Below are 70,353 nucleotides of genomic sequence, written 5' to 3'. Positions count from 1 at the left end.
GACTGGGGGTCGGGGGGGGCCGCAACGTCACGTGCGACAACTTCTTCACCTCGTACGAGCTCGCCCGAAGGCTATTCTTCGAGAGGGACGGCCTCACCCTGCTGGGGACGCTGCGCGCCAACAGGAGCGAGATCCCGCGGGAACTGGTCGACACGAAGCGCAGAGCGGTCGCGTCCTCCGTCTTCGCGTTCACGTTGGGCGAGACCGCGCCGGGGACCTCTTCCACGGCTACGGCGACAAACGGAGTCCCCTCGGTCCTACCTGGCGAAGAAGAGCAAGAACGTGCTGATCCTCACCACGGTGCCGCGCCAACTACGGAGACGGCGATCCTCCGAGCAAACCGGCGGCCGTGTTGCATTACAATCGCACCAAGGGAGGCGTGGACAACCTGGACAAGGTGACGGGTACCTACAGCTGCAGGAGGAAAACCTGCCGCTGGCCCCTCGTCCTGTTCCACAACATGATCGACGTGTCCGCGTACAACGCTTTCGTCCTGTGGCGGGAGCTGAACCCGACGTGGATGGTCGGCAAACGCCACAGACGCAGGCTGTTCATGGAGCAGCTGGGGAGCGCGCTCGTCGCGGGAGGGGGGAGGAGGACCCGCGCCCCGGCGTCATCGGGGACATCTCGGAAGAGGGAAGAAGAGAGGGGAGAGGAGAGGGGAGAGAGGGGGGGGAGAGGAAGAAGAGAACCCGCGTGCGGCTGTACCCGCGAAGAAGAAGAGGTGCCGAATATGCCCCAGGAGCAAGGACACTAAAACGACGAACGTGTGCCGAGGGTGCCTCGTACACGTGTGTGGCAAGTGCGCCCTCAGCTACTGCCCGCGCTGCGCTCGGACCTAAGTATCTGTCGACCTTACGATCGCTGCCGTTGCCGCCCTTGCCTTGCTATGGTGTCAATTTTTATTTTATTTTAAATAATCATGAAAAAAAAATAATAATAAATATAACAATTGTGTCCTTATGATGAAGAAGTAGAGAGAAAAAGAGAGAGAGAGAGTAAAGCGAGACCCCTCCTCCGTCCACGGGGGGGTCAGCGATACAAAGCCTCCATCTACGGGGGGTCCCTCGTCGATGGGGGGTCTGTGATACACCCCCACCCACCCTTGTCCATGGGCCGTGGGGGGGTCTCTGATTCTGTGACTCTGGTGGGTCTCGAACTCACAGCCTTTGAATGCCTTTGCAACTTTTGCCTGATTCCCCTTTTTCACAAAAGCAAAACAGTCATCCGAAAACGGTCTACATCAATCATTCCTTACCAAAAAACTGAGAAACAAGGAGTGAAAAGAGTGCATTTACTCTTCAGGGTACTTATTCAGGGATACTTTTCAATCTCTAATTGCAAATTGTAAAAGAGCTCTTTCGGGTGATAAGTTTTTCTGTACATGTAAACAACTGATTTGCTTGAAAGGCTATTATGAAAGCACTGCTGGGATTTAAACCCAGGATTTCCTGTTTACTAGACAGGCACTTTGACCATCTAAGCCACAGCGCCTCTTAAATGCTACTTTAACCTGTTTCAGCTAGATATTCAGTGACCAATGTTACTTCATAGATTTTGCGCGTGCAATAGCTCTTCCAATCGTCCCTGGGTGGGCTCGAACCACCAACCTCCCGGTTAAGAGCCGAGCGCACTGGCCAATTGCGCCACAGAGACAAACAGCCCGCTCAATAAAATATTTGCACCTTGACAAGCCGCAATATGTTTTTTTTAAAGCGAGCCAGCAACATTCGAAAGTTCAGCCCCTGTCCAATCAACTGCGTTTAATGGAGAGCGAGGCCATCAATCTTTCTACCTCTGAAATAAATCCCCTGTACCAATGTAGCTATAAAAAAACTGGAAGTCTTTCAATCAATCGACTCTCGCCAATTTATTGCGCACTCAATATACTGCAGTTAATCTGGATATTGAGGAAAAATGGCAAAATAATGTTATTTGACATAATGCCGATGTATTTGCTTACTTTTTCAAGCACACTTGGCAATTGAACCTCGTTCAGCAGTGCCTTTCATCAGATAGTAAAGCGAGCAGATTTTCCATTGTAAAAAAAAAATGTGTTCTCTCACCATTAGCGACTCTGGTGGGACGCGAACACACAACCTTTAATGCCCTTGCAAATTACACCTAGAAGTCCAATGCGCTATCCATTGCGCCACAGCGCCCATACATCCTTCCATGATGCTCATTTCCACAAACGCAAAACACGGTTTTCATCCAAAATGGGTCCACATCAGTCATTCCTTGCCAACAAACTGAGAATCAAAAAGTGAAAAGAGTGCAGTTAATCTGTGTGTGCAGGGATACTTTTCCATCTTATTCCAATTTGTAACAGCAGCGCATTTTCTGTCGTTGTAAATAATTTGCATGCTTGAATGGACAACTGAGTAGTAGTAGGTTTGAGATGGGCCGGTAATTATTTAGCACTGTGGCATCAAGACTGCTCTTCTTTAAGAGAGGCTTAATGACTGCAGTTTTAAGGCTCTTGGGAAAATTCCAGATCCAAGCAACATGTTGACTTTTTGATTGATTGGAGCCAACAGACTACTCATGACCTCCACTGAGCACCCCCTTGAACCCCTGGAGCCCCCGGAGCACCTCCAGAGCCACCCCCCCACTCCTCCAGACTCACCCCGGGGAAGGGCCACTCTGGCTGGGCATGGCCTCCACTGAGCACCCCCTGGAACCCCTGGAGCCCCCGGAGCACCTCCAGAGCCACCCCCCACTCCTCCAGACTCACCCCGGGGAAGGGCCACTCTGGCTGGGCATGGCCTCCACTGAGCACCCCTTGGAGCCCCTGGAGCACCTCCAGAGCCACCCCCCACTCCTCCAGACTCACCCCGGGGAAGGGCCACTCTGGCTGGGCATGGCCTCCACTGAGCACCCCCTGGAACCCCTGGAGCCCCCGGAGCACCTCCAGAGCCACCCCCCACTCCTCCAGACTCACCCCGGGGAAGGGCCACTCTGGCTGGGTATGGCCTCCACTGAGCACCCCCTGGAACCCCTGGAGCCCCCGGAGCACCTCCAGAGCCACCCCCCACTCCTCCAGACTCACCCCGGGGAAGGGCAACTCTGGCTGGGCGTGGCCTCCGCAGCACCCCCTGGAACCCCTGGAGCCCCCGGAGCACCTCCAGAGCCACCCCCCACTCCTCCAGACTCACCCCGGGGAAGGGCCACTCCGGCCGGGCATGGCCTCCGCTGAATACCCCCTGGAACCCAAGGAGCACCTCCAGAGCACCCCGCATTCCCCCAAACTCAGTCTGGGGACGGGCCACTCTTCCCCGGGTCGCGGGCTCTGGGACTCCGGGGATGACCACCGGGGACCAGGCTCTCCCTTCGAACCCGGGGACCCACACTTAAGCACCCCCACACGGGCTACACACCCTTGGTTCAGCCCCCTGGAGGTCCGTGCCCTTGGTACTATACCATGGAAGTCCGTGCCCTTGGTACTCTGACTGGAGTACCAAGGGAACGGCCCAGCACTCACCACAGGGGTTCGCGCCGGCTGACAAACTCAGAGACGAGGAAGGGACCGGAGTCCGACCAAATATATCATCTGGCGCTGTGTCCAGCGTGAGGGTGAGCCTTGCAAATTATGCCTAGAAGTCCAATGCGCTATCCATTGCTCCACAGAGCCCATACATCCTTCCATGATGCTCATTTCCACAAACACAAAACACGGTTTTCATCCAAAATGGGTCCACATCAGTCATTCCTTGCCAACAAACTGAGAATCAAAAAGTGAAAAGAGTGCAGTTAATCTGTGTGTGCAGGGATACTTTTCCATCTTATTCCAATTTGTAACAGCAGCGCATTTTCTGTCGTTGTAAATGATTTGCATGCTTGAATGGACAACTGAGTAGTAGTAGGTTTGAGATGGGCCGGTAATTATTTAGCACTGTGGCATCAAGACTGCTCTTCTTTAAGACAGGCTTAATGACTGCAGTTTTAAGGATCTTGGGAAAATTCCAGATCCAAGCAACATGTTGACTTTTTGATTGATTGGAGCCAACAGACTGCTCACCATAGACTTTAAAAATCTAGTAGGCAATGCATAAAGGCAGCATGTAGTGGAACTCAGACTTGTGGTGATCTCTTGGAAAGTTTTGTCAGCCACAAATGCAAAATGGGTTAACTCCAGTTGTCTAGCTGGCTGCGTGCTTGTTATCTGCAAATAATGGTATTTTTAATGTTCTGAACTGAGTCTTGCAAAGAAGACTGCAAACTCATTGCACCTGGAGAAATACAGAAACCATCAAAGTAACATTTACCACACTGTAATTTGAAATATTAACCCGCTTTGTCATTAGCAGGTCCAGAGTGTGCCCTTTGCCCTTGGTGGGGCCACTCAGGTGCTGAGTAAGACCAAAGCTTCTGAGGACAGCGCCAAACTCTTTAGAAGAAGACGAGGTTGAGCGGGACGTGAAGGAAGGAAGGAACAGTCACTCACGTACGGGAAACTCCTACCAAGCAGTGGCCAGCCTATAGCACACTGGGATTCTGTGGTAATTGAACCAAATTTAGCAGTTCCTTACATCAGTTAATAACACAAGCAGGCTTTCCTATTTACCAATGTAGATAACAGGGGTTACAACAGTGACTCTGGTGGGTCTCGAACTCACAGCCTTTGAATGCCTTTGCAACTTTTGTCTGATTCCCCTTTTTCACAAAAGCAAAACAGTCATCCAAAAACGGTCTACATCAATCAATCAATCCTTACCATCAAACTGAGAAACAAGGAGTGAAAAGAGTGCATTTACTCTGTTTATTCAGGGATACTTTTCAATCTCTAATTAAAAAATGTAAAAGAGCTCTTTCGGGTGATAAGTTTTTCTGTACATGTAAACAACTGATTTGCTTGAAAGGCTATCATGAAGGCACTGCTGGGATTTGAACCCAGGATCTCCTGTTTACTAGACAGGCACTTTGACCATCTAAGCCACAGCGCCTCTTAAATGCTACTCTAACCTGTTTCAGCTAGATATTCAGTGACCAATATTACCTCATAGCTTTTGCCTGCCATACGTCTTCCAATCGTCCCTGGGTGGGCTCGAACCACCAACCTCCCGGTTAAGAGCCGAGCGCACTGGCCAATTGCGCCACAGAGACAAACAGCCCGCTCAATAAAATATTTGCACCTTGACAAGCCGCAATATGTTTTTTTTAAAGCGAGCCAGCAACATTCGAAAGTTCAGCCCCTGTCCAATCAACTGCGTTTAATGGAGAGCGAGGCCATCAATCTTTCTACCTCTGAAATAAATCCCCTGTACCAATGTAGCTATAAAAAAACTGGAAGTCTTTCAATCAATCGACTCTCGCCAATTTATTGCGCACTCAATATACTGCAGTTAATCTGGATATTGAGGAAAAATGGCAAAATAATGTTATTTGACATAATGCCGATGTATTTGCTTACTTTTTCAAGCACACTTGGCAATTGAACTTCGTTCAGCAGTGCCTTTCATCAGATAGTAAAGCGAGCAGATTTTCCATTGTAAAAAAAAAAAGTGTTCTCTCACCATTAGCGACTCTGGTGGGACGCGAACACACAACCTTTAATGCCCTTGCAAATTACACCTAGAAGTCCAATGCGCTATCCATTGCGCCACAGCGCCCATACATCCTTCCATGATGCTCATTTCCACAAACGCAAAACACGGTTTTCATCCAAAATGGGTCCACATCAGTCATTCCTTGCCAACAAACTGAGAATCAAAAAGTGAAAAGAGTGCAGTTAATCTGTGTGTGCAGGGATACTTTTCCATCTTATTCCAATTTGTAACAGCAGCGCATTTTCTGTCGTTGTAAATAATTTGCATGCTTGAATGGACAACTGAGTAGTAGTAGGTTTGAGATGGGCCGGTAATTATTTAGCACTGTGGCATCAAGACTGCTCTTCTTTAAGAGAGGCTTAATGACTGCAGTTTTAAGGCTCTTGGGAAAATTCCAGATCCAAGCAACATGTTGACTTTTTGATTGATTGGAGCCAACAGACTACTCATGACCTCCACTGAGCACCCCCTTGAACCCCTGGAGCCCCCGGAGCACCTCCAGAGCCACCCCCCCACTCCTCCAGACTCACCCCGGGGAAGGGCCACTCTGGCTGGGCATGGCCTCCACTGAGCACCCCCTGGAACCCCTGGAGCCCCCGGAGCACCTCCAGAGCCACCCCCCACTCCTCCAGACTCACCCCGGGGAAGGGCCACTCTGGCTGGGCATGGCCTCCACTGAGCACCCCTTGGAGCCCCTGGAGCACCTCCAGAGCCACCCCCCACTCCTCCAGACTCACCCCGGGGAAGGGCCACTCTGGCTGGGCATGGCCTCCACTGAGCACCCCCTGGAACCCCTGGAGCCCCCGGAGCACCTCCAGAGCCACCCCCCACTCCTCCAGACTCACCCCGGGGAAGGGCCACTCTGGCTGGGTATGGCCTCCACTGAGCACCCCCTGGAACCCCTGGAGCCCCCGGAGCACCTCCAGAGCCACCCCCCACTCCTCCAGACTCACCCCGGGGAAGGGCAACTCTGGCTGGGCGTGGCCTCCGCAGCACCCCCTGGAACCCCTGGAGCCCCCGGAGCACCTCCAGAGCCACCCCCCACTCCTCCAGACTCACCCCGGGGAAGGGCCACTCCGGCCGGGCATGGCCTCCGCTGAATACCCCCTGGAACCCATGGAGCACCTCCAGAGCACCCCGCATTCCCCCAAACTCAGTCTGGGGACGGGCCACTCTTCCCCGGGTCGCGGGCTCTGGGACTCCGGGGATGACCACCGGGGACCAGGCTCTCCCTTCGAACCCGGGGACCCACACTTAAGCACCCCCACACGGGCTACACACCCTTGGTTCAGCCCCCTGGAGGTCCGTGCCCTTGGTACTATACCATGGAAGTCCGTGCCCTTGGTACTCTGACTGGAGTACCAAGGGAACGGCCCAGCACTCACCACAGGGGTTCGCGCCGGCTGACAAACTCAGAGACGAGGAAGGGACCGGAGTCCGACCAAATATATCATCTGGCGCTGTGTCCAGCGTGAGGGTGAGCCTTGCAAATTATGCCTAGAAGTCCAATGCGCTATCCATTGCTCCACAGAGCCCATACATCCTTCCATGATGCTCATTTCCACAAACACAAAACACGGTTTTCATCCAAAATGGGTCCACATCAGTCATTCCTTGCCAACAAACTGAGAATCAAAAAGTGAAAAGAGTGCAGTTAATCTGTGTGTGCAGGGATACTTTTCCATCTTATTCCAATTTGTAACAGCAGCGCATTTTCTGTCGTTGTAAATGATTTGCATGCTTGAATGGACAACTGAGTAGTAGTAGGTTTGAGATGGGCCGGTAATTATTTAGCACTGTGGCATCAAGACTGCTCTTCTTTAAGACAGGCTTAATGACTGCAGTTTTAAGGATCTTGGGAAAATTCCATATCCAAGCAACATGTTGACTTTTTGATTGATTGGAGCCAACAGACTGCTCACCATAGACTTTAAAAATCTAGTAGGCAATGCATAAAGGCAGCATGTAGTGGAACTCAGACTTGTGGTGATCTCTTGGAAAGTTTTGTCAGCCACAAATGCAAAATGGGTTAACTCCAGTTGTCTAGCTGGCTGCGTGCTTGTTATCTGCAAATAATGGTATTTTTAATGTTCTGAACTGAGTCTTGCAAAGAAGACTGCAAACTCATTGCACCTGGAGAAATACAGAAACCATCAAAGTAACATTTACCACACTGTAATTTGAAATATTAACCCGCTTTGTCATTAGCAGGTCCAGAGTGTGCCCTTTGCCCTTGGTGGGGCCACTCAGGTGCTGAGTAAGACCAAAGCTTCTGAGGACAGCGCCAAACTCTTTAGAAGAAGACGAGGTTGAGCGGGACGTGAAGGAAGGAAGGAACAGTCACTCACGTACGGGAAACTCCTACCAAGCAGTGGCCAGCCTATAGCACACTGGGATTCTGTGGTAATTGAACCAAATTTAGCAGTTCCTTTCATCAGTTAATAACACAAGCAGGCTTTCCTATTTACCAATGTAGATAACAGGGGTTACAACAGTGACTCTGGTGGGTCTCGAACTCACAGCCTTTGAATGCCTTTGCAACTTTTGTCTGATTCCCCTTTTTCACAAAAGCAAAACAGTCATCCAAAAACGGTCTACATCAATCAATCAATCCTTACCATCAAACTGAGAAACAAGGAGTGAAAAGAGTGCATTTACTCTGTTTATTCAGGGATACTTTTCAATCTCTAATTAAAAAATGTAAAAGAGCTCTTTCGGGTGATAAGTTTTTCTGTACATGTAAACAACTGATTTGCTTGAAAGGCTATCATGAAGGCACTGCTGGGATTTGAACCCAGGATCTCCTGTTTACTAGACAGGCACTTTGACCATCTAAGCCACAGCGCCTCTTAAAAGCTGCTCCAACCTGTTTCAGCTACATATTCAGTGACCAATATTACCTCATAGATTTTGCCTGCTATACCTCTTCCAATTGTCCCTGGGTGGGCTCGAACCACCAACCTCCCGGTTAACAACCGAGCGCGCTGGCCAATTGCGCCACAGAGACAAACAGCCTGCTCAATAAAATATTTGCGAGTCGACAAGCCGCAATATCTTTTTTTTTAAAGAGAGCCAGCAACATTCGAAAGTTCAGCCCCTGTCCAATCAACTGTGTTTAATGGAGAGCGAGGGCATCAATCTTTCTACCTTTGAGCTAAATCCCCTGTACCAATGTAGCTATAAAAAACTGGAAGTCTTTCAATCAATCGACTCTCGCCAATTTATTGCGCACTCAATATCCTGCAGTTAATCTGGATATTGAGGAAAAATTGCAAGATAATGTTATTTGACATAATGCCGATGTATTTGCTTACTTTTTCAAGCACACTTGGCAATTGAACCTCGTTCAGCAGTGCCTTTCATCAGATAGTAAAGCGAGCAGATTTTCCATTGTAAAAAAACTAGTATGTTCTCTCACCATTAGCGACTCTGGTGGGACTCGAACCCACAACCTTTGAATGCCCTTACAAATTATGCCTAGAAGTACAATGCGCTATCCATTGCTCCACAGAGCCCATACATCCTTCCATGATGCTCATTTCCACAAACGCAAAACACGGTTTTCATCCAAAATGGGTCCACATCAGTCATTCCTTGCCAACAAACTGAGAATCAAAAAGTGAAAAGAGTGCAGTTAATCTGTGTGTGCAGGGATACTTTTCCATCTTATTCCAATTTGTAACAGCAGCGCATTTTCTGTCGTTGTAAATGATTTGCATGCTTGAATGGACAACTGAGTAGTAGTAGGTTTGAGATGGGCCGGTAATTATTTAGCACTGTGACATCAAGACTGCTCTTCTTTAAGACAGGCTTAATGACTGCAGTTTTAAGGATCTTGGGAAAATTCCAGATCCAAGCAACATGTTGACTTTTTGATTGATTGGAGCCAACAGACTGCTCACCATAGACTTTAAAAATCTAGTAGGCAATGCATAAAGGCAGCATGTAGTGGAACTCAGACTTGTGGTGATCTCTTGGAAAGTTTTGTCAGCCACAAATGCAAAATGGGTTAACTCCAGTTGTCTAGCTGGCTGCGTGCTTGTTATCTGCAAATAATGGTATTTTTAATGTTCTGAACTGAGTCTTGCAAAGAAGACTGCAAACTCATTGCACCTGGAGAAATACAGAAACCATCAGACAAAGTAACATTTACCACACTGTAATTTGAAATATTAACCCGCTTTGTCATTAGCAGGTCCAGAGTGTGCCCTTTGCCCTTGGTGGGGCCACTCAGGTGCTGAGTAAGACCAAAGCTTCTGAGGACAGCGCCAAACTCTTTAGAAGAAGACGAGGTTGAGCGGGACGTGAAGGAAGGAAGGAACAGTCACTCACGTACGGGAAACTCCTACCAAGCAGTGGCCAGCCTATAGCACACTGGGATTCTGTGGTAATTGAACCAAATTTAGCAGTTCCTTTCATCAGTTAATAACACAAGCAGGCTTTCCTATTTACCAATGTAGATAACAGGGGTTACAACAGTGACTCTGGTGGGTCTCGAACTCACAGCCTTTGAATGCCTTTGCAACTTTTGTCTGATTCCCCTTTTTCACAAAAGCAAAACAGTCATCCAAAAACGGTCTACATCAATCAATCAATCAATCCTTACCATCAAACTGAGAAACAAGGAGTGAAAAGAGTGCATTTACTCTGTTTATTCAGGGATACTTTTCAATCTCTAATTAAAAAATGTAAAAGAGGTCTTTCGGGTGATAAGTTTTTCTGTACATGTAAACAACTGATTTGCTTGAAAGGCTATCATGAAGGCACTGCTGGGATTTGAACCCAGGGTCTCCTGTTTACTAGACAGGCACTTTGACCATCTAAGCCACAGCACCTCTTAACAGCTGCTCCAACCTGTTTCAGCTAGATATTCAGTGACCAATATTACCTCATAGATATTGCCTGCTATACCTCTTCCAATCGTCCCTGGGTGGGCTCGAACCACCAACCTCCCGGTTAACCCTTTAAGCGCCAAAGTCGCAGAAATGCGACTTTACCGTACAAGGAAATTTATGAAATAATAGTAGAAAATGAATCACTTCAGTCATTGGTCGGTTCGGTGCAACTTCCTCTTATTAGCCAGGTATGATCTAGGGCAGATCCGGTAAGGAAAAAAATGGCCGGAGGAAGTACACGTGGCATGCAATTTACAGCAGATTCTGACTCTGAAGGAAATTATCTCCCCGAGAGTGACGATGGATTTCCAAGTGGAGATGAAGGGACTTCGAAACAACGGACAGGTGCAAAGGACAGACGGAGGCGAGGAACCAGTGGAACCAGTGGCTGCAGTAAAACTTGCCCGGTGGATGAGAGCTGGGACATGCTGAGAGAGGTCGAGGTATTTGAGGCATGGATCAAATCTTTTGAAGACCCAGTTGGCTACACAGGAGAGATGGATCTGACGGATGCTAATCCATTTGATATTCTGTCACTCTTTCTGACCGATCAGTTTTGGACTTTCATTACTGATGAGACAAATAGATATGCACATCAGTGTATGGCACCTATGATTCTGAAGCCACATTCAAGATTTCTTGAGTGGTATGATGTATCAGTCACCGAAATGAAAGCTTTCTTCGCTTTGCATCTCTCCATGGGCCTTGTTAAGAAACCTGAAATCGAGGATTACTGGAGAACATTTTGGCTTACACAAACGCCTGGATTTGGAAATGTAATGTCAAGAAACAGATTTGAAATCATTCTTTCGTTCTTTCATTTTGTCAACAATAATGATTATGTGAGAACAGGCGAGCCCGGGCACGATAAACTGTTCAAAGTCCGCCCAATAATAGATTTGATTATTCCCAAATTTGCAGCAGTTTACAGTCCAATCAAGGAGCTTTCTTTAGATGAAATGACAATAGCTTTCAAGGGGAGATCTTCACTAAAATGTTACTCTCCGAATAAACCTGACAAATATGGCTATAGAGTGTATGCCCTGAGTGAAAGCTGTTCAGGGTATGTTTTGCGCTGGTCAATGCACACTGGACAGTACAAAAATAATGCAAATATACCTCGCCTGTTATTGCAAATGAATTAGCAGATTTGGAAACTGGACTGTGTGGGACGGTAAGGATTACCAGGTTGGGGATGCCAAAATGCCTTGGTAAAAGTGGCTGAAAAAAGGAGATGACCCAGTTTTTTGCAGAAAGGGAAAACTCCTGGCTTGTGCTTGGCACGATACGTCTCACCATGTTGTCCACAGTCCATGGAAATGATTGTGTTCAGAGGAGGATCCGATCCAAGACAGATGACACTGGCTTCCGTGACATCAAAAGACCTGTATGTGTCGACCAGTACAACGCCTACATGGGTGGAGTGGACACTGCTGACCAGAGGATGAAGACATACCTCTTTCCACACAGGTCCCGGAAATGGTATCATCGCATATTCAATGCCATTATAAGCATAAGTATTGTCAACTCACACATCATATACACCAAATCCACTCCAGGCCCACACAAACCTTTAAAGGTTTACATTCAGAACATTATTGATGCATTACTGGCTGATCACTCCAAAAAACAAGAAAGGCGCTCAAGACCGGAGGGTGAAATGCCACAGAGACTCACAGAGCGTCATTGGCTTTGTCAAGCAGAGGGACGTCCAGACTGCGCCGTGTGCTCTGACCGCTCTCGTACCAAAGGCAGGCGGCAAACAAAGTACAGGTGCCGTCAGTGTGGCGTTGGCCTCTGTGCGGTTCCATGCAACGAGAGATACCATACGCTAAAAAACTTTAAATGCTGTCATTTGGATATGTAAAAGTGCAGGGTACCTTGACCCTGGATGGACATCTTTTCTGTGATGGCTCTCTCCTTTCTTCACTGCTTTCTCCACAACCTGCCTGGCACCAATGATGGATGTATAAGTTGGAAAAATAAAAAAAATGAAAAAAATACATAATAAATACCGTGTTTGTCATCATTTGGTCAGAACTTGTAATCAGGGCCCGAGTTTGAAGATGTGAGCAAAAGGGGTGAAAATGGGTTAAAATGTGAAAAAACACCAAAATGAGCAAAATGAAATAATCCCCCATCATCAGTGCACTGTTTGCCCCCAGAAAAGCACTCCCCTGGGGCCTGGAGGTGATCTGACCATCATAGTATAGCACCATATGCCCCTGAGGGACTTAGAGTAAAAACCGAAATAGTACACTATACCTGAAAAGACTCTGTCATTTTTCGGCAATAGTACACTATACCCGAGCGACTCTGCCGTTTTTCCGGGCCGTAGTATGAAGTTGTGAGCAAAAGGGGTGAAAATGGGTTAAAATGTGAAAAAACACCAAAATGAGCAAAATGAAATAATCCCCCATCATCAGTGCACTGTTTGCCCCCAGAAAAGCACTCCCCTGGGGCCTGGAGGTGATCTGACCATCATAGTATAGCACCATATGCCCCTGAGGGACTTAGAGTAAAAACCGAAATAGTACACTATACCTGAAAAGACTCTGTCATTTTTCGGCAATAGTACACTATACCCGAGCGACTCTGTCGTTTTTCCGGGCCGTAGTATGAAGTTGTGAGCAAAAGGGGTGAAAATGGGTTAAAATGTGAAAAAACACCAAAATGAGCAAAATGAAATAATCCCCCATCATCAGTGCACTGTTTGCCCCCAGAAAAGCACTCCCCTGGGGCCTGGAGGTGATCTGACCATCATAGTATAGCACCATATGCCCCTGAGGGACTTAGAGTAAAAACCGAAATAGTACACTATACCTAAAGACTCTGTCGTTTTTCGGCAATAGTACACTATATAGCGTTGGACGTAGTCGTTTTTTGGGCTCGTGGAAATAAGCGTTCAGCTCAAGAGTCCCGGGCTAAATAACGCTGCTCCCGAGAAATTCCTACGCTGCTCTCACGCGGGATGTGCAAAATGGTAATGCTGGGAGGGACGGGCGGGCGGTTTTTGAGAATGACGTTTTTCGCAATCGAAACAGGTACATTTCCTGGTTGTGCGGCTACCGGGGGAGGAGCTCGTTTGACGGACACACGAGAACCGCGATCGATGGGCCCCGTTCTGGTTTTATCCAGCTTCCAAGGCTCCTTCACAGCCGTAATCTCAAGTCATGGTTCGGAGGTGCGGAGGTGAGCGTCGGATCACGGAGCCTCTGAATGGAGCCCTGCGCTCCGCGCTCCTCCGCGCTCTAAGCGCCGCTCAGACCCGGCATGAGAGGGTATATTTTCGGCTTGATTTTACCAGACTCCCGGGCACTTCCAGAAGCTTGCTGTTTGCTCTGATTGCTCGGGGCAGAGCACAGTGTCACGCTGACCACGGGCTGTACGTGGAGGTGAGAGCTGGTTGTAAGGCGGATCACGGAGCCTCTGAATGGAGCCCCACGCTCCGCGCTCCTCCGCGCTCTAAGCGCCGCTCAGACCCGGCATGAGAGGGTCTATTTTCGGCTTGATTTTACCAGACTCGCGGGCACTTCCAGAAGCTTGCTGTTTGCTCTGATTGCTCGGGGCAGAGCACAGTGTCACGCTGACAACGGGCTGTACGTGGAGGTGAGAGCTGGTTGTAAGGCGGATCACGGAGCCTCTGAATGGAGCCCCGCCCTCCGCGCTCCTCCGCGCTCTAAGCGCCGCTCAGACCGGGCATGAGAGGGTCTATTTTCGGCTTGATTTTACCAGACTCCTGGGCACTTCCAGAAGCTTGCTGTTTGCTCTGATTGCTCGGGGCAGAGCACAGTGTCACGCTGACCACGGGCTGTACGTGGAGGTGAGAGCTGGTTGTAAGGCGGATCACGGAGCCTCTGAATGGAGCCCCACGCTCCGCGCTCCTCCGCGCTCTAAGCGCCGCTCAGACCCGGCATGAGAGGGTCTATTTTCGGCTTGATTTTACCAGACTCCCGGGCACTTCCAGAAGCTTGCTGTTTGCTCTGATTGCTCGGGGCAGAGCACAGTGTCACGCTGACCACGGGCTGTACGTGGAGGTGAGAGCTGGTTGTAAGGCGGATCACGGAGCCTCTGAATGGAGCCCCACGCTCCGCGCTCCTCCGCGCTCTAAGCGCCGCTCAGACCCGGCATGAGAGGGTCTATTTTCGGCTTGATTTTACCAGACTCGCGGGCACTTCCAGAAGCTTGCTGTTTGCTCTGATTGCTCGGGGCAGAGCACAGTGTCACGCTGACCACGGGCTGTACGCGGAGGTGACCCGCTCCGTGATCTTAGCTTCGCCCAGACCCAGGGCCATCCACCCCGCACACGCCAGACTTTGCCCGGCCAGGGAGCACCTTCTGCGGGTCGGAGGCTCCGGGTCGGAGCCCCTGGAGCCTGGAGCCCTCACCGGGCCCCGAACTCGGCTGCCGGAGGCAGTGCAGTGCCTCATGGATAAAAGTGCACCCAGCCGGTCTCGAACTCGCGTGAGCATGAATCAACAATGAAAATGGTACAAATCATGGTTCTATGTATACCAGACAAGGAGCTTGGTCGACGGGCACACATGACCCGCCATAGTAGGGCCCCGTTCTGGTTTTATCCAGCTTCGAAGGCTCCTGCGCACTGCGGGTTTGTTTACATTTTGCGGCTGTGGTTTGCTCCGGCTAACCTCACGCCGGACACGTTGGAAGCGAGGCCGAGACAGAGGTCCCACCAGGCGCGGGGCGTCAGTCTGACTGGCTTCCCCCGCGCCTGGCCCCTTGTCTCCGGAGATGGGACCGTCACTCACGCCCGCACTGAAGGACGCGCGGCTTGAAGGATGATGGCTGTGCTTAGTCCCTGTGCCAGGGGCTCTGAGCCAGTCCCCTTCAGCCTCAACGCGTCCGGTGGGAACACAGTCCGGGTCCACTGTCACTCACCCCTGCGCAGAAGGACGCGCGGCTTGGAGGATGATGGCTGCGCTTAGCCCCTGGCACAGGGGCTCTGCACCAGTCCCCTTCAGCCTCAACGCGTCCGGTGGAACAACAGTCCAGGCCCACTGTCACTCACCCCCGCACTGAAGGACGCGCGGCTTGGAGGATGATGGCTGCGCTTAGCCCCTGTTACAGGGGCTCTGCGCCAGTCTCCTTCAGCCTCAACGCGTCCGACGGAACCACAATCCGGGCCCATTGTCACTCACCCCCGCGCAGCAGGAGGCGCGGCTTGAAGGATGATGGCTGCGCTTTGCCCCTGGGCCCAAGGGCTCTGCGCCAGTCCCCTTCAGCCTCAACGTGTCCGATGGCTCTGCGCGGGGCGGGGGGCAGGGCCGGCGCATACTTTTGGTCCGACTCCGGTCCCTTCCTCGTCTCTGAGTTTGTCAAATGCAGCGCCTGTCCAGGGCTCACTTTGCTATCAACTGTGGCTGGTCACCGCCATCGTAGGGCCCCGTTCTGGTTTCATCCAGCTTCGAAGGCTCCTGCGCACTGCGGGGTTGTAGGCATTTGTGGTCCTGATTTGCGCTGGCTCACCCTCACGCTGGACACAGCGCCAGATGATATATTTGGTCCGACTCCGGTCCCTTCCTCGTCTCTGAGTTTGTCAAATGCAGCGCCTGTCCAGGGCTCACTTTGCTATCAACTGTGGCTGGTCACCGCCATCGTAGGGCCCCGTTCTGGTTTCATCCAGCTTCGAAGGCTCCTGCGCACTGCGGGGTTGTAGGCATTTGTGGTCCTGATTTGCGCTGGCTCACCCTCACGCTGGACACAGCGCCAGATGATATATTTGGTCCGACTCCGGTCCCTTCCTCGTCTCTGAGTTTGTCAAATGCAGCGCCTGTCCAGGGCTCACTTTGCTATCAACTGTGGCTGGTCACCGCCATCGTAGGGCCCCGTTCTGGTTTCATCCAGCTTCGAAGGCTCCTGCGCACTGCGGGGTTGTAGGCATTTGTGGTCCAGAGCCCCGGCTCTAAATTAAACCTGTTACCCTAGTAGGCCGGCCTCCGGGTCCCCCCTCTCTTCTTCGGTTATGGAGTACATTGGGCGCGGGGGCAGCCAGTGGAGGGCAAGGGCCCTGCCTCCAAGTGTGGTGTAGGGGACAGGGGAGCCAGGGCCTTGGGGTCCTGGTGCTTTTTATCTTTTAAAGTGGCTCAGAGTACCAAGGGCACGGACTTCCAGGGGGCTGCACCAAGGGTGTGTAGCTCGTGTGGGGGTGCTTAAGTGTGGGTACCCGGGGACGAAAGGTGGGCCGGGGCCGGCGCGAGCCTCTGTGGTGAGTGCTGGGCCGTTCCCTTGGTACTCCAGTCAGAGTACCAAGGGCACGGACTTCCATGGTATAGTACCAAGGGCACGGACCTCCAGGGGGCTGAACCAAGGGTGTGTAGCCCGTGTGGGGGTGCTTAAGTGTGGGTCCCCGGGTTCGAAGGGAGGGCCTGGTCCCCGGTGGTCATCCCCGGAGTCCCAGAGCCTGCAACCCGGGGAAGAGTGGCCCGTCCCCAGACTGAGTTTGGGGGAATGCGGGGTGGCTCTGGAGGGGCTCCAGGGGTTCCAGGGGGTGCTCGGCGGAGGCCATGCCCAGCCCGAGTGGCCCGTCCCCAGACTGAGTTTGGGGGAATGCGGGGTGGCTCTGGAGGGGCTCCAGGGGTTCCAGGGGGTGCTCGGCGGAGGCCATGCCCAGCCAGAGTGGCCCTTCCCCGGGCAGAATCTGGGGAGAGTGGGGGGTGGCTCTGGAGGTGCTCCGGGGGCTCCATTGGTTCCAGGGGGTGCTCAGTGGAGGCCATGCCCAGCCAGAGTGGCCCGTCCCCAGACTGAGTTTGGGGGAATGCGGGGTGGCTCTGGAGGGGCTCCAGGGGTTCCAGGGGGTGCTCGGCGGAGGCCATGCCCAGCCAGAGTGGCCCTTCCCCGGGCAGAATCTGGGGAGAGTGGGGGGTGGCTCTGGAGGTGCTCCGGGGGCTCCAGGGGTTCCAGGGGGTGCTCAGTGGGGGCCATGCCCAGCCAGAGTGGCCCGTCCCCAGACTGAGTTTGGGGGAATGCGGGGTGGCTCTGGAGGGGCTCCAGGGGTTCCAGGGGGTGCTCGGCGGAGGCCATGCCCAGCCAGAGTGGCCCTTCCCCGGGCAGAATCTGGGGAGAGTGGGGGGTGGCTCTGGTGCTCGGCGGAGGCCATGCCCAGCCAGAGTGGCCCTTCCCCGGGCAGAATCTGGGGAGAGTGGGGGGTGGCTCTGGAGGTGCTCCGTGGGCTCCAGGGGTTCCAGGGGGTGCTCAGTGGGGACCATGCCCAGCCAGAGTGGCCCTTCCCCGGGGTGAGTCTGGAGGAGTGGGGGGTGGCTCTGGAGGGGCTCCAGGGGTTCCAGGGGGTGCTCGGCGGAGGCCATGCCCGGCCAGAGTGGCCCTTCCCCGGGCAGAATCTGGGGAGAGTGGGGGGTGGCTCTGGAGGTGCTCCGGGGGCTCCAGGGGTTCCAGGGGGTGCTCAGTGGGGGCCATGCCCAGCCAGAGTGGCCCTTCCCCGGGGTGAGTCTGGAGGAGTGGGGGGTGGCTCTGGAGGGGCTCAAGGGGTTCCAGGGGGTGCTCGGCGGAGGCCATGCCCAGCCAGAGTGGCCCTTCCCCGGGCAGAGTCTGGGGAGAGTGGGGGGTGGCTCTGGAGGTGCTCCGGGGGCTCCAGGGGGTGCTCAGTGGAGGCCATGCCCAGCCAGAGTGGCCCTTCCCCGGGCAGAATTTGGGGAGAGTGGGGGGTGGCTCTGGAGGTGCTCCGGGGGCTCCAGGGGGTGCTCAGTGGAGGCCATGCCCAGCCAGAGTGGCCCTTCCCCGGGCAGAATCTGGGGAGAGTGGGGGGTGGCTCTGGAGGTGCTCCGGGGGCTCCAGGGGGTGCTCAGTGGAGGCCATGCCCAGCCAGAGTGGCCCTTCCCCGGGCAAAGTCTGGCCGTGTGCGGGGTGGGTGAACCCTGCTCCGCCTCACGCGAGTTCGAGACCGGCTGGGTGCACCTTTATCCATGAGGCACTGCACTGCCTCCGGCAGCCGAGTTCGGGGCCCAGTGAGGGCTCCAGGCTCCAGGGGCTCCGACCCGGAGCCTCCGACCCGCAGAAGGTGCTCCCTGGCCGGGCAAAGTCTGGCCGTGTGCGGGGTGGGTGAACCCTGCTCCGCCTCACGCGAGTTCGAGACCGGCTGGGTGCACCTTTATCCATGAGGCACTGCACTGCCTCCGGCAGCCGAGTTCGGGGCCCAGTGAGGGCTCCAGGCTCCAGGGGCTCCGACCCGGAGCCTCCGACCCGCAGAAGGTGCTCCCTGGCCGGGCAAAGTCTGGCCGTGTGCGGGGTGGGTGAACCCTGCTCCGCCTCACGCGAGTTCGAGACCGGCTGGGTGCACCTTTATCCATGAGGCACTGCACTGCCTCCGGCAGCCGAGTTCGGGGCCCAGTGAGGGCTCCAGGCTCCAGGGGCTCCGACCCGGAGACTCCGACCCGCAGAAGGTGCTCCCTGGCCGGGCAAAGTCTGGCCGTGTGCGGGGTGGGTGAACCCTGCTCCGCCTCACGCGAGTTCGAGACCGGCTGGGTGCACTTTTATCCAAGAATCAACTGGAGTGTGGAGCTTCTACGGGCCTCCAGGGGCACTGCCGACCCAGAGCTGTGCCCCGGCTTCAGTTCTCTGTATCTCAGGAAGTTTTTTATTTATACATTTATTTCATCCATAATCTCTGGCGCCTAAAGGGTTATCAGTCCTTGGGGCTTGGGGCTAGGCTTGGCGTTTGTCAAATATTTATTTATTTTTGTCCACCTTTATTTACAAAAAATACAGAAGATGGCAGCAGATGATAAGGTATTGAAACCAAAAACTCTGTATTCTAACCCTTTAAGCGCCAAAGTCGCAGAAATGCGACTTTACCGTACAAGGAAATTTATGAAATAATAGTAGAAAATGAATCACTTCAGTCATTGGTCGGTTCGGTGCAACTTCCTCTTATTAGCCAGGTATGATCTAGGGCAGATCCGGTAAGGAAAAAAATGGCCGGAGGAAGTACACGTGGCATGCAATTTACAGCAGATTCTGACTCTGAAGGAAATTATCTCCCCGAGAGTGACGATGGATTTCCAAGTGGAGATGAAGGGACTTCGAAACAACGGACAGGTGCAAAGGACAGACGGAGGCGAGGAACCAGTGGAACCAGTGGCTGCAGTAAAACTTGCCCGGTGGATGAGAGCTGGGACATGCTGAGAGAGGTCGAGGTATTTGAGGCATGGATCAAACCTTTTGAAGACCCAGTTGGCTACACAGGAGAGATGGATCTGACGGATGCTAATCCATTTGATATTCTGTCACTCTTTCTGACCGATCAGTTTTGGACTTTCATTACTGATGAGACAAATAGATATGCACATCAGTGTATGGCACCTATGATTCTGAAGCCACATTCAAGATTTCTTGAGTGGTATGATGTATCAGTCACCGAAATGAAAGCTTTCTTCGCTTTGCATCTCTCCATGGGCCTTGTTGAGAAACCTGAAATCGAGGATTACTGGGGAACATTTTGGCTTACACAAACGCCTGGATTTGGAAATGTAATGTCAAGAAACAGATTTGAAATCATTCTTTCGTTCTTTCATTTTGTCAACAATAATGATTATGTGAGAACAGGCGAGCCCGGGCACGATAAACTGTTCAAAGTCCGCCCAATAATAGATTTGATTATTCCCAAATTTGCAGCAGTTTACAGTCCAATCAAGGAGCTTTCTTTAGATGAAATGACAATAGCTTTCAAGGGGAGATCTTCACTAAAATGTTACTCTCCGAATAAACCTGACAAATATGGCTATAGAGTGTATGCCCTGAGTGAAAGCTGTTCAGGGTATGTTTTGCGCTGGTCAATGCACACTGGACAGTACAAAAATAATGCAAGCAACATCAGTGCAACACACGCAGTTGTCCGTGAGTTGGTTTCTCCCTTTACGGGCAAAGGACACGAGATTTACATGGACAGTTACTATACCTCGCCTGTAATTGCAAATGAATTAGCAGATTTGGAAACTGGACTGTGTGGGACGGTAAGGATTACCAGGTTGGGGATGCCAAAATGCCTTGGTAAAAGTGGCTGAAAAAAGGAGATGACCCAGTTTTTTGCAGAAAGGGAAAACTCCTGGCTTGTGCTTGGCACGATACTAAACGTCTCACCATGTTGTCCACAGTCCATGGAAATGATTGTGTTCAGAGGAGGATCCGATCCAAGACAGATGACACTGGCTTCCGTGACATCAAAAGACCTGTATGTGTCGACCAGTACAACGCCTACATGGGTGGAGTGGACACTGCTGACCAGAGGATGAAGACATACCTCTTTCCACACAGGTCCCGGAAATGGTATCATCGCATATTCAATGCCATTATAAGCATAAGTATTGTCAACTCACACATCATATACACCAAATCCACTCCAGGCCCACACAAACCTTTAAAGGTTTACATTCAGAACATTATTGATGCATTACTGGCTGATCACTCCAAAAAACAAGAGAGGCGCTCAAGACCGGAGGGTGAAATGCCACAGAGACTCACAGAGCGTCATTGGCTTTGTCAAGCAGAGGGACGTCCAGACTGCGCCGTGTGCTCTGACCGCTCTCGTACCAAAGGCAGGCGGCAATCAAAGTACAGGTGCCGTCAGTGTGGCGTTGGCCTCTGTGCGGTTCCATGCAACGAGAGATACCATACGCTAAAAAACTTTAAATGCTGTCATTTGGATATGTAAAAGTGCAGGGTACCTTGACCCTGGATGGACATCTTTTCTGTGATGGCTCTCTCCTTTCTTCACTGCTTTCTCCACAACCTGCCTGGCACCAATGATGGATGTATAAGTTGGAAAAATAAAAAAAATGAAAAAAATACATAATAAATACCGTGTTTGTCATCATTTGGTCAGAACTTGTAATCAGGGCCCGAGTTTGAAGATGTGAGCAAAAGGGGTGAAAATGGGTTAAAATGTGAAAAAACACCAAAATGAGCAAAATGAAATAATCCCCCATCATCAGTGCACTGTTTGCCCCCAGAAAAGCACTCCCCTGGGGCCTGGAGGTGATCTGACCATCATAGTATAGCACCATATGCCCCTGAGGGACTTAGAGTAAAAACCGAAATAGTACACTATACCTGAAAAGACTCTGTCGTTTTTCGGCAATAGTACACTATATAGCGTTGGACTTAGTCGTTTTTTGGGCTCGTGGAAATAAGCGTTCAGCTCAAGAGTCCCGGGCTAAATCACGCTGCTCCCGAGAAATTCCTACGCTGCTCTCACGCGGGATGTGCAAAATGGTAATGCTGGGAGGGACGGGCGGGCGGTTTTTGAGAATGACGTTTTTCGCAATCGAAACAGGTACATTTCCTGGTTGTGCGGCTACCGGGGGAGGAGCTCGTTTGACGGACACACGAGAACCGCGATCGATGGGCCCCGTTCTGGTTTTATCCAGCTTCCAAGGCTCCTTCACAGCCGTAATCTCAAGTCATGGTTCGGAGGTGCGGAGGTGAGCGTCGGATCACGGAGCCTCTGAATGGAGCCCTGCGCTCCGCGCTCCTCCGCGCTCTAAGCGCCGCTCAGACCCGGCATGAGAGGGTCTATTTTCGGCTTGATTTTACCAGACTCCCGGGCACTTCCAGAAGCTTGCTGTTTGCTCTGATTGCTCGGGGCAGAGCACAGTGTCACGCTGACCACGGGCTGTACGTGGAGGTGAGAGCTGGTTGTAAGGCGGATCACGGAGCCTCTGAATGGAGCCCCACGCTCCGCGCTCCTCCGCGCTCTAAGCGCCGCTCAGACCCGGCATGAGAGGGTCTATTTTCGGCTTGATTTTACCAGACTCGCGGGCACTTCCAGAAGCTTGCTGTTTGCTCTGATTGCTCGGGGCAGAGCACAGTGTCACGCTGACCACGGGCTGTACGTGGAGGTGAGAGCTGGTTGTAAGGCGGATCACGGAGCCTCTGAATGGAGCCCCACGCTCCGCGCTCCTCCGCGCTCTAAGCGCCGCTCAGACCCGGCATGAGAGGGTCTATTTTCGGCTTGATTTTACCAGACTCGCGGGCACTTCCAGAAGCTTGCTGTTTGCTCTGATTGCTCGGGGCAGAGCACAGTGTCACGCTGACCACGGGCTGTACGCGGAGGTGACCCGCTCCGTGATCTTAGCTTCGCCCAGACCCAGGGCCATCCACCCCGCACACGGCCAGACTTTGCCCGGCCAGGGAGCACCTTCTGCGGGTCGGAGGCTCCGGGTCGGAGCCCCTGGAGCCTGGAGCCCTCACCGGGCCCCGAACTCGGCTGCCGGAGGCAGTGCAGTGCCTCATGGATAAAAGTGCACCCAGCCGGTCTCGAACTCGCGTGAGCATGAATCAACCATGAAAATGGTACAAATCATGGTTCTATGTATACCAGACAAGGAGCTTGGTCGATGGGCACACATGACCCGCCATAGTTGGGCCCCGTTCTGGTTTTATCCAGCTTCGAAGGCTCCTGCGCACTGCGGGTTTGTTTACATTTTGCGGCTGTGGTTTGCTCCGGCTAACCTCACGCCGGACACGTTGGAAGCGAGGCCGAGACAGAGGTCCCACCAGGCGCGGGGCGTCAGTCTGACTGGCTTCCCCCGCGCCTGGCCCCTTGTCTCCGGAGATGGGACCGTCACTCACCCCCGCACTGAAGAACGCGCGGCTTGAAGGATGATGGCTGTGCTTAGCCCCTGTGCCAGGGGCTCTGAGCCAGTCCCCTTCAGCCTCAACGCGTCCGGTGGGAACACAGTCCGGGTCCACTGTCACTCACCCCTGCGCAGAAGGACGCGCGGCTTGGAGGATGATGGCTGCGCTTAGCCCCTGGCACAGGGGCTCTGCACCAGTCCCCTTCAGCCTCAACGCGTCCGGTGGAACAACAGTCCAAGCCCACTGTCACTCACCCCCGCACTGAAGGACGCGCGGCTTGGAGGATGATGGCTGCGCTTAGCCCCTGTTACAGGGGCTCTGCGCCAGTCTCCTTCAGCCTCAACGCGTCCGACGGAACCACAATCCGGGCCCATTGTCACTCACCCCCGCGCAGCAGGAGGCGCGGCTTGAAGGATGATGGCTGCGCTTTGCCCCTGGGCCCAAGGGCTCTGCGCCAGTCCCCTTCAGCCTCAACGTGTCCGATGGCTCTGCGCGGGGCGGGGGGCAGGGCCGGCGCATACTTTTGCTCCGGGGGCTCCAGGGGTTCCAGGGGGTGTTCAGTGGAGGCCATGCCCAGCCAGAGTGGCCCGTCCCCAGACTGAGTTTGGGGGAATGCGGGGTGGCTCTGGAGGGGCTCCAGGGGTTCCAGGGGGTGCTCGGCAGAGGCCATGCCCAGCCCGAGTGGCCCGTCCCCAGACTGAGTTTGGGGGAATGCGGGGTGGCTCTGGAGGGGCTCCAGGGGTTCCAGGGGGTGCTCGGCGGAGGCCATGCCCAGCCAGAGTGGCCCTTCCCCGGGCAGAATCTGGGGAGAGTGGGGGGTGGCTCTGGAGGTGCTCCGGGGGCTCCAGGGGTTCCAGGGGGTGCTCAGTGGGGGCCATGCCCAGCCAGAGTGGCCCTTCCCCGGGCAGAATCTGGGGAGAGTGGGGGGTGGCTCTGGAGGTGCTCCGGGGGCTCCAGGGGTTCCAGGGGGTGCTCAGTGGGGGCCATGCCCAGCCAGAGTGGCCCTTCCCCGGGGTGAGTCTGGAGGAGTGGGGGGTGGCTCTGGAGGGGCTCCAGGGGTTCCAGGGGGTGCTCGGCGGAGGCCATGCCCAGCCAGAGTGGCCCTTCCCCGGGCAGAGTCTGGGGAGAGTGGGGGGTGGCTCTGGAGGTGCTCCGGGGGCTCCAGGGGGTGCTCAGTGGAGGCCATGCCCAGCCAGAGTGGCCCTTCCCCGGGCAGAATTTGGGGAGAGTGGGGGGTGGCTCTGGAGGTGCTCCGGGGGCTCCAGGGGGTGCTCAGTGGAGGCCATGCCCAGCCAGAGTGGCCCTTCCCCGGGCAGAATCTGGGGAGAGTGGGGGGTGGCTCTGGAGGTGCTCCGGGGGCTCCAGGGGGTGCTCAGTGGAGGCCATGCCCAGCCAGAGTGGCCCTTCCCCGGGCAAAGTCTGGCCGTGTGCGGGGTGGGTGAACCCTGCTCCGCCTCACGCGAGTTCGAGACCGGCTGGGTGCACTTTTATCCAAGAATCAACTGGAGTGTGGAGCTTCTACGGGCCTCCAGGGGCACTGCCGACCCAGAGCTGTGCCCCGGCTTCAGTTCTCTGTATCTCAGGAAGTTTTTTATTTATACATTTATTTCATCCATAATCTCTGGCGCCTAAAGGGTTATCAGTCCTTGGGGCTTGGGGCTAGGCTTGGCGTTTGTCAAATATTTATTTATTTTTGTCCACCTTTATTTACAAAAAATACAGAAGATGGCAGCAGATGATAAGGTATTGAAACCAAAAACTCTGTATTCTAACCCTTTAAGCGCCAAAGTCGCAGAAATGCGACTTTACCGTACAAGGAAATTTATGAAATAATAGTAGAAAATGAATCACTTCAGTCATTGGTCGGTTCGGTGCAACTTCCTCTTATTAGCCAGGTATGATCTAGGGCAGATCCGGTAAGGAAAAAAATGGCCGGAGGAAGTACACGTGGCATGCAATTTACAGCAGATTCTGACTCTGAAGGGTATTATCTCCCCGAGAGTGACGATGGATTTCCAAGTGGAGATGAAGGGACTTCGAAACAACGGACAGGTGCAAAGGACAGACGGAGGCGAGGAACCAGTGGAACCAGTGGCTGCAGTAAAACTTGCCCGGTGGATGAGAGCTGGGACATGCTGAGAGAGGTCGAGGTATTTGAGGCATGGATCAAACCTTTTGAAGACCCAGTTGGCTACACAGGAGAGATGGATCTGACGGATGCTAATCCATTTGATATTCTGTCACTCTTTCTGACCGATCAGTTTTGGACTTTCATTACTGATGAGACAAATAGATATGCACATCAGTGTATGGCACCTATGATTCTGAAGCCACATTCAAGATTTCTTGAGTGGTATGATGTATCAGTCACCGAAATGAAAGCTTTCTTCGCTTTTCATCTCTCCATGGGCCTTGTTGAGAAACCTGAAATCGAGGATTACTGGGGAACATTTTGGCTTACACAAACGCCTGGATTTGGAAATGTAATGTCAAGAAACAGATTTGAAATCATTCTTTCGTTCTTTCATTTTGTCAACAATAATGATTATGTGAGAACAGGCGAGCCCGGGCACGATAAACTGTTCAAAGTCCGCCCAATAATAGATTTGATTATTCCCAAATTTGCAGCAGTTTACAGTCCAATCAAGGAGCTTTCCTTAGATGAAATGACAATAGCTTTCAAGGGGAGATCTTCACTAAAATGTTACTCTCCGAATAAACCTGACAAATATGGCTATAGAGTGTATGCCCTGAGTGAAAGCTGTTCAGGGTATGTTTTGCGCTGGTCAATGCACACTGGACAGTACAAAAATCAAATCAAATCAAATCAAATCAATTTATTTTTGTAAGGCCCAAAATCACAACAACAGTTGCCTCTGAGGGCCACAGGGAGAAATGAATCAACAATGTCTGTGGTGGCGAGGGACGATGTCCCAGGGTCCTCTGTCCTTAGACTCTCCTTCTCGGCCAGGAAAAACTACAAAAAAACCTCTTTGGGAAAAAGCGTAGAAACCTGGAGGAGTTCCAGTGAAGGAGAGATCCGACTCTCACAGACGGACAGACGGACACAAGGAGACTGGAGCTGGACCCACTCTTCAGGCAGATGAGGGACCGACTGAGGCGAACTGGACCCACTCTTCAGGCAGATGAGGGACCGACTGAGGCGAACTGGACCCACTCTTCAGGCAGATGAGGGACCGTCTGAGTCGAGCTGGACCCACTCTTCAGGCAGAAGAGGGACCGTCTGAGTCGAGCTGGACCCACTCTTCAGGCAGAAGAGGGACCGTCTGAGTCGAGCTGGACCCACTCTTCAGGCAGAAGAGGGACCGTCGGAGGCGAGCTGGACCCACTCTTCAGGCAGACGAGGGACCGTCGGAGGCGAGCTGGACCCACTCTTCAGGCAGATGAGGGACCGACTGAGGCGAACTGGAGCCACTCTTCAGGCAGATGAGGGACCGTCCACACAGGGCAGGGACCACTTCACCAGGGGAGGGGCATCTGGGTCCACAGGTCCTCAGGAGTGAGAGAAAGAAAAGAAGGCGGTGAACAGTTTGCAAGTGGAATCAAAAAATAAATATTGTTTGATAGCATAAGTAGTCAGAAGAAGAAGAGGATAGTGCTCAAGCTGCCATACTTTCCCCAGCATAGTTACTCCTAGGGCAGCGTAGCTGAAGCTGTGGGTTTATCTTTCTGTTCCTAACTACTCTGACCATAAGCGATTTCGAAGAGGAACGTTTTAAGCCTGGACTTAAATGAAGAGACTGTGTCAGCATATTTAACATGGGTCGGGAGCTGATTCCATAACACAGGAGCTTGGTAGCTAAACGCTCTACCTCCTACAGTACTTTTAGAGACTCTTGGCACCACCAGAAGGCCAGCATTCTGAGAGCGAAGAGCTCTGTTTGGATGATATGGTTCTATAGCATCTTTGAGGTAGGATGGGGCCATGTCATTTATGGCTTTGTAGGTCAAGAGTAGAATTTTGAATTTGATTCTAGACTCGACGGGGAGCCAGTGAAGAGACTTCAGCACTGGCGTAATGTGCTCTCTTCTTTTTGTTCCTGTTAGTAATCTTGCTGCTGCATTTTGAACCAGTTGAAAGCTTTTTATGGAGCTTTTAGGACACGCTGCAAGCAGGGAGTTACAGTAGTCTAATCTAGTCGTTACAAATGCATGGATAAGTTTTTCAGCATCACTTTTAGGCAGGATTCTTCTGATTTTGGCGATGTTGCGCAAATGGAAATAGGCTGTTTTACAAGCTTGATTTATATGAGCTTTAAATGAGAGCTCCTGGTCAAATAAGACTCCAAGGTTTCTTACAGTAGAACTGGAGGCTACACTGACATTGTCCAGTGTGACTATCTGCTCAGATAGAGCGTCTCGTAGATGCTTAGGGCCAAGCACAATGACCTCGGTTTTTTCAGGGTTAAGAAGCAGGTAGTTTAGTGTCATCCAGGTTTTTATCTCCTTCACACAAGCACTAAGTCTGTCTACTTGATCGCTCTGATCAGGTTTCATTGATAAATACAGCTGAGTGTCATCTGCATAGCAGTGGAAGTTAATGCCATGCTTTCTAATAATGTTGCCTAATGGTAGCATATAAAGAGTAAACAGAATTGGACCGAGTACCGAACCCTGTGGCACACCGTAAATTACTTTAGAGCTTGGTGAGGAGCTCTGGTTTACATTAACAAATTGGAACCTATCAGATAGATAGGATTTAAACCAGCTGAGGGCTGTTCCTCCAACACCTACATCACATTCTAACCTCTGCAGTAGAATGTTGTGGTCGATGGTGTCAAACGCTGCGCTGAGGTCCAACAGAACCAGGATTGAGACCAGTCCATCGTCAGCGGCTAATAACAAATCATTTGTGACTTTAACTAGTGCAGTTTCAGTGCTGTGGTGGGCTCTGAACCCTGACTGGAAAACTTCAAATAAGTTATTGTCCTGCAGGTGGCGACAAAGCTGTTTTACTACAACTTTTTCAAGGATTTTAGAGACGAAGGGAAGATTTGAAATAGGTCTGTAGTTAAAAAAAAATAATGCAAGCAACATCAGTGCAACACACGCAGTTGTCCGTGAGTTGGTTTCTCCCTTTACGGGCAAAGGACACGAGATTTACATGGACAGTTACTATACCTCGCCTGTAATTGCAAATGAATTAGCAGATTTGGAAACTGGACTGTGTGGGACGGTAAGGATTACCAGGTTGGGGATGCCAAAATGCCTTGGTAAAAGTGAGTGAAAAAAGGAGATGACCCAGTTTTTTGCAGAAAGGGAAAACTCCTGGCTTGTGCTTGGCACGATACTAAACGTCTCACCATGTTGTCCACAGTCCATGGAAATGATTGTGTTCAGAGGAGGATCCGATCCAAGACAGATGACACTGGCTTCCGTGACATCAAAAGACCTGTATGTGTCGACCAGTACAACGCCTACATGGGTGGAGTGGACACTGCTGACCAGAGGATGAAGACATACCTCTTTCCACACAGGTCCCGGAAATGGTATCATCGCATATTCAATGCCATTATAAGCATAAGTATTGTCAACTCACACATCATATACACCAAATCCACTCCAGGCCCACACAAACCTTTAAAGGTTTACATTCAGAACATTATTGATGCATTACTGGCTGATCACTCCAAAAAACAAGAGAGGCGCTCAAGACCGGAGGGTGAAATGCCACAGAGACTCACAGAGCGTCATTGGCTTTGTCAAGCAGAGGGACGTCCAGACTGCGCCGTGTGCTCTGACCGCTCTCGTACCAAAGGCAGGCGGCAATCAAAGTACAGGTGCCGTCAGTGTGGCGTTGGCCTCTGTGCGGTTCCATGCAACGAGAGATACCATACGCTAAAAAACTTTAAATGCTGTCATTTGGATATGTAAAAGTGCAGGGTACCTTGACCCTGGATGGACATCTTTTCTGTGATGGCTCTCTCCTTTCTTCACTGCTTTCTCCACAACCTGCCTGGCACCAATGATGGATGTATAAGTTGGAAAAATAAAAAAAATGAAAAAAATACATAATAAATACCGTGTTTGTCATCATTTGGTCAGAACTTGTAATCAGGGCCCGAGTTTGAAGATGTGAGCAAAAGGGGTGAAAATGGGTTAAAATGTGAAAAAACACCAAAATGAGCAAAATGAAATAATCCCCCATCATCAGTGCACTGTTTGCCCCCAGAAAAGCACTCCCCTGGGGCCTGGAGGTGATCTGACCATCATAGTATAGCACCATATGCCCCTGAGGGACTTAGAGTAAAAACCGAAATAGTACACTATGCCTGAAAAGACTCTGTCGTTTTTCGGCAATAGTACACTATACCCGAGGGACTCTGTCGTTTTTCCGGGCCGTAGTATGAAGTTGTGAGCAAAAGGGGTGAAAATGGGTTAAAATGTGAAAAAACACCAAAATGAGCAAAATGAAATAATCCCCCATCATCAGTGCACTGTTTGCCCCCAGAAAAGCACTCCCCTGGGGCCTGGAGGTGATCTGACCATCAGAGTATAGCACCATATGCCCCTGAGGGACTTAGAGTAAAAACCGAAATAGTACACTATACCTGAAAAGACTCTGTCATTTTTCGGCAATAGTACACTATATAGCGTTGGACTTAGTCGTTTTTTGGGCTCGTGGAAATAAGCGTTCAGCTCAAGAGTCCCGGGCTAAATCACGCTGCTCCCGAGAAATTCCTACGCTGCTCTCACGCGGGATGTGCAAAATGGTAATGCTGGGAGGGACGGGCGGGCGGTTTTTGAGAATGACGTTTTTCGCAATCGAAACAGGTACATTTCCTGGTTGTGCGGCTACCGGGGGAGGAGCTCGTTTGACGGACACACGAGAACCGCGATCGATGGGCCCCGTTCTGGTTTTATCCAGCTTCCAAGGCTCCTTCACAGCCGTAATCTCAAGTCATGGTTCGGAGGTGCGGAGGTGAGCGTCGGATCACGGAGCCTCTGAATGGAGCCCTGCGCTCCGCGCTCCTCCGCGCTCTAAGCGCCGCTCAGACCCGGCATGAGAGGGTCTATTTTCGGCTTGATTTTACCAGACTCCCGGGCACTTCCAGAAGCTTGCTGTTTGCTCTGATTGCTCGGGGCAGAGCACAGTGTCACGCTGACCACGGGCTGTACGTGGAGGTGAGAGCTGGTTGTAAGGCGGATCACGGAGCCTCTGAATGGAGCCCCACGCTCCGCGCTCCTCCGCGCTCTAAGCGCCGCTCAGACCCGGCATGAGAGGGTCTATTTTCGGCTTGATTTTACCAGACTCGCGGGCACTTCCAGAAGCTTGCTGTTTGCTCTGATTGCTCGGGGCAGAGCACAGTGTCACGCTGACCACGGGCTGTACGTGGAGGTGAGAGCTGGTTGTAAGGCGGATCACGGAGCCTCTGAATGGAGCCCCACGCTCCGCGCTCCTCCGCGCTCTAAGCGCCGCTCAGACCCGGCATGAGAGGGTCTATTTTCGGCTTGATTTTACCAGACTCGCGGGCACTTCCAGAAGCTTGCTGTTTGCTCTGATTGCTCGGGGCAGAGCACAGTGTCACGCTGACCACGGGCTGTACGCGGAGGTGACCCGCTCCGTGATCTTAGCTTCGCCCAGACCCAGGGCCATCCACCCCGCACACGGCCAGACTTTGCCCGGCCAGGGAGCACCTTCTGCGGGTCGGAGGCTCCGGGTCGGAGCCCCTGGAGCCTGGAGCCCTCACCGGGCCCCGAACTCGGCTGCCGGAGGCAGTGCAGTGCCTCATGGATAAAAGTGCACCCAGCCGGTCTCGAACTCGCGTGAGCATGAATCAACCATGAAAATGGTACAAATCATGGTTCTATGTATACCAGACAAGGAGCTTGGTCGACGGGCACACATGACCCGCCATAGTTGGGCCCCGTTCTGGTTTTATCCAGCTTCGAAGGCTCCTGCGCACTGCGGGTTTGTTTACATTTTGCGGCTGTGGTTTGCTCCGGCTAACCTCACGCCGGACACGTTGGAAGCGAGGCCGAGACAGAGGTCCCACCAGGCGCGGGGCGTCAGTCTGACTGGCTTCCCCCGCGCCTGGCCCCTTGTCTCCGGAGATGGGACCGTCACTCACCCCCGCACTGAAGGACGCGCGGCTTGAAGGATGATGGCTGTGCTTAGCCCCTGTGCCAGGGGCTCTGAGCCAGTCCCCTTCAGCCTCAACGCGTCCGGTGGGAACACAGTCCGGGTCCACTGTCACTCACCCCTGCGCAGAAGGACGCGCGGCTTGGAGGATGATGGCTGCGCTTAGCCCCTGGCACAGGGGCTCTGCACCAGTCCCCTTCAGCCTCAACGCGTCCGGTGGAACAACAGTCCAAGCCCACTGTCACTCACCCCCGCACTGAAGGACGCGCGGCTTGGAGGATGATGGCTGCGCTTAGCCCCTGTTACAGGGGCTCTGCGCCAGTCTCCTTCAGCCTCAACGCGTCCGACGGAACCACAATCCGGGCCCATTGTCACTCACCCCCGCGCAGCAGGAGGCGCGGCTTGAAGGATGATGGCTGCGCTTTGCCCCTGGGCCCAAGGGCTCTGCGCCAGTCCCCTTCAGCCTCAACGTGTCCGATGGCTCTGCGCGGGGCGGGGGGCAGGGCCGGCGCATACTTTTGCTCCGGGGGCTCCAGGGGTTCCAGGGGGTGTTCAGTGGAGGCCATGCCCAGCCAGAGTGGCCCGTCCCCAGACTGAGTTTGGGGGAATGCGGGGTGGCTCTGGAGGGGCTCCAGGGGTTCCAGGGGGTGCTCGGCAGAGGCCATGCCCAGCCCGAGTGGCCCGTCCCCAGACTGAGTTTGGGGGAATGCGGGGTGGCTCTGGAGGGGCTCCAGGGGTTCCAGGGGGTGCTCGGCGGAGGCCATGCCCAGCCAGAGTGGCCCTTCCCCGGGCAGAATCTGGGGAGAGTGGGGGGTGGCTCTGGAGGTGCTCCGGGGGCTCCAGGGGTTCCAGGGGGTGCTCAGTGGGGGCCATGCCCAGCCAGAGTGGCCCTTCCCCGGGCAGAATCTGGGGAGAGTGGGGGGTGGCTCTGGAGGTGCTCCGGGGGCTCCAGGGGTTCCAGGGGGTGCTCAGTGGGGGCCATGCCCAGCCAGAGTGGCCCTTCCCCGGGGTGAGTCTGGAGGAGTGGGGGGTGGCTCTGGAGGGGCTCCAGGGGTTCCAGGGGGTGCTCGGCGGAGGCCATGCCCAGCCAGAGTGGCCCTTCCCCGGGCAGAGTCTGGGGAGAGTGGGGGGTGGCTCTGGAGGTGCTCCGGGGGCTCCAGGGGGTGCTCAGTGGAGGCCATGCCCAGCCAGAGTGGCCCTTCCCCGGGCAGAATTTGGGGAGAGTGGGGGGTGGCTCTGGAGGTGCTCCGGGGGCTCCAGGGGGTGCTCAGTGGAGGCCATGCCCAGCCAGAGTGGCCCTTCCCCGGGCAGAATCTGGGGAGAGTGGGGGGTGGCTCTGGAGGTGCTCCGGGGGCTCCAGGGGGTGCTCAGTGGAGGCCATGCCCAGCCAGAGTGGCCCTTCCCCGGGCAAAGTCTGGCCGTGTGCGGGGTGGGTGAACCCTGCTCCGCCTCACGCGAGTTCGAGACCGGCTGGGTGCACTTTTATCCAAGAATCAACTGGAGTGTGGAGCTTCTACGGGCCTCCAGGGGCACTGCCGACCCAGAGCTGTGCCCCGGCTTCAGTTCTCTGTATCTCAGGAAGTTTTTTATTTATACATTTATTTCATCCATAATCTCTGGCGCCTAAAGGGTTATCAGTCCTTGGGGCTTGGGGCTAGGCTTGGCGTTTGTCAAATATTTATTTATTTTTGTCCACCTTTATTTACAAAAAATACAGAAGATGGCAGCAGATGATAAGGTATTGAAACCAAAAACTCTGTATTCTAACCCTTTAAGCGCCAAAGTCGCAGAAATGCGACTTTACCGTACAAGGAAATTTATGAAATAATAGTAGAAAATGAATCACTTCAGTCATTGGTCGGTTCGGTGCAACTTCCTCTTATTAGCCAGGTATGATCTAGGGCAGATCCGGTAAGGAAAAAAATGGCCGGAGGAAGTACACGTGGCATGCAATTTACAGCAGATTCTGACTCTGAAGGGTATTATCTCCCCGAGAGTGACGATGGATTTCCAAGTGGAGATGAAGGGACTTCGAAACAACGGACAGGTGCAAAGGACAGACGGAGGCGAGGAACCAGTGGAACCAGTGGCTGCAGTAAAACTTGCCCGGTGGATGAGAGCTGGGACATGCTGAGAGAGGTCGAGGTATTTGAGGCATGGATCAAACCTTTTGAAGACCCAGTTGGCTACACAGGAGAGATGGATCTGACGGATGCTAATCCATTTGATATTCTGTCACTCTTTCTGACCGATCAGTTTTGGACTTTCATTACTGATGAGACAAATAGATATGCACATCAGTGTATGGCACCTATGATTCTGAAGCCACATTCAAGATTTCTTGAGTGGTATGATGTATCAGTCACCGAAATGAAAGCTTTCTTCGCTTTGCATCTCTCCATGGGCCTTGTTGAGAAACCTGAAATCGAGGATTACTGGGGAACATTTTGGCTTACACAAACGCCTGGATTTGGAAATGTAATGTCAAGAAACAGATTTGAAATCATTCTTTCGTTCTTTCATTTTGTCAACAATAATGATTATGTGAGAACAGGCGAGCCCGGGCACGATAAACTGTTCAAAGTCCGCCCAATAATAGATTTGATTATTCCCAAATTTGCAGCAGTTTACAGTCCAATCAAGGAGCTTTCTTTAGATGAAATGACAATAGCTTTCAAGGGGAGATCTTCACTAAAATGTTACTCTCCGAATAAACCTGACAAATATGGCTATAGAGTGTATGCCCTGAGTGAAAGCTGTTCAGGGTATGTTTTGCGCTGGTCAATGCACACTGGACAGTACAAAAATAATGCAAGCAACATCAGTGCAACACACGCAGTTGTCCGTGAGTTGGTTTCTCCCTTTACGGGCAAAGGACACGAGATTTACATGGACAGTTACTATACCTCGCCTGTAATTGCAAATGAATTAGCAGATTTGGAAACTGGACTGTGTGGGACGGTAAGGATTACCAGGTTGGGGATGCCAAAATGCCTTGGTAAAAGTGGCTGAAAAAAGGAGATGACCCAGTTTTTTGCAGAAAGGGAAAACTCCTGGCTTGTGCTTGGCACGATACTAAACGTCTCACCATGTTGTCCACAGTCCATGGAAATGATTGTGTTCAGAGGAGGATCCGATCCAAGACAGATGACACTGGCTTCCGTGACATCAAAAGACCTGTATGTGTCGACCAGTACAACGCCTACATGGGTGGAGTGGACACTGCTGACCAGAGGATGAAGACATACCTCTTTCCACACAGGTCCCGGAAATGGTATCATCGCATATTCAATGCCATTATAAGCATAAGTATTGTCAACTCACACATCATATACACCAAATCCACTCCAGGCCCACACAAACCTTTAAAGGTTTACATTCAGAACATTATTGATGCATTACTGGCTGATCACTCCAAAAAACAAGAGAGGCGCTCAAGACCGGAGGGTGAAATGCCACAGAGACTCACAGAGCGTCATTGGCTTTGTCAAGCAGAGCGACGTCCAGACTGCGCCGTGTGCTCTGACCGCTCTCGTACCAAAGGCAGGCGGCAAACAAAGTACAGGTGCCGTCAGTGTGGCGTTGGCCTCTGTGCGGTTCCATGCAACGAGAGATACCATACGCTAAAAAACTTTAAATGCTGTCATTTGGATATGTAAAAGTGCAGGGTACCTTGACCCTGGATGGACATCTTTTCTGTGATGGCTCTCTCCTTTCTTCACTGCTTTCTCCACAACCTGCCTGGCACCAATGATGGATGTATAAGTTGGAAAAATAAAAAAAATGAAAAAAATACATAATAAATACCGTGTTTGTCATCATTTGGTCAGAACTTGTAATCAGGGCCCGAGTTTGAAGATGTGAGCAAAAGGGGTGAAAATGGGTTAAAATGTGAAAAAACACCAAAATGAGCAAAATGAAATAATCCCCCATCATCAGTGCACTGTTTGCCCCCAGAAAAGCACTCCCCTGGGGCCTGGAGGTGATCTGACCATCATAGTATAGCACCATATGCCCCTGAGGGACTTAGAGTAAAAACCGAAATAGTACACTATACCTGAAAAGACTCTGTAATTTTTCGGCAATAGTACACTATACCCGAGCGACTCTGTCGTTTTTCGGCAATAGTACACTATATACCGTTGGACTTAGTCGTTTTTTGGGCTCGTGGGAATAAGCGTTCAGCTCAAAATTCCCGGGCTAAATCACGCTGCTCCCGAGAAATTCTTACGCTGCTCTCACGCGGAATGTGCAAAATGGTAATGCTGGGAGGGAGGGGCGGGCGGTTTTTGAGAATGACGTTTTTCGCAATCGAAACAGGTACATTTCCTGGTTGTGCGGCTACCGGGCAAGGAGCTCGTTTGACGGGCACACGAGAACCGCGATCGTTGGGCCCCGTTCTGGTTTTATCCAGCTTCCAAGGCTCCTTCACAGCCGTAATGTCAAGTCATGGTTCGGAGGTGCGGAGGTGAGCGTCGGATCACGGAGGCTCTGAATGGAGCCCCGCGCTCCGCGCTCCTCCGGGCTCTAAGCGCCGCTCAGACCCGGCATGAGAGGGTCTATTTTCGGCTTGATTTTACCAGACTCCCGGGCACTTCCAGAAGCTTCCTGTTTGCTCTGATTGCTCGGGGCAGAGCACGGTGTCACGCTGACCACGGGCTGTACGCGGAGGTGAGAGCTGGTTGTAAGGCGGATCACGGAGGCTCTGAATGGAGCCCCGCGCTCCGCGCTCCTCCGGGCTCTAAGCGCCGCTCAGACCCGGCATGAGAGGGTCTATTTTCGGCTTGATTTTACCAGACTCCCGGGCACTTCCAGAAGCTTCCTGTTTGCTCTGATTGCTCGGGGCAGAGCACGGTGTCACGCTGACCACGGGCTGTACGCGGAGGTGAGAACTGGTTGTAAGGCGGATCACGGAGGCTCTGAATGGAGCCCCGCGCTCCGCGCTCCTCCGGGCTCTAAGCGCCGCTCAGACCCGGCATGAGAGGGTCTATTTTCGGCTTGATTTTACCAGACTCCCGGGCACTTCCAGAAGCTTCCTGTTTGCTCTGATTGCTCGGGGCAGAGCACGGTGTCACGCTGACCACGGGCTGTACGCGGAGGTGACCCGCTCCGTGATCTTAGCGCCGCCCAGACCCAGGGCCATCCACCCCGCACACGGCCAGACTTTGCCCGGCCAGGGAGCACCTTCTGCGGGTCGGAGGCTCCGGGTCGGAGCCCCTGGAGCCTGGAGCCCTCACCGGGCCCCGAACTCGGCTGCCGGAGGCAGTGCAGTGCCTCATGGATAAAAGGCACCCAGCCGTCCAACTCGCGTGAGGCGGAGCAGGGATCATCCATGAATCAACCATGAAAATGGTACAAATCATGGTTCTATGTATACCAGACAAGGAGCTTGGTCTATTGGCACTCAAGACCCGCCATCGTAGGGCCCCGTTCTGGTTTTATCCAGCTTCGAAGGCTCCTGCGCACTGCGGGTTTGTTTACATTTTGCGGCTGTGGTTTGCTCCGGCTAACCTCACGCCGGACACGTTGGAAGCGAGGCCGAGACAGAGGTCCCACCAGGCGCGGGGCTTCAGTCTGACTGGCTTCCCCCGCGCCTGGCCCCTTGTCTCCGGAGATGGGACCGTCACTCACCCCCGCACTGAAGGACGCGCGGCTTGAAGGATGATGGCTGCGCTTAGCCCCTGTGCCAGGGGCTCTGAGCCAGTCCCCTTCAGCCTCAACGCGTCCGGTGGGAACACAGTCCGGGTCCATTGTCACTCACCCCTGCGCAGAAGGACGCGCGGCTTGGAGGATGATGGCTGCGCTTAGCCCCTGGCACAGGGGCTCTGCACCAGTCCCCTTCAGCCTCAACGCGTCCGGTGGAACAACAGTCCAGGCCCTCTGTCACTCACCCCCGCACTGAAGGACGCGCGGCTTGAAGGATGATGGCTGTGCTTAGCCCCTGTGCCAGGGGCTCTGAGCCAGTCCCCTTCAGCCTCAACGCGTCCGGTGGGAACACAGTCCGGGTCCACTGTCACTCACCCCTGCGCAGAAGGACGCGCGGCTTGGAGGATGATGGCTGCGCTTAGCCCCTGGCACAGGGGCTCTGCACCAGTCCCCTTCAGCCTCAACGCGTCCGGTGGAACAACAGTCCAGGCCCACTGTCACTCACCCCCGCACTGAAGGACGCGCGGCTTGGAGGATGATGGCTGCGCTTAGCCCCTGTTACAGGGGCTCTGCGCCAGTCTCCTTCAGCCTCAACGCGTCCGACGGAACCACAGTCCTAGCCCATTGTCACTCACCCCCGCGCAGCAGGAGGCGCGGCTTGAAGGATGATGGCTGCGCTTAGCCCCTGGGCCCAAGGGCTCTGCGCCAGTCCCCTTCAGCCTCAACGTGTCCGATGGCTCTGCGCGGGGCGGGGGGCAGGGCCGGCGCATATTTTTGGTCCGACTCCGGTCCCTTCCTCGTCTCTGAGTTTGTCAAATGCAGCGCCTGTCCAGGGCTCACTTTGCTATCAACTGGCTGGTCACCGCCATCGTAGGGCCCCGTTCTGGTGTAGGGGAATGGAGATGGACATTCCACGGCCAGATAACAGAAAATCTCTCTTTGAACATTGGGGGTTTTTCGTTCTCCCTCTGTCCCTCACCGCAGGGGAGCCGCTGTGACTTGTGTGATAAAAGACCTTCTTCTCCCCACAGTCTTACAGGAAGATGCCCCGATGAACTGTTTTATGTGATTATGCCATGAATGTTTTTCGAATCAACTCATGTTTCACCTTGTGTTACGTATTTTTCCACTGTTTAAGGTTTTATATTCCCAATGCTTTAACTCGATATTTTTTATCACAGGTGAAAGAAGATGTAAAATGTGTCTACCTCAAGAAATAATGTGCACAAACTGCCAAAAGTGTTTAACGTGTAAATGTTAAAACAGGGTTCAATGTTTTTGCCATTATTATTTACGTTACTCCAGTTTTATTTTCTCGGTCAGGAAAATGTTAAACAGGAAGTTTTCGCAGTAGCGCCCGCCCCTTTCGCTCCCAGCATGCCCTGCGGGCCAGGTATCAAAAGGACGCTCCAAGCTTTTTTGTCGCTCTCTTTGTTCTTCTCTTGTTCTTCTATCTTGAAGCCGTCTCCCCGGGCGAGCTTTCACTTTTCCTTTGTCTCAACAAAATCCGTCCGTCACGTGGTCGACAAGGCCATGCCAGTCTAGGACTCTGAAACCACCTGGAACTACCTGAAACCGCCTGGAACTAAGCTTAAGCGCTAAACCGGACAGAGACTTTCTTTGCTACTTCGTTTCTTTTTGAAGTAATCTACGCCGTTTACGTGGATCAGCACTACGTCCTCATCTGAGTAAACACACCGCTAAAGCGTTCTACCGCCAAGGAACTCCCCGACATCGCCTCCGCTGCCGCCGCCGCTTCAAGGAGGTCGCAGCACACCGCTCCACGCGACCCCTCGCTCCCCGGCGCCAAGGACCCTACAGCACGTCGCAGCACACCGCTCCCCGGCGCCAAGGACCTTACAGCACGTCGCAGCCTCCTCCGCTCCACGCGACGCATCGCTCCCCGACCGCCGCCAGCTCCACGGCCGCCGCACGCTTCACGAACCTTCGCCGCCACACCGCTCCACGCGACGCCTCGCTCCGGACCTCGTCCGCGGACCAGGACCAGTCGGACCGAGTCTACAGAACCGTAAGCCGAGTCAATTGCGTGCGGTCCGTTTTGTAGCGTGATTTGGGTAGAGCTCAGCGGTTCCTCCTCCCTTTAGCTTCTCACTTTCCCTCTTTTTGATATAGATTAGCATAGACACGTTTGGTTATCAAAGGCAAAACCCTGGTTTAACATCATCTGCATGAAATCTGCTGTTAAATCTGATATAACATCACCTGTGATTTACCTGTGCGCATTTCTGCTCCGGTGTTTTGATTTCCCTTTTGATAAATAAACTACACGAAAGAGTTATTGACTATTGTTTGTTTGATTAGACTATGTGTAAGTCCCTGAATCGTGAAACACCCTTCAGACCTTTTTAACGAGCGCGATTAAGGACCGTATCTTAGCTCTTTGGGTTTAACCCTGGTGCCCCGTCTTGTCTCGTTTCTGCTAAGAAATCTTCCTTAATCATAAACTGAATACATGTAGTTTTGAGACCCTACATATTTGGTGCCCCGTGTGAGACGATTAAAACTTTTCATAGTCTTTGAATCAGATTAGTACTCATAAACTTTTGTGGACGTTTGAACTCAAACTGTATGCTGCTGTGTCGATGCTGGAATATGAGACTGCTTTGTGAACTTGCCTGCGCTGTAACGATGCTTGGATAAACCGTACGCTGCTGTTACTGTACACAAACCGCCTAGTTACTTCACGAACACGTGCACAAGATAATTATCGAACCTGGGGAAGCTTATTAGGGCTGTAACGCCGCATAAGCACATCCACCCCAAGACGGCAGGGGCAGTACGGCGAGTTTCCCGTCCCCGAACAACTGCCACACTCGTGAATATTTTTGGCTCGCTACCAAATGACACGAGCAGAAGCTAGTACATAGGCTACGGCCCTGAGCTAGCACAAACACGAGCCGAGCTAGTACGCTAAATGCCATGTTGTTGTGCTAACCGCCATTTTGTCTTTACAAACCACGCGGCCGAGCGTGGATGCTAATGCTAACACATGAGCTAAATGCTAACAAAGCCGTGTAGAGCGCGCTGAGTGACGACTCGACGCTAACTCTGACCCCCCATAGAGGCGGTCCCAGGCGCCCTGCGCCCAGCTGGAATTCCTCCGGAGGAAAACTGTCCAGCCCAGGAGCTTTGTCTCCACCTAGTGGTCATTAAATTGAATCACACCCTTTGCGGAGCTCTGTCTCCATCTAGTGGTCATTAAAGTGAATCACACTCTTAGCGGAGCTTTGTCTCCACCTAGTGGTCATTAAATTGAATCACACTCTTAGCGGAGCTTTGTCTCCATCTAGTGGTCATTAAATTGAATCACACGCTTAGCGTAGCTTTGTCTCCATCTGGTGGTGGGTAAATTGTACTACACTTTACCCTTAGGCTGACCCTGTTCCCCTGTCAACACACACCGGGGGGTGACAATCAAGTCTCACCTAGACACTAACAAGATTAGTGTTTACTTTCACACTGCATGCTCCTCGCTGCTAACACAGATTGTTTAAATGCTTTCGCACAGTTTCCCTACTGCTGTTTTAACGCTTTAATCAATATTTCTCTTTTAGAAGTGCATGGCCTGTTTTAACTAACCGCTTTGTACCTGTTCTGCTGCAAGTGTGTACACGCCCCAGAACAACACCTTGGTTAACGCTCGTTCTGCACAGCTGACGCTGTTTTAACGCGTTAATCAATATTTTTCTTTTGAAATGCATGGCCTGTTTTAATTTACCGCTGTGTATCTGTTTTGCAAGTGCTTGCATGCTCCTAAGCTCACACCTTGTTTAACGCTCGTTCTGCACAGCCGACGCTGTTGTAACGTGTTAATCAATGTTTTTCTTTTAGAAGTGCATGGCCTGTTTTAACTAACCGCTTTGTACCTGTTCTGCTGCAAGTGTGCACACGCCCCAGAACAACACCTTGTTTAACGCTCGTTCTGCACAGCTGACGCTGCTGTTTAACGCTTTGATTAAACAAAATTTTTCCTTTCTATACACTGCATGAATTTCAACCAATCTCCGCAGGTGTACCCCGGCGCTAAGTAACACTTCACTGTGAATGCTGCACGCTATCAGAATAACAGCTTGTTTACCTGTTTGATTGCCTACTGAACGCCGGTCAAGAACAGCGAGTGTCGCCCCGATCAGACCTCTTGTTACGTAACTGCATGGCCCTGACCCCGCTAAGCCTTGCCGTGGAACCTAGTGAAGTGCCGTGGACACTGCATGCGTCCATGGGTGATGTCTAATTGCAATGCCATTTAACATGCCTTGTTAACTGTTGTTTCATCCAAACATCAACACCCGCACGACTGCATGCCCCGCTCACGCACGAACTAGCAAGCTCCACGCAGCTACACGCACAAAGGTTTAGCCTAGCCACAGTAACTTAACACGAACACTCTAAAACGTTTCTTTTAAATTCTCCTAAGCGAGCGATTTTAATTCAGAAACTATCGGCGTCCCGACATATCGGTCCCACTTGACTGAATTGATCTAGGCAACTCACAGACCTGGCGACTTGGGACCCTCTCGTCCCGACCCTGCCTAAAGTAAACATGGCGGACTCTGATAGTGATGTCATTCACTGGCCTGTAGACAACCTACACAAGTCCATGGTAGACTATACCAGTGAAGTAGCCCCTGGTGTCCTGGGAAGGAACAGGCTCCTGTCCAACAGGAACCTTCACAAGGACCTCGCGCTGTGGATTGGACTCCAACAGGCGCCAAAGGCTAAGGACATGGCCGAATGGGCAAGCCACGTTGCTATCGATTTGTATGTCATCCTGGAAAGGACCTGGGAACTCCTTGAACTTGAGCATCACAAATCGGAAGCCAGGAAGACAGACCTGGAGTTACAGAGAACTGAGACCGCCGACCTCAGAACGGAGCTTGACCGAGCCAACGCAGACGTTGCGCTGCTAACACAGAGCGTTGACGCCAGGTCAAGATCTGAGAGAGCAAAGGAGGACGAAACCTCCTACCTCCGACAGGAGCTTCAACGGGCGGAGCAGAAATTTGCTGACCAGGAAGCTGATCTGGAAGATGCCAAGCACGCGCTCCATCGATCCATTCAGGCGACTGAAAAGGCAGAGACTGAGCTGCATGCCCTTAGACTCCAGATAAGAGACCTGACTGACAGGCAAAGCCGTGCGAAACCGTCCTACGACCGACCGAGTACAGACAACCGGGAGGACCACGGGTGGGGGACTCAACCCAGTCCAACCCCCGTGGCCCGCCTGGACCCACAGAGGAAGGAAGAAAGGGGAGACAGGACAGACTGTAGCTGGCCACCACGGGACCACGACTACGACAGACGTAAGAGCCCCACCCCGTACGCTGACCATGACCGACCCAGAGACGATCGAACCTCCGACTCTGACATGCATGGACGAACCTACGGGGGGAGGAGCCCAAGCCGGACCTACACTGACGGTAGACGACTGGGGGACGCCCGTGACCGAGACAAGTCCCGGTACCACCCCGGACCCGACTCTACCAGCTCCGCCCGACGTTATTCGGACTATGACCTACGGGACAGGCGACGCGACAGACATGACAGCCCCCGTAGACATCACGCCGAACTACAGGACGCGCGACGAGACGACCACGGTAGCCCCCGCAGGCACTACGATGACCACAGGGACGCGCGACGAGATGACCGTGGGGACACTCGTAGGTACCCCGACGACTTCAGGGACACTCGTAGGTACCCCGACGACTTCAGGGACACTCGTAGGTACCCCGACGACTTCAGGGACACTCGTAGGTACCCCGACGACTTCACTCGTGAAGACTATCGCGCGGGCAGAGACCCCGATAGACGCCACCGAGGCCCGACCGACCATGACTTCGACAAAATAGCCAGGCATATCTCTCGGTTTGAGCCCAAGCCAGGCGTCGCTAACGACACCAGCGCGTACCTGAGAGACATCGACTTCTATGCTGGACGCCTGTCGGATCCGTCAATCAAAGACAAGATCTTCTTGATCAAACTAACGTCCAGCCGAGACGTTAGCAGCTTCATGGAACGCCAACCTCCTTACGTCCTGAAGGACTATGAGCTCTTGTGTCATGCTCTCCTCGAAGAGTACTCAGATACAGGCACCTCAATAGGGTTGCCTGCTGCCCTGATGTGCAAGCAAGACAGACACGAGGCTCCTCAAGCCTACTACGACCGATTGAGGAAAGCGTATTTTGGAGCACAAAACGAAGCAGGGATGGAGGAGGACAAACATTTCAAATCTTTGTTCCTACAGAACCTCCACCCCGCAACCAGCTACCACCTGGGCGTGGCAGCCTGCCCAATAACTCAAAGCAGCCGCCAGCTGCGAGATTTAGCGGTAAGGAGCTACACCAAACAGGCAGGAACAACAATCAGAACCCAAGGCCACTCTTCCGTCCTGAGCGTCGAAAGACCTCTCGAGCTAGAGGGCACCTTGGAAAACCATCGCTCGGGAGACACCCGAGGACCGCAAAGACCGTTTAGGGACAGGGAGAACGCCTCAGGTAGGTATAACAACCGAAGGGATACCAGACCGTTCAGAAGGGACTCCCGGCCTAACGGCTCAACGAAGGAAGAAACCCAAGGAGACTCCGCAGGTAAGTCTTCCTCTAAACTGAGTCTCGACGCTTTGAACCTCAGTAAAGAACAGCTGAGTATGGTGCTGAAAATGATCCAAGACATGAAATTGAACCAGAAAAGTAAAGCGGAGGTCCTCGCCGTAACCTCCCTCGGACCTGAGACGAGTGATAACTCAGCGCTCAGCCAATCGGAAGACGAGTTAGAAGGCTTCTATCGGAGCCCTGTGGACCTGGACCCTCTGTCGGAAACACCTGTCACTGGGGACCAACCCCCTGAAGACCAGGAACTTGACAGCGACGATCAAACGCGACCGGAGTCCAACGACGTCTTGGTGGTCCAGGTAAGTTCTATCTCCAGCCCACAGGATAACGACCCATCGATCATCCAATGCGAGCCCCCCTTTACCCAGTTTCTTGGTAACCTTTCCGAAAAGGGAGCCGCACGCAAGCTTTATCTTTCAGTCCTCTTGGAGGACAACTTCGTGCATGATGCACTCCTTGATACAGCCGCCGACATCAGCTTGATCTCCCGCGAACTTTTCAGAACCTTACAAAAAGTGGCCCAGCACTCTCAACGAGAACTGAAGTCACAGCCCTGCTGCTTGGAAATCCGACCTTTCTCTCAGGTCAACACCACCCTTGACGAGGTGGCCCTGATCCAGATAACGATCGGCCCCATGAAACTGATGCATCCTGTTTACGTTTCACCTTTGAATTCTATTCCCCTTCTTTTAGGTCAAGAGCTGCTCAGTCGCTTCGAGCCACTGGTTGATTTTAAACGACTCAAAATCTGGGCACAAGTCCGTCGACCTCTGCCCATGCCCCAATCAACTCCGCCAGTTCAGTGCAGTGCCATCGCGACCCCTCCCGAGGTCGACGTGCCGCCAGACAAAGACCTCAACGACCTAGCCGACTCCCTGGCAAAACAAGGGGCCCTTGAAGGGGCTCCCTGTAACTTACAGGCTGACTCACTGGACAGTGAGTTGATGCCCACCCAGCCCACCCTTTCGGTGGCCGCTGTCACCGGACGGCCCCAGCCCGATCGCGCCTTTCTTGAAGTGTCTCCGACCTTCGCTTCCTCTGACCTTGTATCTCTACAAGCAGCCGAGGGGGCCATAAGCCGCATCATCGGTTTCCTTCCTGACCCTGCGCCAAGTGCCATCCCTCCCGATGCACTTGCTGCCGACGCACCTCTCGCTGCGCTGTGGCGCACAAGAGAGAACTTCACCTTGCGTCATGGACTGCTGGTGTTTGCCTCTGAGATCCTCACTGCACCCGCATTTGTGGTACCTCAGAGCCTCCGGGGGGTTATGCTGACGCACGCACACGACGCGCCAACAGCTGGCCTCCGGGGGGTCAACGCCACATACAAACTCTTGACTGACCGACAGATGACCCTCCCCCTACACCTGTTGTACAAACCGGGAGAGGTTAGCATCGCAACCGCCTACACCACCCACCAATACATGTTGGACTTACAGGAGCACCTGAAAGCAACCTTCTCTTTCGCTCAGAAGAAGCTTGAGAAAAGTGCAAAGGATTGCAAGGCTTACTACGATCAGAAAGCCCCAAACGACAAGGTATGGTATTACATCTTAGCGCACCCGATCGGACAGACAAGAGACTGGCTAACCAAGCTAACCCGAAAACTCTTCCCACGTTGGTCCGGACCCTACGAGATTGTCAACAAACGATCTCCGGTGGTGTACCACGTGAAGATCACCAAAGGACGCAGAGAACCTACTCTGAAGTGGGTTCATCGCAACCAAATCAAAGCGCACCAAAACCCCATGGGACATGTCAGGGATGTTGATAGTTCCAACTAGAACACAACTCTGACATCACCAAAGGACGCAGAGAACCTACTCTGAAGTGGGTTCATCACAACCAAATCAAAGCGCACCAAAACCCCATGGGACATGTCAGGGATGCCGATAGTTCCAACTAGAACACAACTCCGACAAACACACGCCCGTTAGGGACTGTACTAACAACTGTTTTGCACGGATTGTAAAGTCTACTAACCCTAACCACTAAAACCTAATCAAAGAATTACGTGTTAGTGTCTCTAAAAACATCCCCAGATGTATGTTGACAGAAGCATGTGGTCACAACGCCTCCTCCTGATGGCATGTGACACTTACAGACCCCAGACGTTATTGCGTATCGTGATAGCAATACATGACAGTACCGGCGGCGTTTGCGGTTCAAAACCTGTGACAGCAGGCAGCGCGTGCCCAACCTTCGTGGCGGTGCGAGACCAGGTCACAGAGACCCGGGCTAAAATAGTTGGGGGGCCGTTGACTCGTGAACACTTCCCTCCGAGAGGCGATCCTCCACTATGACAAGCATGACACAGCAGCACGAGTTGTTCTGCCCCAACGACATCTAACGCAGGCGCCACCTACTGGAGCTTGGAAAATTTTAGCCAAATCCCCGACTTACAGCTGGTCCTAAGCCCGCAAAGTCCCTACCACTAGCCTCGTATGTTAATCTCCCCTGCATGCAAACCATAGAGTAGAATATTCTGTCACCTGTTTCGTACAGAAGCGGTCCAACCTAGAAGTTGCCGCTTCGCTAGGGTGAAACGTATGTCAGGAACCTTGTTAACCACTTTCGTTTTTTCCACGATAGACATCCACCTTGATCTAATTTTGTACCTCGATACTACATAAGCTACCTCGGTGTCTTAGAATCTTGTTTCTACGCCCAAATTCTTGCACTAGGAGTCAAGAGCTCTTGCATGGTTTACCACTCCCTCTGAGGATGATGTGCTGAAATTTAGTAGCCTAGGGATAGTGTAACACCCACTAGCACCTGCCCCTCAGCCCAAATAGGATAAAGCGACCAGTCCAGGTTCAGAGGTCTACCCAAATCATGCCACTCTGTGCCGCTCGCTGACTCGGTAAGGACATTCCCTTTGACATTTGCCCGATGCTTCTTCATCGGAGAACCAACGGCCAATCGGGGGGTTGTAGGGGAATGGAGATGGACATTCCACGGCCAGATAACAGAAAATCTCTCTTTGAACATTGGGGGTTTTTCGTTCTCCCTCTGTCCCTCACCGCAGGGGAGCCGCTGTGACTTGTGTGATAAAAGACCTTCTTCTCCCCACAGTCTTACAGGAAGATGCCCCGATGAACTGTTTTATGTGATTATGCCATGAATGTTTTTCGAATCAACTCATGTTTCACCTTGTGTTACGTATTTTTCCACTGTTTAAGGTTTTATATTCCCAATGCTTTAACTCGATATTTTTTATCACAGGTGAAAGAAGATGTAAAATGTGTCTACCTCAAGAAATAATGTGCACAAACTGCCAAAAGTGTTTAACGTGTAAATGTTAAAACAGGGTTCAATGTTTTTGCCATTATTATTTACGTTACTCCAGTTTTATTTTCTCGGTCAGGAAAATGTTAAACAGGAAGTTTTCGCAGTAGCGCCCGCCCCTTTCGCTCCCAGCATGCCCTGCGGGCCAGGTATCAAAAGGACGCTCCAAGCTTTTTTGTCGCTCTCTTTGTTCTTCTCTTGTTCTTCTATCTTGAAGCCGTCTCCCCGGGCGAGCTTTCACTTTTCCTTTGTCTCAACAAAATCCGTCCGTCACGTGGTCGACAAGGCCATGCCAGTCTAGGACTCTGAAACCACCTGGAACTACCTGAAACCGCCTGGAACTAAGCTTAAGCGCTAAACCGGACAGAGACTTTCTTTGCTACTTCGTTTCTTTTTGAAGTAATCTACGCCGTTTACGTGGATCAGCACTACGTCCTCATCTGAGTAAACACACCGCTAAAGCGTTCTACCGCCAAGGAACTCCCCGACATCGCCTCCGCTGCCGCCGCCGCTTCAAGGAGGTCGCAGCACACCGCTCCACGCGACCCCTCGCTCCCCGGCGCCAAGGACCCTACAGCACGTCGCAGCACACCGCTCCCCGGCGCCAAGGACCTTACAGCACGTCGCAGCCTCCTCCGCTCCACGCGACGCATCGCTCCCCGACCGCCGCCAGCTCCACGGCCGCCGCACGCTTCACGAACCTTCGCCGCCACACCGCTCCACGCGACGCCTCGCTCCGGACCTCGTCCGCGGACCAGGACCAGTCGGACCGAGTCTACAGAACCGTAAGCCGAGTCAATTGCGTGCGGTCCGTTTTGTAGCGTGATTTGGGTAGAGCTCAGCGGTTCCTCCTCCCTTTAGCTTCTCACTTTCCCTCTTTTTGATATAGATTAGCATAGACACGTTTGGTTATCAAAGGCAAAACCCTGGTTTAACATCATCTGCATGAAATCTGCTGTTAAATCTGATATAACATCACCTGTGATTTACCTGTGCGCATTTCTGCTCCGGTGTTTTGATTTCCCTTTTGATAAATAAACTACATGAAAGAGTTATTGACTATTGTTTGTTTGATTAGACTATGTGTAAGTCCCTGAATCGTGAAACACCCTTCAGACCTTTTTAACGAGCGCGATTAAGGACCGTATCTTAGCTCTTTGGGTTTAACCCTGGTGCCCCGTCTTGTCTCGTTTCTGCTAAGAAATCTTCCTTAATCATAAACTGAATACATGTAGTTTTGAGACCCTACACTGGTTTCATCCAGCTTCGAAGGCTCCTGCGCACTGCGGGGTTGTTGGCATTTGTGGTCCTGATTTGCGCTGGCTCACCCTTACGCTGGACACAGCGCCAGATGATATATTTGGTCCGACTCCGGTCCCTTCCTCGTCTCTGAGTTTGTCAAATGCAGCGCCTGTCCAGGGCTCACTTTGCTATCAACTGGCTGGTCACCGCCATCGTAGGGCCCCGTTCTGGTTTCATCCAGCTTCGAAGGCTCCTGCGCACTGCGGGGTTGTTGGCATTTGTGGTCCTGATTTGCGCTGGCTCACCCTCACGCTGGACACAGCGCCAGATGATATATTTGGTCCGACTCCGGTCCCTTCCTCGTCTCTGAGTTTGTCAAATGCAGCTCCTGTCCAGGGCTCACTTTGCTATCAACTGGCTGGTCACCGCCATCGTAGGGCCCCGTTCTGGTTTCATCCAGCTTCGAAGGCTCCTGCGCACTGCGGGGTTGTTGGCATTTGTGGTCCAGAGCCCCGGCTCTAAATTAAACCTGTTACCCTAGTAGGCCGGCCTCCGGGTCCCCCTCTCTTCTTCGGTTATGGAGTACATTGGGCGCGGGGGCAGCCAGTGGAGGGCAAGGGCCCTGCCTCCAAGTGTGGTGTAGGGGACAGGGGAGCCAGGGCCTTGGGGTCCTGGTGCTTTTTATCTTTTAAAGTGGCTCAGAGTACCAAGGGCACGGACTTCCAGGGGGCTGCACCAAGGGTGTGTAGCTCGTGTTGGGGTGCTTAAGTGTGGGTACCCGGGGACGAAAGGTGGGCCGGGGCCGGCGCGAGCCTCTGTGGTGAGTGCTGGGCCGTTCCCTTGGTACTCCAGTCGGAGTACCAAGGGCACGGACTTCCATGGTATAGTACCAAGGGCACGGACCTCCAGGGGGCTGAAACAAGGGTGTGTAGCCCGTGTGGGGGTGCTTAAGTGTGGGTCCCCGGGTTCGAAGGGAGGGCCTGGTCCCCGGTGGTCATCCCCGGAGTCCCAGAGCCTGCAACCCGGGGAAGAGTGGCCCGTCCCCAGACTGAGTTTGGGGGAATGCGGGGTGGCTCTGGAGGGGCTCCAGGGGTTCCAGGGGGTGCTCAGTGGAGGCCATGCCCAGCCAGAGTGTCCCTTCCCCGGGCAGAGTCTGGAGGAGTGGGGGGTAGCTCTGGAGGTGCTCCGGGGGCTCCAGGGGTTCCAGGGGGTGCTCAGTGGGGGCCATGCCCAGCCAGAGTTGCCCTTCCCCGGGGTGAGTCTGGAGGAGTGGGGGGTGGCTCTGGAGGGGCTCCAGGGGTTCCAGGGGGGTGCTCGGCGGAGGCCATGCCCAGCCAGAGTGGCCCTTCCCCGGGGTGAGTCTGGAGGAGTGGGGGGTGGCTCTGGAGGGGCTCCAGGGGTTCCAGGGGGTGCTCGGCGGAGGCCATGCCCAGCCAGAGTGGCCCTTCCCCGGGCATAGTCTGGGGAGAGTGGGGGGTGGCTCTGGAGGTGCTCCGGGGGCTCCAGGGGGTGCTCAGTGGAGGCCATGCCCAGCCAGAGTGGCCCTTCCCCGGGCAGAGTCTGGAGGAGTGGGGGGTGGCTCTGGAGGAGCTCCAGGGGTTCCAGGGGGTGCTCGGCGGAGGCCATGCCCAGCCAGAGTGGCCCTTCCCCGGGCATAGTCTGGGGAGAGTGGGGGGTGGCTCTGGAGGTGCTCCGGGGGCTCCATGGGGTGCTCAGTGGAGGCCATGCCCAGCCAGAGTGGCCCTTCCCCGGGCAGAGTCTGGAGGAGTGGGGGGTGGCTCTGGAGGTGCTCCGGGGGCTCCAGGGGTTCCAGGGGGTGCTCAGTGGGGGCCATGCCCAGCCAGAGTGGCCCTTCCCCGGGCAAAGTCTGGAGGAATGGGGGGTGGCTCTGGAGGGGTTCCAGGGGGTGCTCGGCGGAGGCCATGCCCAGCCAGAGTGGCCCTTCCCCGGGCATAGTCTGGGGAGAGTGGGGGGTGGCTCTGGAGGTGCTCCGGGGGCTCCAGGGGGTGCTCAGTGGGGGCCATGCCCAGCCAGAGTGGCCCTTCCCCGGGCAGAATCTGGGGAGAGTGGGGGGTGGCTCTGGAGGTGCTCCGGGGGCTCCAGGGGTTCCAGGGGGTGCTCAGTGGGGGCCATGCCTAGCCAGAGTGGCCCTTCCCCGGGCAAAGTCTGGAGGAGTGGGGGGTGGCTCTGGAGGGGTTCCAGGGGGTGCTCGGCGGAGGCCATGCCCAGCCAGAGTGGCCCTTCCCCGGGCATAGTCTGGGGAGAGTGGGGGGTGGCTCTGGAGGTGCTCCGGGGGCTCCAGGGGGTGCTCAGTGGAGGCCATGCCCAGCCAGAGTGGCCCTTCCCCGGGGTGAGTCTGGAGGAGTGGGGGGTGGCTCTGGAGGAGCTCCAGGGGTTCCAGGGGGTGCTCGGCGGAGGCCATGCCCAGCCAGAGTGGCCCTTCCCCGGGCATAGTCTGGGGAGAGTGGGGGGTGGCTCTGGAGGTGCTCCGGGGGCTCCAGGGGGTGCTCAGTGGAGGCCATGCCCAGCCAGAGTGGCCCTTCCCCGGGCAGAGTCTGGAGGAGTGGGGGGTGGCTCTGGCGGTGCTCCGGGGGCTCCAGGGGTTCCAGGGAGTGCTCAGTGGGGGCCATGCCCAGCCAGAGTGGCCCTTCCCCGTGCAAAGTCTGGAGGAGTGGGGGGTGGCTCTGGAGGGGTTCCAGGGGGTGCTCGGCGGAGGCCATGCCCAGCCAGAGTGGCCCTTCCCCGGGCATAGTCTGGGGAGAGTGGGGGGTGGCTCTGGAGGTGCTCCGGGGGCTCCAGGGGGTGCTCAGTGGGGGCCATGCCCAGCCAGAGTGGCCCTTCCCCGGGCAGAATCTGGGGAGAGTGGGGGGTGGCTCTGGAGGTGCTCCGGGGGCTCCAGGGGTTCCAGGGGGTGCTCAGTGGGGGCCATGCCCAGCCAGAGTGGCCCTTCCCCGGGGTGAGTCTGGAGGAGTGGGGGGTGGCTCTGGAGGTGCTCCGGGGGCTCCAGGGGTTCCAGGGGGTGCTCAGTGGGGGCCATGCCCAGCCAGAGTGGCCCTTCCCCGGGCAAAGTCTGGAGGAGTGGGGGGTGGCTCTGGAGGGGTTCCAGGGGGTGCTCGGCGGAGGCCATGCCCAGCCAGAGTGGCCCTTCCCCGGGCATAGTCTGGGGAGAGTGGGGGGTGGCTCTGGAGGTGCTCCGGGGGCTCCAGGGGGTGCTCAGTGGAGGCCATGCCCAGCCAGAGTGGCCCTTCCCCGGGCAGAGTCTGGAGGAGTGGGGGGTGGCTCTGGAGGTGCTCCGGGGGCTCCAGGGGTTCCAGGGGGTGCTCAGCGGAAGCCATGCCCAGCCAGAGTGGCCCTTCCCCGGGCAGAGTCTGGAGGAGTGGGGGGTGGCTCTGGAGGTGCTCCGGGGGCTCCAGGGGGTGCTCAGTGGAGGCCATGCCCAGCCAGAGTGGCCCTTCCCCGGGCAGAATCTGGGGAGAGTGGGGGGTGGCTCTGGAGGTGCTCCGGGGGCTCCAGGGGTTCCAGGGGGTGCTCAGTAGGGCCATGCCCAGCCATTTGCCCTTCCCTGGGGTGAGTCTGGAGGAGTGGGGGGTGGCTCTGGAGGTGCTCCGGGGGCTCCAGGGGGTGCTCAGTGGAGGCCATGCCCAGCCAGAGTTGCCCTTCCCCGGGCAGAGTCTGGAGGAGTGGGGGGTGGCTCTGGAGGTGCTCCGGGGGCTCCAGGGGTTCCAGGGGGTGCTCAGTGGGGGCCATGCCCAGCCAGAGTGGCCCTTCCCCGGGCAAAGTCTGGAGGAGTGGGGGGTGGCTCTGGAGGGGTTCCAGGGGGTGCTCGGCGGAGGCCATGCCCAGCCAGAGTGGCCCTTCCCCGGGCATAGTCTGGGGAGAGTGGGGGGTGGCTCTGGAGGTGCTCCGGGGGCTCCAGGGGGTGCTCAGTGGAGGCCATGCCCAGCCAGAGTGGCCCTTCCCCGGGGTGAGTCTGGAGGAGTGGGGGGTGGCTCTGGAGGAGCTCCAGGGGTTCCAGGGGGTGCTCGGCGGAGGCCATGCCCAGCCAGAGTGGCCCTTCCCCGGGCATAGTCTGGGGAGAGTGGGGGGTGGCTCTGGAGGTGCTCCGGGGGCTCCAGGGGGTGCTCAGTGGAGGCCATGCCCAGCCAGAGTGGCCCTTCCCCGGGCAGAGTCTGGAGGAGTGGGGGATGGCTCTGGAGGTGCTCCGGGGGCTCCAGGGGTTCCAGGGGGTGCTCAGTGGGGGCCATGCCCAGCCAGAGTGGCCCTTCCCCGGGCAAAGTCTGGTCGTGTGCGGGGTGGATGATCCCTGCTCCGCCTCACGCGAGTTCGAGACCGGCTGGGTGCCCTTTTATCCATGAGGCACTGCACTGCCTCCGGCAGCCGAGTTCGGGGCCCGGTGAGGGCTCCAGGCTCCAGGGGCTCCGACCCGGAGCCTCCGACCCGCAGAAGGTGCTCCCTGGCCGGGCAAAGTCTGGCCGTGTGCGGGGTGGATGATCCCTGCTCCGCCTCACGCGAGTTCGAGACCGGCTGGGTGCCCTTTTATCCATGAGGCACTGCACTGCCTCCGGCAGCCGAGTTCGGGGCCCGGTGAGGGCTCCAGGCTCCAGGGGCTCCGACCCGAAGCCTCCGACCCGCAGAAGGTGCTCCCTGGCCGGGCAAAGTCTGGCCGTGTGCGGGGTGGATGATCCCTGCTCCGCTTCACGCGAGTTCGAGACCGGCTGGGTGCCCTTTTATCCAAGAATCAAATGGAGTGTGGAGCTTCTACGGGCCTCCAGGGGCACTGCCGACCCAGAGCTGTGCCCCGGCTTCAGTTCTCTGTATCTCAGGAAGTTTTTTATTTATACATTTATTTCATCCATAATCTCTGGCGCCTAAAGGGTTATCAGCCGAGCGCGCTGGCCAATTGCGCCACAGAGACAAACAGCCTGCTCAATAAAATATTTGCGAGTCGACAAGCCGCAATATCTTTTTTTTTAAAGAGAGCCAGCAACATTCGAAAGTTCAGCCCCTGTCCAATCAACTGTGTTTAATGGAGAGCGAGGGCATCAATCTTTCTACCTTTGAGCTAAATCCCCTGTACCAATGTAGCTATAAAAAAACTGGAAGTCTTTCAATCAATCGACTCTCGCCAATTTATTGCGCACTCAATATACTGCAGTTAATCTGGATATTGAGGAAAAATTGCAAGATAATGTTATTTGACATAATGCCGGTGTATTTGCTTACTTTTTCAAGCAGACTTGGCAATTGAACCTCGTTCAGCAGTGCCTTTCATCAGATAGTAAAGCGAGCAGATTTTCCATTGTAAAAAAACTAGTATGTTCGCTCACCATTAGCGACTCTGGTGGGACTCGAACCCACAACCCTTTGAATGCCCTTGCAAATTATGCCTAGAAGTCCAATGCGCTATCCATTGCGCCACAGAGCCCATACATCCTTCCATGATGCTTATTTCCACAAACGCAAAACACGGTTTTCATCCAAAATGGGTCCACATCAGTCATTCCTTGCCAACAAACTGAGATTCAAAAAGTGAAAAGAGTGCAGTTAATCTGTGTGTGCAGGGATACTTTTCCATCTTATTCCAATTTGTAACAGCAGCGCATTTTCTGTCGTTGTAAATGATTTGCATGCTTGAATGGACAACTGAGTAGTAGTAGGTTTGAGATGGGCCGGTAATTATTTAGCACTGTGGCATCAAGACTGCTCTTCTTTAAGACAGGCTTAATGACTGCAGTTTTAAGGATCTTGGGAAAATTCCAGATCCAAGCAACATGTTGACTTTTTGATTGATTGGAGCCAACAGACTGCTCACCATAGACTTTAAAAATCTAGTAGGCAATGCATAAAGGCAGCATGTAGTGGAACTCAGACTTGTGGTGATCTCTTGGAAAGTTTTGTCAGCCACAAATGCAAAATGGGTTAACTCCAGTTGTCTAGCTGGCTGCGTGCTTGTTATCTGCAAATAATGGTATTTTTAATGTTCTGAACTGAGTCTTGCAAAGAAGACTGCAAACTCATTGCACCTGGAGAAATACAGAAACCATCAAAGTAACATTTACCACACTGTAATTTGAAATATTAACCTGCTTTGTCATTAGCAGGTCCAGAGTGTGCCCTTTGCCCTTGGTGGGGCCACTCAGGTGCTGAGTAAGACCAAAGCTTCTGAGGACAGCGCCAAACTCTTTAGAAGAAGACGAGGTTGAGCGGGACGTGAAGGAAGGAAGGAACAGTCACTCACGTACGGGAAACTCCTACCAAGCAGTGGCCAGCCTATAGCACACTGGGATTCTGTGGTAATTGAACCAAATTTAGCAGTTCCTTTCATCAGTTAATAACACAAGCAGGCTTTCCTATTTACCAATGTAGATAACAGGGGTTACAACAGTGACTCTGGTGGGTCTCGAACTCACAGCCTTTGAATGCCTTTGCAACTTTTGTCTGATTCCCCTTTTTCACAAAAGCAAAACAGTCATCCAAAAACGGTCTACATCAATCAATCAATCCTTACCATCAAACTGAGAAACAAGGAGTGAAAAGAGTGCATTTACTCTGTTTATTCAGGGATACTTTTCAATCTCTAATTAAAAAATGTAAAAGAGCTCTTTCAGTGATAAGTTTTTTCTGTACATGTAAACAACTGATTTGCTTGAAAGGCTATCATGAAGGCACTGCTGGGATTTGAACCCAAGATCTCCTGTATACTAGACAGGCACTTTGACCATCTAAGCCACAGCTCCTCTTAAAAGCTACTCCAACCTGTTTCAGTTAGATATTCAGTGACCAATATTACCTCATATATTTTGCCTGCTATACCTCTTCCAATCGTCCCTGGGTGGGCTCGAACCACCAACCTCCCGGTTAACAGCCGAGCGCGCTGGCCAATTGCGCCACAGAGACAAACAGCCCGCTCAATAAAATATTTGCGAGTCGACAAGCCGCAATATCTTTTTTTTTAAAGAGAGCCAGCAACATTCGAAAGTTCAGCCCCTGTCCAATCAACTGTGTTTAATGGAGAGCGAGGGCATCAATCTTTCTACCTTTGAGCTAAATCCCCTGTACCAATGTAGCTATAAAAAAACTGGAAGTCTTTCAATCAATCGACTCTCGCCAATTTATTGCGCACTCAATATCCTGCAGTTAATCTGGATATTGAGGAAAATGTGCAAGATAATGTTATTTGACATAATGCCGATGTATTTGCTTACTTTTTCAAGCACACTTGGCAATTGAACCTCGTTGAGCAGTGCCTTTCATCAGATAGTAAAGCGAGCAGATTTTCCATTGTAAAAAAACTAGTATGTTCTCTCACCATTAGCTACTCTGGTGGGACTCGAACCCACAACCTTTGAATATCCTTGCAAATTATGCCTAGAAGTCCAATGCGCTATCCATTGCGCCACAGAGCCCATACATCCTTCCATGATGCTCATTTCCACAAACGCAAAACACGGTTTTCATCCAAAATGGGTCCACATCAGTCATTCCTTGCCAACAAACTGAGAATCAAAAAGTGAAAAGAGTGCAGTTAATCTGTGTGTGCAGGGATACTTTTCCATCTTATTCCAATTTGTAACAGCAGCGCATTTTCTGTCGTTGTAAATAATTTGCATGCTTGAATGGACAACTGAGTAGTAGTAGGTTTGAGATGGGCCGGTAATTATTTAGCACTGTGGCATCAAGACTGCTCTTCTTTAAGACAGGCTTAATGACTGCAGTTTTAAGGATCTTGGGAAAATTCCAGATCCAAGCAACATGTTGACTTTTTGATTGATTGGAGCCAACAGACTGCTCACCATAGACTTTAAAAATCTAGTAGGCAATGCATAAAGGCAGCATGTAGTGGAACTCAGACTTGTGGTGATCTCTTGGAAAGTTTTGTCAGCCACAAATGCAAAATGGGTTAACTCCAGTTGTCTAGCTGGCTGCGTGCTTGTTATCTGCAAATAATGGTATTTTTAATGTTCTGAACTGAGTCTTGCAAAGAAGACTGCAAACTCATTGCACCTGGAGAAATACAGAAACCATCAAAGTAACATTTACCACACTGTAATTTGAAATATTAACCTGCTTTGTCATTAGCAGGTCCAGAGTGTGCCCTTTGCCCTTGGTGGGGCCACTCAGGTGCTGAGTAAGACCAAAGCTTCTGAGGACAGCGCCAAACTCTTTAGAAGAAGACGAGGTTGAGCGGGACGTGAAGGAAGGAAGGAACAGTCACTCACGTACGGGAAACTCCTACCAAGCAGTGGCCAGCCTATAGCACACTGGGATTCTGTGGTAATTGAACCAAATTTAGCAGTTCCTTTCATCAGTTAATAACACAAGCAGGCTTTCCTATTTACCAATGTAGATAACAGGGGTTACAACAGTGACTCTGGTGGGTCTCGAACTCACAGCCTTTGAATGCCTTTGCAACTTTTGTCTGATTCCCCTTTTTCACAAAAGCAAAACAGTCATCCAAAAACGGTCTACATCAATCAATCAATCCTTACCATCAAACTGAGAAACAAGGAGTGAAAAGAGTGCATTTACTCTGTTTATTCAGGGATACTTTTCAATCTCTAATTAAAAAATGTAAAAGAGCTCTTTCGGGTGATAAGTTTTTCTGTACATGTAAACAACTGATTTGCTTGAAAGGCTATCATGAAGGCACTGCTGGGATTTGAACCCAGGATCTCCTGTTTACTAGACAGGCACTTTGACCATCTAAGCCACAGCACCTCTTAAAAGCTACTCCAACCTGTTTCAGCTAGATATTCAGTGATCAGTATTACCTCATAGATTTTGCCTGCTATACCTCTTCCAATCGTCCCTGGGTGGGCTCGAACCACCAACCTCCCGGTTAACAGCCGAGCGCGCTGGCCAATTGCGCCACAGAGACAAACAGCCTGTTCAATAAAATATTTGCGAGTCGACAAGCGGCAATATCTTTTTTTTTAAAGAGAGCCAGCAACATTCGAAAGTTCAGCCCCTGTCCAATCAACTGTGTTTAATGGAGAGCGAGGGCATCAATCTTTCTACCTTTGAGCTAAATCCCCTGTACCAATGTAGCTATAAAAAAACTGGAAGTCTTTCAATCAATCGACTCTCGCCAATTTATTGCGCACTCAATATCCTGCAGTTAATCTGGATATTGAGGAAAATGTGCAAGATAATGTTATTTGACATAATGCCGATGTATTTGCTTACTTTTTCAAGCACACTTGGCAATTGAACCTCGTTCAGCAGTGCCTTTCATCAGATAGTAAAGCGAGCAGATTTTCCATTGTAAAAAAACTAGTATGTTCTCTCACCATTAGCGACTCTGGTTGGACTCGAACCCACAACCTTTGAATGCCCTTATAAATTATAGTGTACTATTGCCGAAAAATGACAGAGTCTTTTCAGGTATAGTGTACTATTTCGGTTTTTACTCTAAGTCCCTCAGGGGCATATGGTGCTATACTATGATGGTCAGATCACCTCCAGGCCCCAGGGGAGTGCTTTTCTGGGGGCAAACAGTGCACTGATGATGGGGGATTATTTCATTTTGCTCATTTTGGTGTTTTTTCACATTTTAACCCATTTTCACCCCTTTTGCTCACATCTTCAAACTCGGGCCCTGATTACAAGTTCTGACCAAATGATGACAAACACGGTATTTATTATGTATTTTTTTCATTTTTTTTATTTTTCCAACTTATACATCCATCATTGGTGCCAGGCAGGTTGTGGAGAAAGCAGTGAAGAAAGGAGAGAGCCATCACAGAAAAGATGTCCATCCAGGGTCAAGGTACCCTGCACTTTTACATATCCAAATGACAGCATTTAAAGTTTTTTAGCGTATGGTATCTCTCTTTGCATGGAACCGCACAGAGGCCAACGCCACACTGACGGCACCTGTACTTTGTTTGCCGCCTGCCTTTGGTACGAGAGCGGTCAGAGCACACGGCGCAGTCTGGACGTCCCTCTGCTTGACAAAGCCAATGACGCTCTGTGAGTCTCTGTGGCATTTCACCCTCCGGTCTTGAGCGCCTCTCTTGTTTTTTGGAGTGATCAGCCAGTAATGCATCAATAATGTTCTGAATGTAAACCTTTAAAGGTTTGTGTGGGCCTGGAGTGGATTTGGTGTATATGATGTGTGAGTTGACAATACTTATGCTTATAATGGCATTGAATATGCGATGATACCATTTCCGGGACCTGTGTGGAAAGAGGTATGTCTTCATCCTCTGGTCAGCAGTGTCCACTCCACCCATGTAGGCGTTGTACTGGTCGACACATACAGGTCTTTTGATGTCACGGAAGCCAGTGTCATCTGTCTTGGATCGGATCCTCCTCTGAACACAATCATTTCCATGGACTGTGGACAACATGGTGAGACGTTTAGTATCGTGCCAAGCACAAGCCAGGAGTTTTCCCTTTCTGCAAAAAACTGGGTCATCTCCTTTTTTCAGCCACTTTTACCAAGGCATTTTGGCATCCCCAACCTGGTAATCCTTACCGTCCCACACAGTCCAGTTTCCAAATCTGCTAATTCATTTGCAATTACAGGCGAGGTATAGTAACTGTCCATGTAAATCTCGTGTCCTTTGCCCGTAAAGGGAGAAACCAACTCACGGACAACTGCGTGTGTTGCACTGATGTTGCTTGCATTATTTTTGTACTGTCCAGTGTGCATTGACCAGCGCAAAACATACCCTGAACAGCTTTCACTCAGGGCATACACTCTATAGCCATATTTGTCAGGTTTATTCGGAGAGTAACATTTTAGTGAAGATCTCCCCTTGAAAGCTATTGTCATTTCATCTAAAGAAAGCTCCTTGATTGGACTGTAAACTGCTGCAAATTTGGGAATAATCAAATCTATTATTGGGCGGACTTTGAACAGTTTATCGTGCCCGGGCTCGCCTGTTCTCACATAATCATTATTGTTGACAAAATGAAAGAACGAAAGAATGATTTCAAATCTGTTTCTTGACATTACATTTCCAAATCCAGGCGTTTGTGTAAGCCAAAATGTTCCCCAGTAATCCTCGATTTCAGGTTTCTCAACAAGGCCCATGGAGAGATGCAAAGCGAAGAAAGCTTTCATTTCGGTGACTGATACATCATACCACTCAAGAAATCTTGAATGTGGCTTCAGAATCATAGGTGCCATACACTGATGTGCATATCTATTTGTCTCATCAGTAATGAAAGTCCAAAACTGATCGGTCAGAAAGAGTGACAGAATATCAAATGGATTAGCATCCGTCAGATCCATCTCTCCTGTGTAGCCAACTGGGTCTTCAAAAGGTTTGATCCATGCCTCAAATACCTCGACCTCTCTCAGCATGTCCCAGCTCTCATCCACCGGGCAAGTTTTACTGCAGCCACTGGTTCCACTGGTTCCTCGCCTCCGTCTGTCCTTTGCATCTGTCCGTTGTTTCGAAGTCCCTTCATCTCCACTTGGAAATCCATCGTCACTCTCGGGGAGATAATACCCTTCAGAGTCAGAATCTGCTGTAAATTGCATGCCACGTGTACTTCCTCCAGCCATTTTTTTCCTTACCGGATCTGCCCTGGATCATACCTGGCTAATAAAGGGAAGTTGCACCGAACCGACCAATGACTGAAGTGATTCATTTTCTACTATTATTTCATTAATTTCCTTGTACGGTAAAGTTGCATTTCTGCGACTTTGGCGCTTAAAGGGTTTTAAGAGAGGGAAAAGTATTGCTGCACATCAAGATTGTTTGCACTGTTTGCACTCCTTGTTTCTCATTTTTTGGGCAAGGGATGATTGATGTAAGACTTGTAGCTTTGGATCACCGTTATCCTTCCAAGGAGCAGTCTGCGGTTCCATGGTGTAATGGTTAGCACACTTTGAATCCAGCGATCCGAGTTCAAATCTCAGTGGAACCTTGAGTGCCCCGAGAGTAGCGTTACTCTTTTGAAAAAGTGCAGAAACATGAAGAATCTTTGGGTAAAATCTGTGCTTACCCCCTGAAAGGAGCTAACCAAAGCATACAAACTAAACAAAGCTGTTAAAATCTGGAGCTGGTTTTCTTATGACCAAGCTTATGATTCAACGCCTGGATTACAAAAGGCGTAAACGTTTCACCGCATTGCAACAGAAACTCAAATGAAAAGCATTGACGTTTTGAAGGAATCCTTTGACTTGGAGAGACAGGACTTTTATAGGACTTATTATGAGCAAGAAATGAAACAAAGAAATGACCACTATAATCCTCTGACAGTAATCTTCGTTGAAACCAATCAATCAGAACTTGCGAGGGGAATCATTTCTAAATGATCTCAATGCATTGGTAATCTGGACGACGTTCTGCTAAGTATATTCTAAACCAATGGGAACGAGAAGTGAACCTGGTTTTGTCTGACCAAGAGTGTGGAAATGTAGGAACAGCCCTGAGGAAGACCACAAAATCACATGCCTGAAGGGGAAAAATATGTTTTTTTCACCACACCATGTCAAAGTGCCCATTATTCACAAGGAAATGCTAACTGCTGGAGAACCCAGCAGGCAAACCACTATCAGGTGTTTTGGGGCTGTGCTGTTGCTCAAAAATAATGGACTGAAATTCACAGGGCACTGCAGACTGTTTTTGACTTTGCCATTCCACTCAAATTTAAAACTATGTACTTGGGCCTCAACACTCCTGCCATGGACACAATAAATGGATACCCTTGGAACATACTTTTGGCTGTAGAGAAAAAGGCCATCACAAAGAAATGCTCGACACCAACCACGCCAACGATCAAAGACTTGACTGACATAGTAACAGACATTAGACATTGGATGAATGGAAAACAGTGACATTCAGGCATAACCCTTTAGGCGCCAGAGATTATGGATGAAATAAATGTATAAATAAAAAACTTCCTGAGATACAGAGAACTGAAGCCGGGGCACAGCTCTGGGTCGGCAGTGCCCCTGGAGGCCCGTAGAAGCTCCACACTCCAGTTGATTCTTGGATAAAAGGGCACCCAGCCGGTCTCGAACTCGCGTGAGGCGGAGCAGGGATCATCCACCCCGCACACGGCCAGACTTTGCCCGGCCAGGGAGCACCTTCTGCGGGTCGGAGGCTCCGGGTCGGAGCCCCTGGAGCCTGGAGCCCTCACCGGGTCCCGAACTCGGCTGCCGGAGGCAGTGCAGTGCCTCATGGATAAAAGGGCACCCAGCCGGTCTCGAACTCGCGTGAGGCGGAGCAGGGATCATCCACCCCGCACACGGCCAGACTTTGCCCGGCCAGGGAGCACCTTCTGCGGGTCGGAGGCTCCGGGTCGGAGCCCCTGGAGCCTGGAGCCCTCACCGGGCCCCGAACTCGGCTGCCGGAGGCAGTGCAGTGCCTCATGGATAAAAGGGCACCCAGCAGGTCTCGAACTCGCGTGAGGCGGAGCAGGGATCATCCACCCCGCACACGGCCAGACTTTGCCCGGCCAGGGAGCACCTTCTGCGGGTCGGAGGCTCCGGGTCGGAGCCCCTGGAGCCTGGAGCCCTCACCGGGCCCCGAACTCGGCTGCCGGAGGCAGTGCAGTGCCTCATGGATAAAAGGGCACCCAGCCGGTCTCGAACTCGCGTGAGGCGGAGCAGGGATCATCCACCCCGCACACGGCCAGACTTTGCCCGGCCAGGGAGCACCTTCTGCGGGTCGGAGGCTCCGGGTCGGAGCCCCTGGAGCCTGGAGCCCTCACCGGGCCCCGAACTCGGCTGCCGGAGGCAGTGCAGTGCCTCATGGATAAAAGGTCACCCAGCCGGTCTCGAACTCGCGTGAGGCGGAGCAGGGATCATCCACCCCGCACACGGCCAGACTTTGCCCGGCCAGGGAGCACCTTCTGCGGGTCGGAGGCTCCGGGTCGGAGCCCCTGGAGCCTGGAGCCCTCACCGGGCCCCGAACTCGGCTGCCGGAGGCAGTGCAGTGCCTCATGGATAAAAGTGCACCCAGCCGGTCTCGAACTCGCGTGAGGCGGAGCAGGGATCATCCACCCCGCACACGGCCAGACTTTGCCCGGCCAGGGAGCACCTTCTGCGGGTCGGAGGCTCCGGGTCGGAGCCCCTGGAGCCTGGAGCCCTCACCGGGCCCCGAACTCGGCTGCCGGAGGCAGTGCAGTGCCTCATGGATAAAAGGGCACCCAGCCGGTCTCGAACTCGCGTGAGGCGGAGCAGGGATCATCCACCCCGCACACGACCAGACTTTGCCCGGGGAAGGGCCACTCTGGCTGGGCATGGCCCCCACTGAGCACCCCCTGGAACCCCTGGAGCCCCCGGAGCACCTCCAGAGCCACCCCCCACTCCTCCAGACTCTGCCCGGGGAAGGGCCACTCTGGCTGGGCATGGCCTCCACTGAGCACCCCCTGGAGCCCCCGGAGCACCTCCAGAGCCACCCCCCACTCTCCCCAGACTATGCCCGGGGAAGGGCCACTCTGGCTGGGCATGGCCTCCGCCGAGCACCCCCTGGAACCCCTGGAGCTCCTCCAGAGCCACCACCCACTCCTCCAGACTCACCCCGAGGAAGGGCCACTCTGGCTGGGCATGGCCTCCACTGAGCACCCCCTGGAGCCCCCGGAGCACCTCCAGAGCCACCCCCCACTCTCCCCAGACTATGCCCGGGGAAGGGCCACTCTGGCTGGGCATGGCCTCCGCCGAGCACCCCCTGGAACCCCTCCAGAGCCACCCCCCACTCCTCCAGACTTTGCCCGGGGAAGGGCCACTCTGGCTGGGCATGGCCCCCACTGAGCACCCCCTGGAACCCCTGGAGCCCCCGGAGCTCCTCCAGAACCACCCCCCACTCCTCCAGACTCTGCCCGGGGAAGGGCCACTCTCGCTGGGCATGGCCTCCACTGAGCACCCCCTGGAGCCCCCGGAGCACCTCCAGAGCCACCCCCCACTCCTCCAGACTCACCCCGGGGAAGGGCCACTCTGGCTGGGCATGGCCCCCACTGAGCACCCCTGGAACCCCTGGAGCCCCCGGAGCACCTCCAGAGCCACCCCCCACTCTCCCCAGATTCTGCCCGGGGAAGGGCCACTCTGGCTGGGCATGGCCTCCACTGAGCACCCCCTGGAGCCCCCGGAGCACCTCCAGAGCCACCCCCCACTCTCCCCAGACTATGCCCGGGGAAGGGCCACTCTGGCTGGGCATGGCCTCCGCCGAGCACCCCCTGGAACCCCTGGAGCCCCTCCAGAGCCACCCCCCACTCCTCCAGACTCACCCCGGGGAAGGGCCACTCTGGCTGGGCATGGCCCCCACTGAGCACCCCCTGGAACCCCTGGAGCACCTCCAGAGCCACCCCCCACTCTCCCCAGACTATGCTCGGGGAAGGTCCACTCTGGCTGGGCATGGCCTCCGCCGAGCACCCCCCTGGAACCCCTGGAGCCCCTCCAGAGCCACCCCCCACTCTCCCCAGATTCTGCCCGGGAAAGGGCCACTCTGGCTGGGCATGGCCTCCACTGAGCACCCCCTGGAGCCCCCGGAGCACCTCCAGAGCCACCCCCCACTCCTCCAGACTCTGCCCGGGGAAGGGAAGCTCTGGCTGGGCATGGCCTCCACTGAGCACCCCCTGGAGCCCCCGGAGCACCTCCAGAGCCACCCCCCACTCTCCCCAGACTATGCCCGGGGAAGGGCCACTCTGGCTGGGCATGGCCTCCGCCGAGCACCCCCTGGAACCCCTGGAGCCCCTCCAGAGCCACCCCCCACTCCTCCAGACTCACCCCGGGGAAGGGCCACTCTGGCTGGGCATGGCCTCCGCCGAGCACCCCCTGGAACCCCTGGAGCCCCTCCAGAGCCACCCCCCACTCCTCCAGACTCACCCCGGGGAAGGGACACTCTGGCTGGGCATGGCCCCCACTGAGCACCCCCTGGAACCCCTGGAGCCCCCGGAGCTCCTCCAGAACCACCCCCCACTCCTCCAGACTCTGCCCGGGGAAGGGCCACTCTCGCTGGGCATGGCCTCCACTGAGCACCCCCTGGAGCCCCCGGAGCACCTCCAGAGCCACCCCCCACTCCTCCAGACTCACCCCGGGGAAGGGCCACTCTGGCTGGGCATGGCCCCCACTGAGCACCCCTGGAACCCCTGGAGCCCCCGGAGCACCTCCAGAGCCACCCCCCACTCTCCCCAGATTCTGCCCGGGGAAGGGCCACTCTGGCTGGGCATGGCCTCCACTGAGCACCCCCTGGAGCCCCCGGAGCACCTCCAGAGCCACCCCCCACTCTCCCCAGACTATGCCCGGGGAAGGGCCACTCTGGCTGGGCATGGCCTCCGCCGAGCACCCCCTGGAACCCCTGGAGCCCCTCCAGAGCCACCCCCCACTCCTCCAGACTCACCCCGGGGAAGGGCCACTCTGGCTGGGCATGGCCCCCACTGAGCACCCCCTGGAACCCCTGGAGCACCTCCAGAGCCACCCCCCACTCTCCCCAGACTATGCTCGGGGAAGGTCCACTCTGGCTGGGCATGGCCTCCGCCGAGCACCCCCCTGGAACCCCTGGAGCCCCTCCAGAGCCACCCCCCACTCTCCCCAGATTCTGCCCGGGAAAGGGCCACTCTGGCTGGGCATGGCCTCCACTGAGCACCCCCTGGAGCCCCCGGAGCACCTCCAGAGCCACCCCCCACTCCTCCAGACTCTGCCCGGGGAAGGGAAGCTCTGGCTGGGCATGGCCTCCACTGAGCACCCCCTGGAGCCCCCGGAGCACCTCCAGAGCCACCCCCCACTCTCCCCAGACTATGCCCGGGGAAGGGCCACTCTGGCTGGGCATGGCCTCCGCCGAGCACCCCCTGGAACCCCTGGAGCCCCTCCAGAGCCACCCCCCACTCCTCCAGACTCACCCCGGGGAAGGGCCACTCTGGCTGGGCATGGCCTCCGCCGAGCACCCCCTGGAACCCCTGGAGCCCCTCCAGAGCCACCCCCCACTCCTCCAGACTCACCCCGGGGAAGGGACACTCTGGCTGGGCATGGCCCCCACTGAGCACCCCCTGGAACCCCTGGAGCCCCCGGAGCACCTCCAGAGCCACCCCCCACTCTCCCCAGATTCTGCCCGGGGAAGGGCCACTCTGGCTGGGCATGGCCTCCACTGAGCACCCCCTGGAGCCCCCAGAGCACCTCCAGAGCCACCCCCCACTCCTCCAGACTCACCCCGGGGAAGGGCCACTCTGGCTGGGCATGGCCCCCACTGAGCACCCCCTGGAACCCCTGGAGCCCCCGGAGCACCTCCAGAGCCACCCCCCACTCTCCCCAGATTCTGCCCGGGGAAGGGCCACTCTGGCTGGGCATGGCCTCCGCCGAGCACCCCCTGGAACCCCTGGAGCCCCTCCAGAGCCACCCCGCATTCCCCCAAACTCAGTCTGGGGACGGGCCACTCTTCCCCGGGTTGCAGGCTCTGGGACTCCGGGGATGACCACCGGGGACCAGGCCCTCCCTTCGAACCCGGGGACCCACACTTAAGCACCCCAACACGAGCTACACACCCTTGGTGCAGCCCCCTGGAAGTCCGTGCCTTTGGTACTCTGAGCCACTTTAAAAGATAAAAAGCACCAGGACCCCAAGGCCCTGGCTCCCCTGTCCCCTACACCACACTTTGAGGCAGGGCCCTTGCCCTCCACTGGCTGCCCCCGCGCCCAATGTACTCCATAACCGAAGAAGAGAGGGGGACCCGGAGGCCCGCCTACTAGGGTAACAGGTTTAATTTAGAGCCGGGGCTCTGGACCACAAATGCCAACAACCCCGCAGTGCGCAGGAGCCTTCGAAGCTGGATGAAACCAGAACGGGGCCCTACGATGGCGGTGACCAGCCAGTTGATAGCAAAGTGAGCCCTGGACAGGAGCTGCATTTGACAAACTCAGAGACGAGGAAGGGACCGGAGTCGGACCAAATATATCATCTGGCGCTGTGTCCAGCGTGAGGGTGAGCCAGCGCAAATCAGGACCACAAATGCCAACAACCCCGCAGTGCGCAGGAGCCTTCGAAGCTGGATGAAACCAGAACGGGGCCCTACGATGGCGGTGACCAGCCAGTTGATAGCAAAGTGAGCCCTGGACAGGCGCTGCATTTGACAAACTCAGAGACGAGGAAGGGACCGGAGTCGGACCAAATATATCATCTGGCGCTGTGTCCAGCGTAAGGGTGAGCCAGCGCAAATCAGGACCACAAATGCCAACAACCCCGCAGTGCGCAGGAGCCTTCGAAGCTGGATGAAACCAGAACGGGGCCCTACGATGGCGGTGACCAGCCAGTTGATAGCAAAGTGAGCCCTGGACAGGCGCTGCATTTGACAAACTCAGAGACGAGGAAGGGACCGGAGTCGGACCAAATATATCATCTGGCGCTGTGTCCAGCGTAAGGGTGAGCCAGCGCAAATCAGGACCACAAATGCCAACAACCCCGCAGTGCGCAGGAGCCTTCGAAGCTGGATGAAACCAGAACGGGGCCCTACGATGGCGGTGACCAGCCAGTTGATAGCAAAGTGAGCCCTGGACAGGCGCTGCATTTGACAAACTCAGAGACGAGGAAGGGACCGGAGTCGGACCAAAAATATGCGCCGGCCCTGCCCCCCGCCCCGCGCAGAGCCATCGGACACGTTGAGGCTGAAGGGGACTGGCGCAGAGCCCTTGGGCCCAGGGGCTAAGCGCAGCCATCATCCTTCAAGCCGCGCCTCCTGCTGCGCGGGGGTGAGTGACAATGGGCTCGGACTGTGGTTATCGTCGGACGCGTTGAGGCTGAAGGAGACTGGCGCAGAGCCCCTGTAACAGGGGCTAAGCGCAGCCATCATCCTCCAAGCCGCGCGTCCTTCAGTGCGGGGGTGAGTGACAGTGGGCCTGGACTGTTGTTCCACCGGACGCTTTGAGGCTGAAGGGGACTGGTGCAGAGCCCCTGTGCCAGGGGCTAAGCGCAGCCATCATCCTCCAAGCCGCGCGTCCTTCTGCGCAGGGGTGAGTGACAGTGGACCCGGACTGTGTTCCCACCGGACGCGTTGAGGCTGAAGGGGACTGGCTCAGAGCCCCTGGCACAGGGGCTAAGCGCAGCCATCATCCTCCAAGCCGCGCGTCCTTCAGTGCGGGGGTGAGTGACAGTGGGCCTGGACTGTTGTTCCACCGGACGCGTTGAGGCTGAAGGGGACTGGTGCAGAGCCCCTGTGCCAGGGGCTAAGCGCAGCCATCATCCTCCAAGCCGCGCGTCCTTCTGCGCAGGGGTGAGTGACAGTGGACCCGGACTGTGTTCCCACCGGACGCGTTGAGGCTGAAGGGGACTGGCTCAGAGCCCCTGGCACAGGGGCTAAGCACAGCTATCATCCTTCAAGCCGCGCGTCCTTCAGTGCGGGGGTGAGTGACAGAGGGCCTGGACTGTTGTTCCACCGGACGCGTTGAGGCTGAAGGGGACTGGTGCAGAGCCCCTGTGCCAGGGGCCAAGCGCAGCCATCATCCTCCAAGCCGCGCGTCCTTCTGCGCAGGGGTGAGTGACAATGGACCCGGACAGTGTTCCCACCGGACGCGTTGAGGCTGAAGGGGACTGGCTCAGAGCCCCTGGCACAGGGGCTAAGCGCAGCCATCATCCTTCAAGCCGCGCGTCCTTCAGTGCGGGGGTGAGTGACGGTCCCATCTCCGGAGACAAGGGGCCAGGCGCGGGGGAAGCCAGTCAGACTGAAGCCCCGCGCCTGGTGGGACCTCTGTCTCGGCCTCGCTTCCAACGTGTCCGGCGTGAGGTTAGCCGGAGCAAACCACAGCCGCAAAATGTAAACAAACCCGCAGTGCGCAGGAGCCTTCGAAGCTGGATAAAACCAGAACGGGGCCCTACGATGGCGGGTCTTGAGTGCCAATAGACCAAGCTCCTTGTCTGGTATACATAGAACCATGATTTGTACCATTTTCATGGTTGATTCATGGATGATCCCTGCTCCGCCTCACGCGAGTTGGACGGCTGGGTGCCTTTTATCCATGAGGCACTGCACTGCCTCCGGCAGCCGAGTTCGGGGCCCGGTGAGGGCTCCAGGCTCCAGGGGCTCCGACCCGGAGCCTCCGACCCGCAGAAGGTGCTCCCTGGCCGGGCAAAGTCTGGCCGTGTGCGGGGTGGATGGCCCTGGGTCTGGGCGGCGCTAAGATCACGGAGCGGGTCACCTCCGCGTACAGCCCGTGGTCAGCGTGACACCGTGCTCTGCCCCGAGCAATCAGAGCAAACAGGAAGCTTCTGGAAGTGCCCGGGAGTCTGGTAAAATCAAGCCGAAAATAGACCCTCTCATGCCGGGTCTGAGCGGCGCTTAGAGCCCGGAGGAGCGCGGAGCGCGGGGCTATATTCAGAGGCTCCGTGATCCGCCTTACAACCAGCTCTCACCTCCGCGTACAGCCCGTGGTCAGCGTGACACCGTGCTCTGCCCCGAGCAATCAGAGCAAACAGGAAGCTTCTGGAAGTGCCCGGGAGTCTGGTAAAATCAAGCCGAAAATAGACCCTCTCATGCCGGGTCTGAGCGGCGCTTAGAGCCCGAAGGAGCGCGGAGCGCGGGGCTACATTCAGAGGCTCCGTGATCCGCCTTACAACCAGCTCTCACCTCCGCGTACAGCCCGTGGTCAGCGTGACACCGTGCTCTGCCCCGAGCAATCAGAGCAAACAGGAAGCTTCTGGAAGTGCCCGGGAGTCTGGTAAAATCAAGCCGAAAATAGACCCTCTCATGCCGGGTCTGAGCGGCGCTTAGAGCCCGGAGGAGCGCGGAGCGCGGGGCTATATTCAGAGGCTCCGTGATCCGCCTTACAACCAGCTCTCACCTCCGCGTACAGCCCGTGGTCAGCGTGACACCGTGCTCTGCCCCGAGCAATCAGAGCAAACAGGAAGCTTCTGGAAGTGCCCGGGAGTCTGGTAAAATCAAGCCGAAAATAGACCCTCTCATGCCGGGTCTGAGCGGCGCTTAGAGCCTGAAGGAGCGCGGAGCGCGGGGCTCCATTCAGAGGCTCCGTGATCCGACGCTCACCTCCGCACCTCCGAACCATGACTTGACATTACGGCTGTGAAGGAGCCTTGGAAGCTGGATAAAACAAGAACGGGGCCCATCGATCGCGGTTCTCGGGTGCCCGTCAAACGAGCTCCTTGCCCGGTAGCCGCACAACCAGGAAATGTACCTGTTTCGATTGCGAAAAACGTCATTCTCAAAAACCGCCCGCCCCTCCCTCCCAGCATTACCATTTTGCACATTCCGCGTGAGAGCAGCGTAAGAATTTCTCGGGAGCAGCGTGATTTAGCCCGGGAATCTTGAGCTGAACGCTTATTCCCACGAGCCCAAAAAACGACTAAGTCCAACGGTATATAGTGTACTATTGCCGAAAAACGACAGAGTCGCTCGGGTATAGTGTACTATTGCCGAAAAAAGACAGAGTCTTTTCAGGCATAGTGTACTATTTCGGTTTTTACTCTAAGTCCCTCAGGGGCATATGGTGCTATACTCTGATGGTCAGATCACCTCCAGGCCCCAGGGGAGTGCTTTTCTGGGGGCAAACAGTGCACTGATGATGGGGGATTATTTCATTTTGCTCATTTTGGTGTTTTTTCACATTTTAACCCATTTTCACCCCTTTTGCTCACAACTTCATACTACGGCCCGGAAAAACGACAGAGTCCCTCGGGTATAGTGTACTATTGCCGAAAAACGACAGAGTCTTTTCAGGCATAGTGTACTATTTCGGTTTTTACTCTAAGTCCCTCAGGGGCATATGGTGCTATACTCTGATGGTCAGATCACCTCCAGGCCCCAGGGGAGTGCTTTTCTGGGGGCAAACAGTGCACTGATGATGGGGGATTATTTCATTTTGCTCATTTTGGTGTTTTTTCACATTTTAACCCATTTTCACCCCTTTTGCTCACAACTTCATACTACGGCCCGGAAAAACGACAGAGTCGCTCGGGTATAGTGTACTATTGCCGAAAAACGACAGAGTCCCTCGGGTATAGTGTACTATTTCGTTTTTTACTCTAAGTCCCTCAGGGGCATATGGTGCTATACTCTGATGGTCAGATCACCTCCAGGCCCCAGGGGAGTGCTTTTCTGGGGGCAAACAGTGCACTGATGATGGGGGATTATTTCATTTTGCTCATTTTGGTGTTTTTTCACATTTTAACCCATTTTCACCCCTTTTGCTCACAACTTCATACTACGGCCCGGAAAAACGACAGAGTCCCTCGGGTATAGTGTACTATTGCCGAAAAACGACAGAGTCCCTCGGGTATAGTGTACTATTTCGGTTTTTACTCTAAGTCCCTCAGGGGCATATGGTGCTATACTCTGATGGTCAGATCACCTCCAGGCCCCAGGGGAGTGCTTTTCTGGGGGCAAACAGTGCACTGATGATGGGGGATTATTTCATTTTGCTCATTTTGGTGTTTTTTCACATTTTAACCCATTTTCACCCCTTTTGCTCACAACTTCATACTACGGCCC

General features: G+C 54.0%; 10 non-coding genes across 10 annotated transcripts; all 10 read right to left on the bottom strand.

The window, feature by feature from the left end:
• Positions 1-1,582: 1,582 nt before the first annotated feature.
• On the bottom strand, positions 1,583-1,656 carry trnak-cuu (transfer RNA lysine (anticodon CUU)). Its single transcript has one exon. It is a non-coding gene; the product is annotated as a tRNA-Lys (tRNA).
• Positions 1,657-4,872: 3,216 nt separating this feature from the next.
• Positions 4,873-4,946, bottom strand: trnat-agu (transfer RNA threonine (anticodon AGU)). Its single transcript has one exon. It is a non-coding gene; the product is annotated as a tRNA-Thr (tRNA).
• Positions 4,947-5,032: 86 nt separating this feature from the next.
• Positions 5,033-5,106, bottom strand: trnak-cuu (transfer RNA lysine (anticodon CUU)). The gene has a single exon. It is a non-coding gene; the product is annotated as a tRNA-Lys (tRNA).
• A 3,216-nt stretch (positions 5,107-8,322) lies between these two features.
• trnat-agu (transfer RNA threonine (anticodon AGU)) lies at positions 8,323-8,396 on the bottom strand. Its single transcript has one exon. It is a non-coding gene; the product is annotated as a tRNA-Thr (tRNA).
• Positions 8,397-10,310: 1,914 nt separating this feature from the next.
• Positions 10,311-10,384, bottom strand: trnat-agu (transfer RNA threonine (anticodon AGU)). The gene has a single exon. It is a non-coding gene; the product is annotated as a tRNA-Thr (tRNA).
• A 42,914-nt stretch (positions 10,385-53,298) lies between these two features.
• On the bottom strand, positions 53,299-53,390 carry trnar-ucu (transfer RNA arginine (anticodon UCU)). The gene is given in 2 exon segments: positions 53,299-53,335; positions 53,354-53,390. It is a non-coding gene; the product is annotated as a tRNA-Arg (tRNA).
• A 1,398-nt stretch (positions 53,391-54,788) lies between these two features.
• Positions 54,789-54,862, bottom strand: trnan-guu (transfer RNA asparagine (anticodon GUU)). The gene has a single exon. It is a non-coding gene; the product is annotated as a tRNA-Asn (tRNA).
• A 418-nt stretch (positions 54,863-55,280) lies between these two features.
• trnar-ucu (transfer RNA arginine (anticodon UCU)) lies at positions 55,281-55,371 on the bottom strand. Its single transcript is given in 2 exon segments — positions 55,281-55,316; positions 55,335-55,371. It is a non-coding gene; the product is annotated as a tRNA-Arg (tRNA).
• Positions 55,372-56,609: 1,238 nt separating this feature from the next.
• On the bottom strand, positions 56,610-56,683 carry trnat-agu (transfer RNA threonine (anticodon AGU)). Its single transcript has one exon. It is a non-coding gene; the product is annotated as a tRNA-Thr (tRNA).
• An 86-nt stretch (positions 56,684-56,769) lies between these two features.
• On the bottom strand, positions 56,770-56,843 carry trnan-guu (transfer RNA asparagine (anticodon GUU)). Its single transcript has one exon. It is a non-coding gene; the product is annotated as a tRNA-Asn (tRNA).
• Positions 56,844-70,353: the final 13,510 nt, after the last annotated feature.

This window comes from Eucyclogobius newberryi, unplaced genomic scaffold (assembly GCF_026437365.1).
Source record: "Eucyclogobius newberryi isolate DKJ021-1_F unplaced genomic scaffold, fEucNew1.0.hap1 SCAF_130, whole genome shotgun sequence".
Lineage (NCBI taxonomy): Eukaryota > Metazoa > Chordata > Actinopteri > Gobiiformes > Gobiidae > Eucyclogobius > Eucyclogobius newberryi.
This window is presented reverse-complemented; position numbering and strand designations above follow the sequence as displayed.